Here is a 63,719-nt window from a genome sequence, read left to right as displayed (position 1 = left end):
ATATATATATATATATATATATATATATATATATATATATATATATATATATATATAATCAATCCTAACAGAAATTGCATCTGCAATCAGTAGGGGGGGGGGATTATTTCAATAACGTAACATATACGGGGGATTATGCCTAAAAAGTGATTAATGTGCACAAATGATCATATGACCATTGAAACCAATGAAATGCTCCTGCAAATTGGAATACTCTATTGGTTGCTATGATGATAAGGCCACTTTGTACCAGAATTTGTTTCACTGGTAGGTAAAGTGTCCATGCAAGGAAAATAATGACGATGAGGTTTGTGGAAGTAATTTGTAACTATGAAACATTTGGTACATTTTCTACCACAAACACCCTGTTACTGCCTTCCCTTTAACTTTTTATACATTGGGTTTGGTCTTTTGGACCAAAATTCATGTTGCAATCACTGGCATAACCACAGGGGTTGCAGTGGTCACAGCTGCGACAGGGCCCATGCCTCTAGGAGGCCTGGTGCGACCCCTTGTTCCTGTCTCCTCATACTGTTTCAAAATAGTTTGGAAAGAGAGGTAAGCAAGGGCGGAAGGTTGTTCGTATGTACGATTCTTGGCATGGATGTGTAATTGTGTGTGTGCGTAAGAATGGTCTAATTGTGTGCATGAGCATGGATGTCCAATTGTGTGTGTGTGAGCATGGATGTCTAATTGTGTGTGTGTGAGCATGGATGTGCAAGTGGGGTGAGACAGAGTGTGTGTTAGAATGAATGTGTACGTGTCTGAATGCGCAAGTGTGTGTAATTTATGTAAGTTTGTTTACATATGTGTGCCAGAGTGTACGTTCAAAGGAGGGGAAAGGAGCAATGATGGCACAGACCAGCTGTTGGGGCAGGGCAATTTTGCACCAGGGCACGGTATCTAGTTACGCCCCTAGTTATCACAAGATAATGAAATGTAATTCCTTTTTGCCTGTTAAGCCAGCTTCTGCTCTAATTTAATAAATCCAATTAATGGCTAATAGACTGGTTCTTTATTGGTTTAGTCTCTTTGTCATTCAATTTGAGTCTACAAACTCAGTAATTGTTTTAATGTATTTCTATACATGATATGATAACCTTATATGAAGTACAATGTGAAATTATATGCAGCATGTTAACTGATGATTACATATTTGGATTATTGAACATTTTGTTTTTCGCTATGATGCCTTTATATTTGTCTGTTGGAATTGCATAGTCACATTTTTATCATAGTCAAGAAATAATAACAACTAAAAGTTTTGTATAACGTTTCCAATTGCCAGGGTACTAAAGTAATTGATAAATGTGTGCACTTAATTTCTTTATTTATACTGTAATAATGCATGTTGTAATTCTAATGAATACACTGAAAGTGTGTAATTTTCAAAGTGCATGTTGTACTGGCAAAGCACACTGGCAATGTTTTCTAATCCAAGCCATCAGAACATTAGTTCACAGTCAGTGGGCTAGCATTTACTTTCTCGACCCTTTGTCTGAGTCTGGAGTATTAGCCGTACCCCGCCTCTTGATATTTAATTGGTGCAGGGGGGTTGAACAGGGCCGAGTTCTTTTCACCTAACACTTGCCCAGCCCATGTCACCAGTTACCAGGCTCTCAATAAGTAGAGCTCCTATCTCAAGCTGAGCAGAGCATCCTAAGGCAGGAGAAAGCCCCAGCAAGAACAGATCTTGTGTCGTGCACTGTGCTTATCGCCAACTGATAAAATGGTAGATGCTTTCTGTGCCACCTGGAAACTGGTAGACAGCCAGAACTTTGATGAGTACATGAAAGCCTTGGGTATGTGCTGCATCGGTTAAGCTGCAGATTTGTGATGTCCGCTGTGTCTATTCATGCATTATTTAGGCTGCAGCTTCCTGTAAGCCAGCAAATCTATAAACTAAATCTTTTTCTGCACCTGCTTTGTGTAAGCATCTCTAGAAGTGAAAGGGTTTTTATGGCTAACAGATCAGTTTGACTGCTGTTTTAGATGCATTTCCACTTTTAGGATTCTGGAAAAAATGTACAATGGCACAATGTAAGTAATTATTGCTTTCCGGTGCCAGACTATATTCTTTGGTTTCAATGTTAGTGCAAGTGGCAAGTTGTATTTCAGTTTCACGACTGCTTTTTTGCTGGAATGAAAAGTCACTGTGCTGTGTTTATTGGCTTCTGCAGGAGTTGGCTTCGCCACCAGACAAGTTGGAAATGTCACCAAACCTACCGTCATCATAAGCAAAGAGGGCGACAAGGTGGTGATCCGGACACAGAGTACCTTCAAGAACACAGAGATCAGCTTCAAGCTGGGTGAGGAGTTCGAAGAAGCCACAGCAGATGACAGGAACTGCAAGGTGAGCAAAACAAATTTAAACCCAAATACAAAATATGCTTTCCAGTCTCTTTTTATGCTGTTATCATAATTATGGAAAAGTTAGGGGCCAATATCCTATACATTGTATAATATCAGAGAAGCATGAGCGTGCCTAAAGCCACTTGCCTCTCAGTGAATGTTATTGAAAAGGTTAAACATTCTAAACAAGAATCTTATCTGTATATACCGATCTGTAGATGAATACAGGAATAGTTGGATATTCAGTAAATAAACCTTGGGGTGAGAGGAAGAGCTTTGTTTCCTCTGGAGGCATACAAACGGTTAAATGTTGGCCAGAAGATGCTGATCAGTGTGGGAGTACAGTACGCATGCATGTGTGGGTGCCTCAGATTAATAGCAATGGAAATGTATCAAGTTGTGTTGTTTATTCGCTAAACCTTCAGATGAAATGTGGCAGAAGAAATGTGTAATCCCCCTGCATTTATAGTAGGGACAATGTTGCTCTTGCTATACTGTTTAGTGAATAAAGCCCAATGACTCCGTTTGTACACCAGCTTCATTTGAACCAGACCAAAACAAAAATAGTTTTAAAGTTACTGTCTGTTATCTGTAAATATCTGTAGCAACATGTGCAAATTACTTATTCCTTATTAGAATATTTAATATAATTTCTCGTGTGTTATATGTTATATGAAATGTCAGGGATACAACCACTTTCAACAATTTCTGAATGGTCATGTGCTAATAATGATCTATTTCATATTATATGATGCACAGATCAAATAATATTTTGTTGATTAAATGATGGCATTGCATCCTTATATAATGCCACGATCATCACACCTCTCTGTGATCTGATAAATCTTGATTGTTTCTGTCGTTAACAGTCTGTTGTAGCCCTGGAGGGGGACACACTTGTGCACGTTCAGAAGTGGGATGGGAAGGAGACCAAGTTTGTGAGGGAAATCAAAGATGACAAGATGGTTATGGTAAGTTTTATGTGTCATCAGTGAGTGGCCTTACTCAATGGAGAAATACCGCATTAACTTATGGTGCACCTATACTTAACTAATCATGACATGTGCAGAACCTGGACAAAGCAATTGGGTCTTTCATTTGTTCTGGTGGATACGTCAGAAAGCCTGTAGAGTATGAGTACATTCAGTAACCTCAAATTTAGTATTTTCTACGTACAAGTTTAGTTCCGGGGAGACCTACGAGTGCCAAAAGTGGGGATTAGTGACAAGTTTTACCAATTAGAAGATTCTAATTGGTCCTTTAAACATGTAAGGGAAAACGTTGTTTAAGGGATATCCTTTACCCCAAAACAAACCTTAGACACCTTAGACACCTACACTGGCAAGGGGAAGTTGAAGCCTTGTATTTTCTAACTCTGATGTCCCCTTATGTGCTTGCTCCAGGGTTTTCAACAACTCTAGGTGAGCTATATCTCCGACAACCCCTACTAGTTTTATGTGCCCTAGTCTTCATCCACTTGCTCATTAACACAGAATAAAACACTAGATACAAAATAAAACCCAAGAGTAAACCGCACTCAAGATGTAAGTTAAACTATTTCACCACATTTGTTGACATGATGTTACATGCTGTAGGGTGAGTTTCTTCCATAAAAAGGATTTGGCTTAGTACAAAATATAGTTCAGTTGGAGGGATACATCTTACAGATGTAAAAATGTTTCATCTCATCTACAACTCTCGGTCTTTAATAAACTTCTATCGTATGTGAACATTTTGGAATTTTGTATTTTTAAATATAAAAAAAAAAAATCCATTAGTTTACATTAGCTAACCTGAAGGACATTTTGTTGCATTTTTTTTTTCATTCTAAATGGATCTCATTGTTTGCTTTGGTCCTAAAACTATGTATATGCAACAGTTTCAGTAAGAATCGAAGTTTACAAATGCGATAAGACAGCAACTCATTTTGCTACATGAAAATAATATTAAGACGTCTAAAAACTTTCACATCTTGTGCCGTTTTTGCATTCCAGGGTGTTTTATCATTTCACTAATGGCATGTGTTGATCTCTTTTTAGACTCTAACTTTCGGCGACATTGTTTCTGTCCGTCAGTACGAGAAGGCATAGAGTTTTCCTTATCCTCTTTAATTTGGTTTACAATTGCTTTTCATGGAGGGACAGAAGAACCTACGATTGGCAACTTTGGATCTCATTTGTCCTCGGCCATGACAGTAAATGAGATGCCCCTGATCTTTTTATACTACCAAATTCATACTCTGTATTTCCACTTTTTAATAAAGAGATACAGAAATATCTATTTTTTTGGTCCAGTTATTCATTATTGGTATGCAATCACTACAGTTTTACTCTTATCTAATGAATATTGCCTTAAAGTATTACAGCAAGGGACTTAAACCATACCATACCATTATAATGCAAAATTCTGAATTCAGATAAAACGTATGAAAACATGCTTTTTTATTAATTAAAAACAAGAAAAAACAACCTGTGCGTCCCAGTCTCGAGAAAGCAAAGCAGTACATGAAATGTGTGTCTTTGTTATAGGCAGGAAAGCTTAAATGGTAGAGTAGGTAGGAGGGGAGTCATTATGGTACATTTTGCACAAGAATGTATTCCTGCTCACACGCTGTGAGCAGGATCATCATTAGAAATCATGGGGCCCAGTACAAAGAAAAGAGCCTGCCTCCGAGTCTACTAGCACAAATAATCGCTAGGCAACTACAAGCAATTGCAAGCACAAAACAAATTGAATAGACAGCAGAGACACTTTGCTATTTGCTTCTGGAATTTAATGTTTCTTTCATGCTCTTCTAGATATACACAGAAATTTCGTGAAAGTACAGATAGTGTACTATGAACATAAATGGTAAATATCAATAATAATAGGCAAACTGAGTACGGATGAAACACTTCATGGTGCTTTAGTCTTCTGAGCTTCACTTACAAGAAGAGCCTCACCGACTCTTATTACAAGTATTTAAAAGCTGTATGCTTTTTTGATACAGCCTCAACAATATATGTGTCTGAAAATGAGGGAACATATTTTACTGGTATAGGTGACGAGAGAACAAGAGGATGTCCTTTTGCTATTATACCTAATGTAAAGACTCCAGCCTTAATCGATCCTTAGGCCATGTGGCTACACCATGCATGTTAATTTAATTCACTGCTTATTAACCTCTACCACATCTGCTGGGAAGCTGTCCCACTGTATCACTAGGCTATTGGCTAGGGTTACCTCCACCACATCCCTGGTCAGTCTAAAGTTACCAGCTTTTCCTTATTGTTATATGCAGTGGGGTAATGTTTTGGGGATAAGCTCATCAATTACCCTCATACCAAAATGTTGTGGTTTGCAGTTTACTGGCAAAAATTAGATTTTTCAGCAAAAAAAATTTGAAGGTTAAGTGTTTATTGAGCATATATTTATATATATATATATATATATATATATATATATATATGTGTTATTTAGATCCTTTTTAGACGCTCAACCCACCCTGAACTGAACACTTCATAAGACTTCTTCTAACTAACCTTATAAATCCCATCAATATATAAATGATGGTGGGACTCTTGTGATTTGGAGAGGTAATTTGTAGGGGTAACCTTTGCTGAAGATACGTTTCTCTATTATTGAACATAGTAGATAAGTGAGTGTATATGTAAAACACAACTTTTATTATTACCATCACACACCACAGAGCATGCATACGAACTTAGATCATTAATGTGAACAACTAGTCATGGCTAAATAAGTAAATCCTGCTTTTTCAAAAGGGACATTAAAATAGTTTTATTCCCTACTAATCTGGATAAGCATTGAGTGAAAACTACGCACAAAAGCCTTTAGAACAAAAAACCCCTACATCCACAGTGTAACCAGAAAAGACAATAAATACACTTGTTTTACTCTTCATATTGCAGAAAAAAAAGTTTACATGATCCTTTAGGTTTAAGGTATTAATGTTTTAATTTTGTTTTATTTCTGTTTATATATTGATTTTAATTTGAACTAATAAAAAAAATTCTGTTTTACATATACAAAATATACACAATAAGTATTTGATTAGGGATTTAATTCCCACTTTTTGTGTGCCTGCTTTTGACAGCTGATTTCCCCATTATTAGATTTAAAAAATCCAAACAGAAGAAACCATTTGATTAAAAAGCAGTGTAATGATTAAATATTTTGTGTATGAACAGAGATTACACTGCACAGTTTGACGACAGCTTTTCCTCTGTCAGGGTACCCTGGTAACATTTCCAGGGTCATATATCAGGAAGGATTTCACAGAGATTTATTGCATTATTAATTAAGAATTTAACAAGACATTTGCTTGCATCATCATTCTCTATAATCGGTTTCTGTAGGGCAACATTTTAAAATCTGTATCTGGTTTTCTCCATCCGTGTACATAGTGACACAAATATGTACATAATACATAACATATTATATGTCTATAATATATAAGCATTTTACCCCCTTTTTTGAGGATGGGTGAGTGCTGTCAAACCGCACTGCACCTAAAACATATTTGTAAGGAATCTCTGAACTCTATAAAGTCACCTATAAAGAACTGATTTCCTATTCTAAAAAAACACTTTAGTGCCAGCCTTTTTAAAGTGGAGGATCAGCTGAACAAACTCTTAAAGATTAGACAAGGTTTAAAGGGGAGAAACATTATCGATATACTACATGAAAGTAAACCTACCTACCTACCTACCTTAAACATTTCAGCCACGGTGTGCTTAATTTTCCTAAAACCTTGGATAAACTATATGGAAGATTTTCTTTCAAACGCGGTGTAAGTTGATTTTGGTATTAGGTAGGCGCAGCTGTTGGCTTGGCATAATAAGGTTGCATTTCTTGTTTAGTTTTACAATCATAAATCATAAAAACAAGTCTAAATCTCACATACAAACTGTAGGCATTAACAGAAAATATAGGGTACATGTACAGACCGCAGAAAAAAACGTCTGGATTTAATTGTTACAGAAAGTGTTGTCAGGAAAAAATAAAATGGGAAAAAACGTGATACACTCAACAACGAAAAATTCATTAACATACACAACAGACACCATACAATCAGTAGTATTTGTCCCATCCTGATTTCTTATATTTTTGCCTATTTAAATGTTTCAGATGAGCAAACACATTTTAGTGTAAGGCAATATGAGTAAACACAAAATGTAGCTTCTAAATGATCATTACATTTATTGAAGTTGAAGAATGAATCAAAAGCTATATCATGTGAAAGTAACTGCAATCAAACATTTACAATAACTGCAATGAGTCTTTTATATTGCTGAGGAGGAATTTTGGCCTGCTCTTCTTGGCAGAATTGTTTTAATTCAGCCACTTTGCAGGGTTTTCAAGCATGAATTAACTTTTTAAGGTTATGCCACAGTATCTCAATCAGATTCAAGACGGAACTTTGACTGCGCACTTCCAAAACCTTCATTTTGTTCCTTTTGAGCTAAGTACACTTGCTTGTGTGCTTTGGATCTTTGTCATGCCGCATAACCCAACTGCACTTGAGTTTTCGGCCACAAACTGATGACTGGAGGGTCTCCTTCAGGATTTTCTGGCAGAGAGCAGAATTTATGGTTCAATTCATTATGGCAAGTCACCTGGGTCATGAAGCAGCAAAGCAGCTCCAGACCATCACACTACCACCCCCTTGCTTGAATGTTGGTATGATTTTCTAATTGTGGAATTCTGTGTTAGATTTACGCCAGATGACCCATGTCTTTCAAGATGTTTCACTGCTTAAAAATATTATCCCAAATGTTTGGGGTCATATTAAAGAGCAATTAGCATTTCAATGGTATAATGTGACTATTACCATGTACTTTGTATTATTGCATTATTTTGCGATCCAATACTTTTGTATCAGGGGTTAACCACCAGAAGCACAATGGGTTTTTCAACTTTATAAATTAAAAAAATGCAAGCACATAAATTTGTTGATTATAATATTGCAGCATTCATATTGCATGGGCAATCAAGAAGGCCATGGCAGCAATATTGTCCCAATATTGTCCCTATATGGGTCACTGCATGTTCAGTTTGGATCTTCAGAATGAGTTATAAAGGGCTGAATGCACGGTGTTCTGGGGAAGGATGACAAGAAGGAAATGTCCCCTGGGCTGCTCTTATTGAAATATTTTGGCCAACTAAATTCCACTTGCAATTCCACATGTATCCACTAGGCCTAGCGTAACAATGACTTAAGGCAGCATTTAAATCATGACTGGATTTCTGTACTGCTTATATTTGCTTATGATGTGAGCTGAAGTCCATAGCAGTTGTAGTTGCAACCATGGCCAACCCCTACCTGCAATTATTAAATAAAGCTGTTGAGCCCAGAGGTGAAATAATTACAATTTCCTCAGCTTAGCTGCAGGTTTCCTTGATTACATTGTGAAATGTAACAAAATGTAGACTTCTCTGTATATATTTAAACTGAATATCAACGTTTTAGTTTAATTTCTACTTTTCATTAGTGTTGATGATACCACACTGCGCCATATTTAACCATTTGCAAAATTGACTATATATGAACTGGGAACCTGTAAAGACTAAAGCAGCGGAACAATAATTGGATTATAATTAAAATCCAGCTTCACTGCTTTCAGTTCATCAGCATCCTTCCCCCTTCCCGCTTAGCTCTGCCTCTAATGAGAGGAGAATGAACTGGAGTAACCTCACATCACCGTTAGTTCGACAATAAGGTGAATTGGTCTTTGTAAAGGCATGTTATGAGGTAATGAATCTTCTATTTTATAGTTGGCCAAACCAGCCAGGGGATGAGGGAAGTAAACTTGATTGTGTGCCCTGTTGCTGAGTTCAGGACCTGTTTGGGTGTATGTGTGTGAGAGAATGAATGAAAAATTAAATTCCCACAGCCTAGCGTGAACATGTTACAAATCTTGCTGCCTGACCCCTTGGCATCCTTGGCTTTCCCCATCCATCTTAGAAGGGAGTTATTGTTCTCGTAGAATACTAAAGTGAGTGCTGGTGTTACTGACACACTGTGCAGCACGGCGACGGGCATCCACTGAAGGGAAAAAACCAAACCTTCTCAAAATTGTGTTCGTATTGCAGTCCAGAGAGGATTTATTCTTTTAAAATTTCCTGATAAGTGAGATTTCCGGACTGTAATCTTTCATTCCTTAAGGATTTGAACGTGTTGGCCAGGAACTAAATAAGTTATTGTGTTTAATTAGCTTTGTAAAATGTTGCAAACTTCTGCATTCCTGTGAGTTTGTAAACAACAACCAGTAAAGCTTCATTAGTTATTAGTCTATTTTATAGTAATGATAGTACCCATACAAATTATGATTATTTTTTTTCTCTGTGAGAATCAGGCCTTTCCTTTAAAGCCATATTCATACATATAAAACAATATCTGACTAATATATCACTAATATATAAATATATAAAAAAAATGGAGATTTTAAAAAAAATCATAATTTTACTTCCACGGGACTGATTTTTTCCCCTGTAAGCTTGCAGTAGCAATTAGTCAATGAAAATGGTGAACAACGTGCCTTGACGTGTAGGGCCACAGTGGGCACCACTTTCTGTGGCCTACACTCACCATGGAGGTGATGTGTAGCCCCTTCCTTCCATCCTGGACCGCTGTGTTAGGAAGGCCGGATCTTCTAGGACCTGCCTGTGCCAGCTCTGCCCCTGAAACAGTCTGCCTGTGCCACCTCTGCCCCTGAAGCAGCCTCCTCTGCCCCTGAAGTAGCCTGTCTGTGCCACCTCTGCCCCAAATCAACCTACCTGTGCCACCTCTGCCCTTGAAACAGCCTGTCTGTGCCTCCTCTGCCCCTGGAAAAATCCTCTCTGTGCCAAGTCTGCCCCTGGAAAAATCCTCTCTGTGCCAAATCTGTCCCTGGAAAAAGCCCGTCTGTGTCAAGTCTGCCCCTGAAACAGCCTGTCTGTGCCAAGTCTGCCCCGGAAACAGCCTGTCTGTGCCAACCCTGCCCCTTTAGCAGTCTGCCTGTGCCACCTCTGTCTCCCAAATCAGCCTGCGTGTGCCACCTCTTCCCCCTCTAATCAGCCTACCTGTGCCACCTCTTCCCCCTCTAATCAGCCTACCTTTGCCAACTCTTTCCGCTCTAATCAGCCTACCTGTGCAATTTCTGCCCCTAAACACTAACTCACTACTAACTTACTATTCACCCACTCACTCATTCACTCTCCCGCTCCCCCTTATCTCTCTTGCAGATTTCACTGGTTTGGGGGCCCTCCATGCAGACGTCGATGCGGCCGCCTAACACGTACCCAGTTTCCTCATAAAGGTTATTGCTGTGGCGCCCATGTCAGGCCACCGGGCACCCCCCTGATGAGTGGCACCTAGGTCATACCCCCCCTTGTCCCCCTTTAGATATGTTTCAGAATCAAAATATAGTACATACTTTGAGGATTGCATAGAAATTCAAAATGTAGGGTTGTTTGCTTATGTCTAAACAGTAAAAACAAATGTGGCTGAGGCCTAAGGATGGACTTGAGAACCAGTGCCATAGACCCTAAATAAAAGCATAGTCATAACAAACAAAATCTAATCTGTTTAGCTGGATTATAACTCATGTATCACATGCTTAATCCTTGTGATTTTGTGCATAATAGTTTGTCCTTTAAGATGTATTAACATTTTTAATTATACATCTTGGTAGTAAGGTGACCATACCAAGTAAGGTAAAGCCAAGTGGGCCCCATCAGACCCTAGCCCGTCTGGTAACTAATATACTGTCACACATATTAACAGAATTACACAGAATAACACAAATTTACACACTCATGCTAACACACACTCTTGTTAGTACACACACTTACACATACTCACACTAACAAACACCCTAACACATACTAACACGCACATACACGCTCTTGTTCACACACACACTTACTCATGCTAACACACACTCACACATACTTACTCTCACACTAACACACACTCATAATAAAAGACATACTTACACATACACACTCATGCTAACATATACACACTTCATAATCTACACTCTTTTGTAACAATAGTAATTGCTATATTATTTAACAGTATTATTCTGATTATAAATGGTAAATATGTATACATTTAACAATTTAAGCACCTGAGCAACAACCATCATTTTTATCATATGCAAAAATAAAAAGTGTACTAAAATTGGCATTGACTTTGCATTTTTAAATTCAAACTAGCAGACTGCAGATTAAATAAACACCATATCCTAAATCCTGCTATGTATTAGTTGTCCCCAAAACAAGGTCACTTAGGGTTTTTAATCTTTATCCTTAATTTTGTTTGGTAAATCTAGCAAATAGTTAGTGGCTGTACCAGCTGTTTTACAAGAGAAAAACACATTGATACATACTCAGTAGATTTAAAGTAACACAAACACTGGCTACCTGGTGGCAACAGGACAAAATACCCTATAGGTCACTGGTCTTAACTTTATGAACAAGAGCTCTCTAACAGTGGTGTCCAAGAGCGTAATATTCATTATTCAAACTGTTTTATCCTCATTGCTGAAAACAGTAGTATGTCTCATATTACAGAATTCTTGCACATGCATATTGTGTGCTGGAAATGCTTTTAGCTCTTCTGTAACTTGCAGCATCTCAGTTTACTTCCAAAATGAGAAATAGGCAAATAATTGTTTTCACTAAAGTGGAAGCCTGTAGGTGAGTTAAAGCTCCAACTCATCAACTTCACTATCCCAACTATAGTTTGGCTATAATGAAATCTGCAAGAAAAATTAAGCCTCCTCATTGACTCATGCCTTCTACAGGGCAAGCTCACACTTTCTTTCAGGAGAAATGTTGATAGGGTTGGCTCTTCATCATACATTATTAAATTGCTAAATTGATACTGCAACTCATGCAAACTCTGACTTCTGAATAAACTCCAGAGTGAGAATTTTAAGGTTTAGGAGTTAATAAGAGTAGTAAAATAATACTATGCTTGTTATAATACTATCTCTTGTAAATGGTTGTGTCCACTACTAAGGAGTTTAGGGCAAGAAGTGTTTATTCGCAATTGCTCAAACGAATAATTGAGGGTGCAGTCTGTTTTATGAGGTCCTAGAAACAACTGCAGGACTCCAATATCCTCATGTGATGTATAACTGGTGCCAGCTTTAACCAGGCTGAGCTTGTCATGGCTCTAGAACCTCAGGTACATTGCAACTTGGAACACCTGATCTAATTCTACTTTTTCTGTGTGACTAAGGACAGTCAAGTCATAAGTCTTGGGTGATATTTTTTAATAATTGTTGCTATTCTTTAGATTTGCATAGAGCTATTTCTTCAAAAAGTATATTTTTAAATTCATTCTACCAAGATATGTGGTATATTTACTGAGTTTTACGTTGCTTAAAGGTAGTAGCTGAATCAAATTGCTAAAAATTTTGGAAGATCTGCGTACATGACCTGAAGTTACCCCGTGTGTGAGAATGCACATTTCTGACATTGGCTTTCCTGAGAAACATCCGCACAGAGAAAGGGACTCCTTTACATTTCATGCTTCATTGAAGCATTGTGCATAGTGAATGCTTCCCTGCCTTCACTGTCTTTGTAAGGACAGCTTGGGCTAAGATGTGATTTACTTGTAAGCCGATTGATACTCCATGTGTGGACAGAACATGACCAGTTTGGCTTCAGCCAGTCACGGTGAGCCTTGGCCATTACATCATCATCAGACCATGGCTAAGCCAGACAGCAGCATCAAACAGTCTCCTTTTTATTTGCTTTCAAAAGAAATAAGAAAGCCTGAGAGAAGAATACAGATCAGCAGACATTTCTTCTTGGGAAAAGCTATTTAGCATTTTGTATCATAGTAAAATAGGAGGAGACAATTCTTTTCTCAGTTACTCATGTTCTTTGGTGGAATATATAACCATCTTGGCATACCTCTACTGTGACAATTCCTTGACTACACAAAATCATTTTTGTTTTACAAAAGTATTCATTCTAAAATAAATACATGCGCACCAGCCATTGGGGAATGGGAAGGGGGTGTTTTATTAATTGTTTTTATTTACATAAATTAAGTCTTAAGCATTTATCATGAAAGATTCACATTTAGTTCTCCATAATCAAATATTAGTAATTGTGGCAACTACATTTGTTTCAACATGTTATAACCAACATACTAGTAATTTCACTTTCGACCTAATGTTATCCCTTTCAGTGCATATAGTTGATATGTAAAAAAAAAACTAAAATTGTGCCTTAGGAATAAGCATGCTGCTGACCAAAATGACTGTTAAAATAGCATCTGCATTTGCCCCCAAAAGTTATGCTTAAATGATACAGTTAGAGATATGAGTTAGATATAATAAATATTCTGAAGCAACTCCAGTTTAACGTAAAAGGACACTCCAGCCATTGTATAAAACACATGAATGCTTAGTGCTTCCTTTAAATTTTTATGGGATCACCTTGCAAATGTAAGGAAGGATTCTGTAGAAACCCTCCATAGGCATTTGCCCCTTTCCCCATCCCCAAGCTATTTGCCATACAGTAGTGGTATGCTCACTTCTAGTAAGCTCCAACACTCACTTGGCAAGCCTAAGGAGTCCACACCAATGTGAATATGCAGAAAATGCTTCTGCTGTAATCTAAGTAATGGGGCGAAACATCTGACCATGGAGGAGGTAGCATACTACAGCTCTGGAGCTCCAGCTTCTCCTTAAAGTTGCATGAAACTGTTTATAACATTAAGAAAATTATTAAGAACTCTTACTTGTTTGAAAGGTAAGATTTACACAATTGTTATCTTAATCATTTGAGTAAAAATTATTTGTATTACTAATCCTACCGCAGATCACTTCTTCTGGCCTGCAACCTCTCTCTCTGTCAGTATGACCTCTGGCAGTGCCCATAACATGTTCCAATGTTCCACTGTTAGTTTTTATATAAGTAAAGTTCATAAGAATGGAAAATAAAGCTTACTTTATCACTTTAAGGTGATTTAAGTATTTATGTATTTTCTGAAGGCTTACTGAATACATATTAAAGCACTTACAAACAGGAATGAGCCTAGGATTAAGTAGTGCTTGGGTGCAGTATATTTTTGGTGCACCCTCTGTGACTAACATACACACATCCTAACATGCAGACTCGCTCTAATGCCCCCTCAATGATGTTTTACATTATACTCTTACATATACATACATATTCTCCACCTAATTTCCCAAGTGACACTAATCCAGGGTTCACCCGTGACATGCCAACCCCATACACATAAACACAGATGGTCACGCCAACACCATACGATGACACACACATGCATGCTAACACCATACAATAACATACACTCACACACTCCTAACACCATATGCTCACACACATACCCACACTGTCATACAGTAACACACACATCATATGCTAACACATGCTAAAATCACCCTGTACTACACGTGCACATGCTCAAACACCATACACACTGTCAAACAGCATACATTAACACATCCATACTTTAAATATATAGATATGCACACACTGACTCTAACAATCTATCTATCTATTTATTTATAGGACGTATCTTGGCCTAGGCTTAGGGCAGAACTTTACGGGGGCGGCATAAAAAGACGCCCCTATCTGGCCGAAGAAGAATTGAGCGCAATAATTTTTGTGGTTAGTTGCTGTCAAGTGGAGTTGTGGAAGGAACGAGGCAGAACCAAGAGTCCTCAGCCTGGTAAGCTGTCAAGCTGTTTGGGGACAAAGTTGGCTCTGGGAATCTATTTGTGGATAAGTTGGTGCTGGGAAGCTGTTTGGGGACAAAGTTGGCACTGGAAAGTTGTTTGGGGACAAAGATGGCAGAGACAATCTGGTTCAGGACAAAGATGGTAGGGACAAGTTGTCTGGGGACAAAGATGGCAGAGACAAGCTGTTTGTGGACAAAAGTGACATTAATAAGCTGTGACACTGGGAAGCTTGATACCAGGTTAGCTGTGTGGGGACAAAGTTGGTACTGGGAAGTTGCTTGGGGACATAGTTGGCACTGTTAGGCTGTTTAGGGACAAATATTGTAATGGTAAGCTGTTTGGGGACAAAGATTGCAGAGACAAGCTGTTTGGGAACAAAAATTGCACTGTTAAGCTGTTTGAGGACAAAGATGACTCTGATAAGCTGTGTTGGTGTAAATATAGCACTGATAAGCTGTTTGTTGACAAAGATGGCACTGGCAAGTGACAAGCTGTTTGGGGGCATAGATGGCACTTACTGCAACCTATGCACCAAGCTGGATTGAGTTAAACTATCTATATTTACATACACTGTGTAAATAGGCAAGGACAGTGACGATGCAGCTCAATTTCGAGGGGGGGAACTTAATGTTGAGTAACTCTTTTTGGCTCCTCTCCTGCGGACTGACCATGACCCGCGACTATGGCCAGCATATATTAATGAAAGCTGACAACCTTAATGTTTAACACTCCAGCTACTTGGGACTACAGTTCCCATAATCATCTTCAAACCATTTAGTATAAAAGACTGGATGTGTTGATAAGTACACTGATAACATATTGTATGTATGGTGCAAATGGTGTGTGAATGTAGAGTAACAGTGGTTGAAGCTTTGGGGTAGAGTTATTGCTCACATCATTGAATGACCGTGCTAATTCAACCAATTTGAATTGTCTGTGATCCTATATATATTTAATATGGATGGCTGATCTTGATAAGAGGGGAAGAGGTTGAGCTCAAAGAGGAAAAGGTGGAGCCTAAAGAAAAAAATGGGGACAAAAGATGAAGGGGTGGAGTTTACAGAGTAAAGTGTGGATTGTAAACAGAAAGAGGTGTGGTCTAGACAGGAAGGGGTGGGGAAATTATTTACACAGTGGTGTAAACCAAAATACACAACTGTTGGGAGATTTGATAAAAGTGACCTTTTTCATGGAATATGTAACATTTCATGCCCAAACGGCAAATAAATGGCACACTTCTTGATTATGAAACATGTCTTTGAAGCTATACCAGACCCCATGAGAGCCTCAATTTCTCCAAGAATAGATAGTGTAATGTCACCATTTAAAAAAACAAAATGTGTAACACAGCTTTTTTTAAAAAAAGGACAATAATCTCTATTTCCTATAAACAATGCTGCTGCTGATTTAACATTTACTTAATGTAGTTAGAAACACATAAACTTTATTGTTACTGTGAGACAAGAAACAGTGTTTTTTTAATTTCAGTACAATAAACTAGTCGACTTGCCTGTTCAGTCATCCATTTTAATATTATGCAGAGCTGTAACATTATCAATCACACAGCGCAATTGAGCAGAGTGCTCTGTCTTTGAAATAAGTCATGTATATGAGTTCCAGACAGGAACATGCAGTTTAGTGCCATTGCTGATTATTGTGCATAGATTAGATCTAACATCTGACAGAATACACATATTAAGTCTTGACTGCCAGATTCATTCCATCTGATGTGAGGATTGTGGGACACTAGAGATGATTATGGCACTTGAAGTAGTCTCATGTCCCACTGGTGGAAAACCACAAACAGGTTTTTACTGCCATCTAGTGTCTTTATGGAGTAGTCCATTTTGTTTAAAGTGTTAAAAAAAAGTTACTTACACCTAGCTTTAGCTATCCCACTCTATATCCTCTAAGTATTAAAATAAATTGTTCATGTACCTTACTCTTTGGCAGTATCCAATATAAATATTAATGTTTAGACTGAAATCATAATTTCTGGTATGTATGTTGTTTGCATATGTTTTCTATAACCCTGAAGCCCTGTCTGTTTAACATTTCTTTTTTTAATTTACTGTTAAAATCAGCTTTACTACCTTTCACATTGACTCAGTTTTGTTACAATATAACTGCTTTATAAGCAGGGAAAAATTCACATTATTAAACTGGCATAGCTTCATGTACTAGCAGAAATATCATACATTTGCACTGGGGATCTCATTAGCAGGTTCTGTATTATTCTGATATTTAAACAAAAGAGTACAATGGATGATATTGCAACTAACTGTTCTGTAAATTATAAAAATTTAATGAGCAGAATTTACTGTTCACCTAGACTAAATTCTCAGTGTTCTTAATCATGTGAGCTTGCAAGATCAAGGATAAATATACTATTAACAGAATCACACAAATTATGTACTATACAGGATATTTCAGGACAATATTTAATAATCAGTATTCTGAGAGTCCAGTAGGGGTAGCCATAATACATAATACATAATTTAAAAATATCTAAGCAACTCACAATGTTTACAGTAAACGGTTTTACATAAACATATAGAATTTCACAATAAATAAGAACAGGTTAGCCCATGTAGCATGTCCATTTTTTTCTGCTTTTAAGACTCAAACCTTAACCAGATCGGTATATTTTCTTGGATCCATATGCCTAACCCAAGCATGTTTAAATTTGGTATGCTTGGGGTCTAGCTTTAATAGAGCTCACACATTCCAAACCTTTCCCACAACATTATTTGTTTCTGAAAAGCACTGGCAAGCTGTTTACTGACAAAAATGGCACAGACAAGCAGTTTGAGGGCACTGACAAGCTGTTTATGGACAAAGATGACACAGACAGGCTGTTTGAGGGGCAAAGATGGTGTGTGCAGGTTTTTTGGTGGCACAGACACGTTTTTGGGGGTCAAAGATGGCACAGGAAAGCTGCCTAGGGATAAAGGTGGCACTGACAAGCTGTTTGTGTTAAGATGGAACCAGGGTCATTTTAAATTGTTTTCAGAATGCACTTTCTTTACTTGGCTTGCATCTTTTTTAACCACGTTGCTGCTGCCTTTTGGATCATGTTTGGTCCCAGTGCACAGCCGTCATAGAGGCCTCATGGGAGACTAACGATGCCGCTGTTGGTTGTGCAGTAATATGGCATCACAAGCTTGGTGGAGCTGCCGCTGGGCTTATGAATTATATCTAACTACATTTAAAGCAGATTAGTAAAAGAAAAAAAAATACCAATATGCCCTCCATCCTAATAGCCATACTAAAACCACTAGACCCAAGCAACCAAAGACATTCTATTCGGTTCCAGATGTACCCTGAAGTGAGGCAATATCATGCAACTTAATCGCCATGTGCTGGTAGCTTTAGCTGCCCATATAGATGTTGCTACATCAAACTAGAAACTCCTCAAAGGTTTCTGTCATCGGTTGTACTGCCACCTCCTACCCTGTCTTCATTGAGGGGAGTTTTCCTGATTTAGACTTTACTAGTCAGGGATGGGGAATATTGTTTTTAAAATATGACAAAAGATATTCTTTAAACCAACAAACACATTTCTCAAACTGTTTATTCACTTAATAACAGGACATATGTATTTTTGAAGTTAAGAACATTCACATAACTCTATGCTTTTATTTGACACATTGACTTCATTCCCCAGATGATAATGATGACAGTGCATAAGTAAAAAGTAAAGAAATCCCTAATGGGTTTCTGCAGATGCTCTGAAACAGACGTGCCCATTAGACATCCTGCAGATAAAAGGTCCATCTGGTTTTATGTAGTCGTCCATTGACATTTTTGGCATGACGACTAATAACAACAGTGCTATTCTTCATGACTCCAAATACAAATTATTAATAAAATCGAGTGGCCTGTTCTTAAAAGGGCAATTAATACTGATTGTAGCAGTAAATTTATGTATTCTTGTTTTATTTCTTTATTATGTGTTCAGTTATCAAGAGTAACTCTTTAGGAGATATGTGTTTGAAATGTTAAGGATCATTTTACCTCAAGGAGCATGTGGCAAACGTAGCAAAACTACTACATCAATGTTTTTTCTACATTTCTCCTCCAAGCATCCTCACAAAGGCTACCAGAGTCAATCAGCTTCCATCAAAAGAAAACACTATTTTAAAAAAGGGAAAGAATAGTTTAATAGAAAGCAGGATTTCTTGCATTGCATATACATAAGGTGAAATGAACGTAATGACAGTAGACTAGAAGGTAACAAGGTATATTTACTTCTACTTTACTCGATGTGTATCCTATTTCAAATGTAGCTTTGTTCTTTTGTGTTTCTTTAACACGGGGCATGATGTGCTTTTGAGGGACCTATATTGGCTGTTTGGCAAACTGTACACTAGATTAATGAGGTGCTGTGATAAAACACTAACTTATACCGTGGCCTGACCTGCATATTGTGGGTATTACTATTTCCAGCCCAAGGTGGGTGCTAAGACTACTAGCGAAGGAGCTCCCACTATACATGAGATGCATTGGCACCAGAGGTCTGACAGGTAAGATCAATTGTGTGTGCGTGCAACTATAAAAGGTCTCCCAAAGAAACCTGCCTAGGGGATCCAGATGGTCTTAATCTGAGGTTGCCCTACCTTCATACTTATACACTGTTGCACACTTGGAATTGCTTGTTTATTTTTCTTGACGTGGAAGTTTAACACGGACTTTAGGCAGCATTCACACCCAACTAGATTTTTTTGTGTTCCTTTTAGGGGTTAGGAATATGGACGGACTGGGGATCAAAGGCACCACTGGCACTAGCAGCCGCCTTATGACATCAATATGGCTGATTGTTGGATATCATGGGCCACATGTTCCATTTTTATGCTCACATAGCCTGTGGTCGGTTAAATACAGCCAGTGGCTGCACACCGCAGCTACCGATCTGCTGCTGGAGCAGCATATTGGGTGCGTATGGATTGATTTCAGGTAGTGGCCCATGTGCCAGATGTGGTCAGCTCCACACCCTGTGATCCTGAGATTTTTCTCCTTCACCCTGAAACAATGAAATTGGAGCAAAAACCGAGACCTAGAGTCAAACCAGTTATGGAGATTACTCTCAAGCTGAAAGTTGCCCTCCCGTTGACATGGAGGTCGTATTGTTTGAAGAGAGGCAACTATGGGATATGGCTTTGAATGTTAAATCCATGCATTTTTCTTGAATTTCCAGGAAAAATTACATGAAGTAGAAGCAAAAACGACAATATATATATATATATATATATATATATATTTATATATATATATATATATATATATATATATATACACACATATATATATATATATATAGAGAGAGAGAGAGAGAGGGACTCTTGCCATGTATTATTTCTGAGTCATTACATTGTTATCACTTTTGCTGTATTTCAGCCTTGGTACAAATAATTCACACCATTAGTAATGTGTGCATAACTTATGCTAAAGCTTTCTCCTGGAACTAGTTTAAAGAAATATGGAGCATGAAGGTGCTAATACATAAGCGATCCCATTGGTAGCATTGTGCTAATGTTGAAATAATTGATGTAGAAATCTGAATTTATCACGGAAGATGAAAAAGTGAAGGTTTACTGAGAAGTCAAGGAAACGAAACCCATTAAAATAGCCTGGGCGTTAAATTGTGCGATGGATGCCTCATTTCTGATAAACTTTTTGCATCTATTTACAGCAGATGATAAGAGCAATACTACTGAGAGCAACGCATCGGTATAAAAATCTATTGAATACATTTGAGTATTTACAGAGGTGCTTAACAAAAAGAAAATGAAATGCTGACCAGCTCTCTGAACTTGCTTTAATGCAATAGTACTATCTTGGCACTAATTACTGATGTATTATTTTTAAGAAAGAGCTATTTTTCTTAAAAATAAAAATGTAGATACAGAAGAATTCAGTTTAGTAATATTTTTTCTACTTTACTTGCTTTTTGGGATTTTATAGCAGGGGCAACCTGGTATCCATACTTGGGTTACGCCCAGTATAGGCAACCTGAATGTCAGGTTGTACACTTCCCGAAAGAGGTGGGTTTTCAGAGAGCTTTTGAAACGGGGAAGGGAATTCCGGAGACTGAGTGCAGCACAAGCGAAATTCTGGATGTGTGAGTGGGAAGAGGTAATGATGGTAGAAGAGCAGTAAAGGACATGAGAGGAACGAAGAGGGCAGTTAGAGGTGTATTTGGATAGAAGGGTACGGCATGGTCAAAGGCTCTGTAGGTGAGGGTCAGAGAGGCTGTTATGATGTTGAGGTGTGTTAGAGTGAGTGTGTATGTATACGTGTGCATGTTAGAGTGAGTATGTATATAAATATATATATATATATATGTATATATATATGTACACATATACAAGGGAGCAGTAAAATCAATGATAGTCTGTGCTGTTGCAGCGTAGACACCCATTGTAGCTTTCACAAGACCATCTTGTGATGCTGAGCACCACAAGGTGACTCTTCATGTATGGTGAGTTAGTGTGTCTCCGACACTGCCCACTTTTATACCCAACCCTGTCCCTTCCAGGCTGTGACCACACACCGTAACACGGGTGTAAGGAGATCGGAGATCTGCCTTGTAACCAGCCCATTGAGCAGAGGTGCACTTATATGCCTGATCTCCTAATAGAGTGATATGGTCTAGGCCAGAATACACCTGTTAAAATTGCACTTATAAAAATAAAAATTGACATATACAATAAGACAAAAGTATATATTTATATTTTGAACAAAATTAATTATAATATAACTGCATATAGTAAAAGTCGAATTTATGGATAAAATAAATCAGTATTCTGCTGTGAAATACTAATTCTTGCTCACTCTGCTGCATATTCCCTTGACTGCGCCACAAGCCTGCAAAATAAATTTTATAGATGCGTTTAAACATTACTTGCACTATCCTGCCAGTGTGGCCTCTGGGAATATTATTTCACAAGGCTTGTAATTTTCAAGAACACGCAAGAACTGATTCATAGAAATGTGTCTGGCCTCTGACTGATTGGATAAAGGCACAATCAGCAGCTTCACATGTGCCTCGGGTAAATCCCCAAGAACAAAAGATTTCTTACAAAAGCACTGATTAAAAACAATTCTGAAAGCAATGTTCTATTTTAGGGAGCCAGACATGATCCTAAATCACAAATCAATTTAATTCACATAGGTATAATTTACTTTGCAAAATGCATTGAATAAAATTACATTTCTTTACTCTGTATATTGCATTTTGGAAAGACTTGCCAGTAAACATATCCATGCTCCTATTACTGTAATTCATTTTATGCAAAGTCTGACATATTTTATATTTATAAAGACATCCTATATGCAACAAAAACATTTATGTTGACACTACTCTCATAGCATATACACCCACCAACAGTGGTGAGCGCATAAATAACATGAACAAGCATGCAAACTTGCTCTAACCCTATCCCCTTCTCCCATGGTCCACTAATCCTAGGCCCACCACTGATGCCATACCTGAATTTGCTACCTGGTAGAGATAGTATGGCCAATTTCAGCATGAGAGGGGTTAATTTGATTGTATAGGAATGTAGTGCCAAAAGGTTGTACAACGTGAATTCCTCTTTTGAAGCTGGGACTTAAGTCTAGTTTCAATATAACCTGGTTGACTAATCCACCATATGCCTGTATCCCCTCGTAGATAGTGGATTCTTTTGATATGCTAAGTGAGGCCATTTCTTCCAAGGTCATAACCAATACTTACATTAATAAGATTAATAATCCTACTTCCTTTTGTGCATATTTAGAACAGGAAAGCACACCCTACAGTAAGAGTACAAATATAGCTAGGAAGGAATTGTAAAGTCCATGGTATTGAGTCATAAGTAGCAAGTGTGACATATCTATGGACTTCATAAATTGCAAACCATTAATAGATAAGATAATTATCTCTGTGGAGAGCACAGGAGAGAAAATAAAATTTCTCTGTTTGGACTGGTATTTTTCCGCTACACAAGGGGGATGTCACGTATGGCCTTCCTCCTATACCACCTCTGGGTCGGTTTGGAAACTTTAGATGAAATGAAAATGTATAAATCTAAGGGAAAATGTCTAGTGTGTTTACTAGGGGCCAAGATCTAATTTTGATTAAGTGGCCATCTTCCCTTGCCGGAGCTCTACAGACAGAAAAAACAGTTATTTTACCTTTTAAACAAGTAGTTAGGTTTTCTGTAATTTCTCCTTTTTATTTTTATCTTGTTGGTGCAAATATTCTGTTTATCATCTGTTTTTGTATGCACTGTGACTATTGTTTTGTTCATAATAAATGTACTCCTTTATTAAGTTCTGTGCATGCATATTAAAAATAACCAACACATTGAATTGAATTCCCATGAGGCTCAGCCAGACATACTACTTCCATGATGCTGGCTGAGCGTCATGGGAAGTGCAGCAACAGTAAAGCTGCAGATGCTAGCTGTGATTCTCCCATGATTCTCAGCCAGCCAGGTGTCCACCATAATGCTGGCTGAGTATCATTGGAAGAGTAGTCCACAGCAGCAGAGATTCTTTTAAATGGAAAAAAGGCTAATGTTAGCCTCCCTCCCAGGACCCTTACTCACACCTGCTCATAAACACACATATACACATACACTGCCCTTACACAAACACACATACATGTACACTGCCCTTACACACACACATACATACATGGACACTGCCCCTACACACACACATACATGTACACAGCGCTTACACACACACACACACACATATACATGTACACTGCCCTTACACACCAGCTAACAAATAACTATACTGCTCTTACACACACCGGCCCATACACACACAAGCTTACAAACACATATATACACTGCCCTTATCACCCTTTCTCCCCATCTCTTACCTCTTCCACCATCCTTCATCCTTCTTCCTTATACCATTATAATTAAGTTTGGATGGTATTAAAGGGTTTTTTATCACTATTTCTGATCTAGGGCCGGCCTATGGTAAATTTGAACCCTTTCCCAATCAGAACCAAGTCACATGTATGCTTAGAGTAGGGTGCACCAATGACACTAGCACATGCTAACATCATGTGCACACACACATGCTAACACCATATGCTCACACACTAACAACAAATGCTCACAAACGCTGACATTATACACTTAAACACACATTAACAATGTACATACACATACAATACACTCTCCTAATCCTTTTCCTCTTCTGCCTCTCTCTCTTTCTCCCCTCCTTTTCAACTACCTCTCTCACCCTCTACTTCTCTCACATCTCCTTCTCTTCTACCCCCCTATCTACAGTGCAACTCACACAACTGTCCCTTCCACTTTCTTACGTTGTGTGAAGTCTTTATCTTTAGTGCAGCTCACACTTTCTGTGTGAAGTGCTGATATTACTGCGGTGTCATGTAATCTGCATTACAACGATATGCGATATGCCGCACATGTCTTAGCATTCCCCTGCCCACCAAACATCTTATACATCCATATCAATCATGTAAACAGAGATGACATTACCATATAAACAGAGTAAGCATCAACTGGTCTAAAGCCCAAATGGAGGGGTTGAGACAGAGTCACACTTTATGCCTACTGTCACCTACTTCCCTCCGACTCTCCACCCACAAAAGGCTGGGGATATTTATCTTTTTTTTTAGTTTGTATCTGAACTGCGGTTGTGCAAGGTGTTGTCAACCCATCTGATATCTATGACTGTTTGCAAAACAGTAATCACGTGGCTTAGAAACAACACTTCCCTACACAAAAAACTAGAGGATATCTGTGAGCACTGCAACATTCAATATGGCTTGTCCATTATGTTCCATGCCATCATGGTAGATTTTAAACGCTTCAGTGCCAGCTATGTAGGACATATGTATCAGTGAAAGTGTGCTCATGTGGCCAACCCGGTGTTTCCTACATAGTGACATCCTCTTCCCTCTAGTGAGTGATTGCTTTTAGGGCACATCACTTTTATGTAGTGTAGTGGCTGATGGGCAGCCATGTCCTACCTCTCCTGTTGTAAGACATGCATGGTTAAGACTATATGTGAGACATTAGTTAAACACTGATGGTTCGTGTATACACTTAAACGCAAAGCTGGCAACTTGCCTGTGAGTGTCAAAAAGAAAACAAGAGTTCATCATGAACTATGACATCACAGGTGTCCCCTATCCCTAATTAGACAACACACAGAACAGAAAATAAAAGACAAGGAGAAATGTATATATGTGTGGGTTTAACACAACCAAAAACTCAACACTAACACACATATCCGGATGCTCATGCAAACAAACCCAAATGCTAACACACATAGACACTTACATGGACATGCACACGTTAACATACCCAGACACACAGTCACACATACTAACGCATACCCACCCAGACACTCACACAAATACAACCAGACACGTTATCACACATGCACAATGATACTAGCACGCACACACTGGCACTCACACTATCATACCAAGACACACACTAACATACCCTGACATACACTAACATACCCAAACAAACCTACTCATACACAACTGGGCACATCACAGAGGCTCAAGCTGGTTTTCTTGGTCAGACAAGGCAGGTTGCACATGGTACATGGGACGCATAGCATTCTCCATGCTGGATAGAGAAGTGTGATTTGTAGAAGTGGTCAGGGTCCTCTATCTCAATATAGATTCTTCAACTATAATGTAATATATCATATAATGTAAATCCGCTTGAGGAGCATTCAAAGGTCCTTTTTAAATTAAATTTCCCTACAACGTGTACCTGGAAGCAGTGTGCATGCTTTGTGGGAAAGCAGAGAACATTTCAATTGCTAATCCTTCCATCCATGAACCTTCATGGCCATGTAAACAATACAGCTTTATATCCTCATAGTGATGGAAAGTGTCTGAATGTTACTTTACAGAGGAAGTATCTCTTCTCCAGGATGCAGAAATAGTTTCTATGGAAACTAGTTTTGTTCCATTAAATGGGATACATTTTCACTTGTCACAATAAAGGGATTTCGATTCTAAGAGGCGAGGCAGGTTTTTGAGATATTAAACCCTTGTTTTCAAAATAACATTAACATAACATTGTATTAAAATGGAGGCATTTCTTTAATATGCAGTAAAGGTATACAGTATATATATTTATATATATATAAATATACGCTGTGACAGGATGCAAGGAATTGTGATGGACATTGTACTATATGTACCATATGTAATTTTGGGACCTGGGGTGGAGTACTTGGAGAATCTTACATGGACATAGGGCAAAAGCATAGCCTGGACAAGGGTCCTTGCAGTTGGCATATGACACTGACATGTTAAAGTCAGTTTCATTAGCATATTTGAAAGTGAAGTTAATATTTTGTCTTGCCTCTCAGCAGTCCTGCGGCGAGACTCCCTGTTTGGTCTCGGTGCCGGCTTGTAATGCTGAGCGCCGGAAATCTTCCAGCACTCAGCATTACAAGCCAGCACCGAGACCGAACAGGGAGACTCGCCGCACAGGGAGACAGGGAGACTTCGCTTAAAAAAAAAAAAAGAAAAAAGGGGCTTGGGGCAGCGAAGTGCCGCCCCTTCAAAAGTGCCGCCTGGAGCGGTTGCCCCACTCGGCTCCATTGTCGGGCCGGCCCTGTTACGACTTCGACTGAGATTCTAAATAACAAATATTGCATTCAAATTTTTTTTTTACAAATATTCGTTATTGCCAAAATAAATGTATCTTTCAATAAAAAAAACACCCTCCCAAAATGCATATGCACAAACATTTCTGGTTTAGAAGTGAACCTGGGAGAATATGTTGACATTAAATCTAGTCATAAGGAAAGAGAAACCTTGCGACTGCTGCTTTTCTTAGGTAATAGTTAAATAGGCACAATAAAAAAAAGACACCCAATAATGGATTGGGGTCAATGTTGAATTTCCAATTCTGAGTCATAATGAACACTTAAGCTAAACCACTCTATGCCATTTAATAAAATACTTGACTTTATTACTGCCTCTAGCATAAGGCTAATGTAACACTTTACCCGAGAGTTCACGTAAGGCATTTGTCACAAATCATCAAAGGACCCGTGATTTACTATCCATAGTTTTTCAAGGATACAGACCATTATCCTTCCTCCACCAAAGTTTGCAGTAGGCACTATACATTGCATAGGATAGCGCTCTCCCGGCATCCGCCAAACCCAGATGCGTTTTATGACATTGCAATGATTAACTATATCAGGTAACCTCTTGCATTCTGGGGAGCTTTTTAAAATTGCCAAAATGCCAGTCACAGCTTGTTTAAGGCTGTTTGAGTCCATCAAAAGTAACATTTTCTAATCTGAGGGAAAGCTTACAGTTTTGTGGTTAATCATGGGGTCGTGTAACTTCATGTTACACGACCCCATGCGAGTGTGCTAGTGTGGCAACCCCCTGATGAGTACAACCCCGGACATACCACCCCCGCAGTACATCACTGTGTGATGCCACAATTTTACTTTATACCATAATACCTTTTATAAACATTATGTATACTAAAACGCAGGTATGGTATATGTATAGAAAAAGCACAGGAGACATGATATACTGAGGCGATATAGCTGCTATACGGTTTATATTGATCTTTAAGGAAAATTGTTGGGTGTTATTCTAGTGTAATTTCAGTTCATTTTGAGAGCTTTCATTTTGTTGTCCTACACAAAGCGATAAAGAGTAGATGGTTGTTGTGATCAATAAATTCCTTCTCTCACCCCCTCCTATCACGATCAGCCAGTGACCTTATGACTCAATAGTCCCTTTCTATCACCTCCCAAGAAGCGCTTTCATAATCAAAACTTTCAATGTCTTCTAGGAAGGCTGATCATTTTATGTAGTTAAATTAAATATTTTTTTATTTCCCCCAATAATAACTTGTTATTGTCATTTCCTTTGTGGAATGTTATAGCATAACAATAGAGACCAAATGTAACAAAAGATCACTTGATTTAAATAGACAAAACAAAATAGCAAGCCATCCATTTTTTTAATAGCTTCACCGAAAAATAAGTAGCAGTACATTTTTGTGGTTGATCTTCTTCCTTAAGGCTATACATTTATTCTCTAAATATACAAACTGCTGACTAAATGATTCAAACCTTCAAGAAAAACTATAATAGATGATCAGAACACTAGAGAAAGGTCTGGAATTAAATGAATGGCTTCAGAAGGCATGTATGCCATTCCAAGGAAATACTATGTTTAATATATAAACTGCATTTAAATGGTACACAGTGAACTCAACTTGCTAAGTGCCTATAGAGATATTCTTTGATTTTATACTGAAGGATTACACAGAATTGAAAATGCAGCCAGAAGTTTAAGATTCGGTAATCTGCGATTATCTATAATATAAGCATGTTTTATTATGTATTTCTGACATATTCTCTTTCTCTGCTGTATTGTAAATGCCGTTATCTCTGTCAGGAGGCATCATTTCTGTGCTGCAATCAGTGGGGGCATAAAACAAAGCCTTTACTAACTGGCAGTGCATGTTAATCTAGTGTGTGATAGGAAGGATACTGAAGATCACAAAGTCTTAATACGGCAACTAATGTGGGTTGTGTATAAATTGTCATTTTGCTGCAAACTGGAACTGGCAGAACAAGCCGTTGGATATTATGGCTGCAGCACCGGAGGTTCTGGTTCCTATTTAAAGGGGAACTATTATCATTTTTTACATTAACAGATATATTTTACTGTTTTGTTTTTAAAAACAGTTGCAGTTTTTGCACAACATAATGTTTCAAGTCACCGGCATGTTAGCCATTTATATATGTTGTAGCTCTTTTGGTTTGGCTCGATGTAAGGCATACTTACTAAACCTAAAGTGCGCTAAGATTTCTGTCTCTGTATTCTCAGAGTCCCCCCCCACCACCGCTGCAGGACGGAGGTAGAAGGTCCCATTATTGTTGGTGTGTGGCCCCGCTTATGTCAGTTGATTTCTCTACTATTTTTAATGGGGAAGTGGGCACGGAGTGCGGCATGCCGCAAGGTCGCTCCCGTGACCTGGAATTTCCCCTTATTGCTCAGAGGCTCTGGCCAAAACCCGGAGAATTCCCAGGTATGCTCCTAAGTTTAGAAATGTGGAATTTTGCATAACTCCACTCATAGAAATAGAATTAGATGACAGATAAGAAACATTCGACCCATCTAGTCCGAACAATCATGTTCCTTTCGCTTGCATGTTTTAATTCTTACTCTGTATCAACCTCACTTTTGCTGGGAGGCTGTTCCACGTATTTGCTCTTTTGTCATTAAAGTAAAACTCCCTTACATTACATTTAAGACTCTAGCTTAGGTCTATAAAACCATAAAGGTCTTCTAGCTTTATAAACCTCTTGTCCTCACACTTTTCCCCTTTTGACTTTACATTATTTTAGCCTCAGCTTTCCTGGCCATGACAAATTAACTCTACAGGATCCATTGTCTTCTGCTAAGCTCTCTAGTAAGCATACGGTGATGTTTTGAATTGAGTAAGAGTCCACCTAAGAGTTCATCTTTATGTGCCACTTATGATAAAAAGAGATTTTATTGGCCAGGTAACTAAATTGAAGTAAACACGTTTGTAATAACATTTTAAAAGCTGTATCTTTAAAAACTTTGCCATTCATAATGTTCTAGAGCCTGACGAATTAGTTAAAGTCAAATAATGCAAATTCTTACTGACAAAGTCCTCTAAAACAGCATGTTAATGTTTCATTGTGGATATTTTTATTAAACGAAGAAAATAACAACAAATATTTATACTCTTTATGTAATAAAACACTAAAATCGCAATATTTGTATAAGTCTGTGTTCCATCGTACGACCATCATTTTGGTGGTGTGTGCTAGATAATTCACTTCTAAAATGACAAATTTATGTTATAATCTTCTTTGCTTCACTCCAATGCATAGTTAAATTAAACTCTAGAAAAACTATTTCTAAAAAAAAAGCCTTCCGTCCTCAATTACAAAACTAGTGGAAGCCGTATGTGGTGAATACTGGTCAAGATGCTCAGAAGCAGCTGACTGTACAAGCTGTGCTTCTGAGAGACAAATCATGCCAAACCAAACAATTGCAGTAAAAGCCACAGTAGTTGGCTTTCACTTTCTTTCACTGGATAGATTTATCACCACTGTGGAGATAGTACAATACTTCTAACATTTTACTTCTATCTATAAACTTTTTAGATTGCTGCAGTTATCTGTTTCTTGTAGATATCCCTCTCCTGGTACTAATAGTACTTAGCTTCCTTAATTTAGTGTTCATCCATGTCCGATTAGTACTTTTTCATTTCATGATCTGAAAGCACAGCTTACACAGGAAAGCACCCTTATCACATTATGATTTTTATGTATTCCTTATAATATAGCAGGGCCTGCATGATACCTAGAGAAATCCAACAGATGAACAAAGTCTTCGCTCCAAGGCCCAGTGGTATGCCTCAACCAAGCTGACTACTGTTTTGCTAATCTTGTGGATGTGAGTGCAGAAGGATAAGACTAATCCATTTCACGAAAAAAAGAGAAAAGTTACAGGACAAAGCAGTCCTCAATTTTTGTGCTTTGTTCTACAAAGGGAACTATTTTAGCAATGTAGCAAAAAAAAACAAATGGAAAAAAAACACAAAAAATACACAATACTTAATTGCCATTCAGATGATGTAGTTTGTGTATACCATGCTGTTTAACCATTGTAGTGTTGATAATGCAAGTAATTGACAATTACATACGTAAAAAGATGAGCAAATGAAGCTTAAAGCCCGCAGTACATTTTAAAAGCTTAGTTCATCACAAATGCCAGTAGCCGTCACAATAAACAACTCCGAGCTATACTGAAGGGAAATTAAGTGGAAAGGAACCTGACGGGGTCAGGCAAGCACATGTACAACAAGGACCATAGGTCCCCTTTACAGGTGAATTTAAAATTACTCTCCTTCAACTCAAACAACCATTCAATATATTACATGGAGGGGTACTTTTAATTCCGCACAGTATTTACACTCAATAATTTAGTTTAACGCATCCATTTAAATAAAGCATCCAATGTTTTATATTTTACTTACTTAGCAATTCTCCCATAGACCGCAATGAAAAATGTAGACATCAAGCGTTATATTGGCCAAGGATCATTAGCTGAGATGGTGGAGCGGATAACTGTTTTTATCGCATGTCGTTTTCTATTGTAGTCTGCGGGAGAAGTGCTTCTCTCTGACATTAAATCCCCCCAACGTTTCATTATTCTTTCATTATTCATTATTAGTCACGTTATCCAAAAACGATGTACACAGTTGTTTCTGTATCCCAGGTACTTTGGTACTTGTGCAATGTATTAACTGTTTTTTTTCCCCTCCTGCCCATTTTATGTTATTTTTCTAATTTTATGTCTTTTTTTTTCCTACTTCAGTGGCTTATTCGGGAAATTAGAGAATTCAGTCGTGCATAAAGTAACAAAAGGAAAGATGTCAAACAGCAGCCATGCATGGTTTTCTTTATATGCGGGTAGCATTTTGGTGGGCCTGGACTAGTTCTGGGAAGGGGGAATTTATTGTACAAAATAAAGGGAAGGACAGCAGGTGCAGAATTAAGTAGGGATCGGTAACAAAGGATGTGACTGGCATGTGATGGTGGGGGGGGGTCAGAATAGGGTAGATGCAGCGTAAAGCTGAGAGGGGACGAGGGCAGCTGGAGTGCCTGTTATCAGCATCAAGTATAAGCAGAGGTACTAGCTGCATAGTACAGACTCAGCCCATGCTGACGTCACCCACCCTCAAGCAGCAGCAGGACCAGGAGTGATTGAATGCACACAACAGACGGGCAGCCTCTCATCTCATTGCCATCCGCAGTAACTGTAAGGCAAGAACACAAGCGACACAGATAGCTCATCCACTTTAGATCCGGCTCTGCTGCCTGCTCTGTACGTTCTGCTAAAACACAATAATCACGAAGACCTGTGCGTGTGAGGATTAAGCGATGCATATGTGGAATTACTGATCTCTCACTGCTACCTTACTGATTGGGAGGACTGTGACGGCAAGGAAGGGTGTTGTCATCACCTTTTAAAATCAGCTGCAAGAACCACATGTACCGGAAAACCTAAGCCTCCTTTTCTTTTTCATTCCTAAGAGTGATGTTAGCTGTTTCTTTCGTCAGATTTTTCTTTAACTAGCGGATCTGCTGCAGATTGCCACATTGATTTGCTTTTTTATTTTTTTTTCTTCTTCTTCAAGATGGCAATTTCTTATTGGATATGTGTTTCAACCTTCTTGTGACCACCCAGGACTAGAGACATACAGCCCACGATGGGATATTGGTAAGGATCGATAACACAAGGCTGTAGCTGATATTCATCAGTGACAGCGAAAGTCTGGGCGTCTGACACATGATCACTACAAGAACAGACTAAAGCATCTGCTTATTCGTTAACACCGGAATCGGAACAGTATAATAAGACGCCGTGGCCGATATGATTCATTAGAAGGATGACAAGATTGTCATAGGCAAAATTCGGAGGAGACTCTGTGGTGACGGAGAGTACAATTACCTATTTCTACCACCTGGAGGCGCTTTATCACTCTCTCCTATCCTTACCTTTGAGGTCAGGAGGATACAGAAACAAGTTGGGCATTTGATCTACTCCCATTGCAACTCCCTTCGAACCTTAATTGGCGGACACTTTTTCTTTTTCAAGCGAGGGGTTTGGGGATTTAGCAAAACCTACTGTGTGTGGTTGTTTTGTAATTCTTGGCACATCTGCTTACCTGTATTATTAAACTCATTCGCTGGGAACACTTGTGTGAAACAAAAAGGAAAAACAAGACACAACATTACTCTCAGGAATATAAGGGAATCCATAGACATAGAATAGAGCATAACCCAAGATACAAAAATGACCCACTTGCAGGCTGGATTATCACCTGAAACATTGGAGAAAGCTCGCTTGGAGCTAAATGAGAACCCAGACACCTTGCATCAAGACATCCAGGAGGTAAGGGATATGGTGATAACCCGGCCAGATATTGGTTTCCTCAGGACAGATGATGCCTTCATTTTAAGGTTTCTGCGGGCGAGGAAATTTAACCACTTTGAGGCTTTCCGACTATTGGCCCAGTACTTTGAGTACCGCCAACAGAATCTGGATATGTTCAAGAACTTTAAGGCTACAGATCCAGGAATCAAACAAGGACTGAAAGACGGCTTCCCTGGGGTTCTGTCAAACCTTGACCATTTTGGAAGAAAGATACTTGTATTATTTGCTGCCAACTGGGACCAAAGCAGGTAAATAAAGTCCATAAAATCATTTATATTTACACAAATAGCGTTTTTTACATAATGATGACAATATAAAACATGGTTTTATAGGAACACAACAGGGGACACAAGATTTGAGTACATTTGCCAGCTATAAGCTCCCGTGATATAAGTGATGTATCAACAATGGGATATTTTAATTTGCTCAACAATAAAAAATTCCACTAGGATTAGGAATTCTCAATTACACTGAATGAAAAATAGTCTCAGCTGGATTTTACCATTTATAAAGTTACCCAGGTATAATATATATGTGTGTGTGTGTGTATATGTATATATATAATATATATGTATATATATAATCAACAAATAAAAAAATATTATTGCAGGTGGCCCCCCAAGATTCAAAATCCCATGTGTCCTTGTCTTATGTCTATATTTCCAATCTGAACATTGACTATGTATATAGTTTGTTATATCACATTGGGAGTTAATCAGTAATGGGTTTACTTGCTGCAGAGTGCTTTTACTGCAATATGTACAGGGGGCTGTGAATCTTTACATACTCTTCACCATAATTTCCCAATCCCATGTGACAAGATACACGTGACAGCTGGAATGAACTGTAACTGCAAAATTTGCCTTCACCTTCTCTTCATGTTTAATAAAAAAACTCCAGGCTCCGAGGTGCTGCCTCTGTCTACTGCAGGGTACCCTGGTAACAACATCTCTGGGTCTCAGAAAATAAGGTTTTTGTTCCAAATTCAGATTTTAGGTGACATCACTTTATTTGTTCACTTTAATTAGTTAGTATCTTTAGTAATGCAATGTAAATTTCGAATTTTAAAATAACTGTACCAGTGCCCAATCTTCTTAGTTTAGACATTCTGCTTCGTGATGGAGTCAAGCAGAGGTTCTGCAAGGAAGCATACGCCATACGGCCAGTTCGGTTATTTTCAGTACCACTACCTCTTTTTTAAACCACAATGAAGCACTTCCATTTTTTTTGCAATAATATTGTTTCCTGTATTATAAGGTAAAATTACACATGACAAAATTAGTGCGCAGAAATCCAATGTATTCTTTCTATTGGTCAATTCTAAACACGCAGTATAGCATTTACTCTATTTATCATACATATATGCAAGTAGGGTGAGAAGATTTTTGCCTTTACTTGTGTTGCTTATCGGAAACGTATGTAACAAGGCTACATTGGAAAGTTTATGAACACATATACCAGAGACTAAACACAGACCATTTATGATTATTTCAAATTCACTCAGTATATATTTTTCCAGCTCCTTTAATATAAAAGTGTTACCTGAATGAAGAAGATGGACATAGGTGACTTTGTTGGTTTTAAGTCACATACGTGATCCTTAGATGTAAATTTTCCCTGTAGCATATAAACATAGACTTCACTAAGCTACGAGCCATTGTTTATAAGCTTTGGTACACTTTCTGGAAGTTTCTGGATCACGTTGTAGCTACCAAGTGATTTACTGAATAAAACTGAAATGTCTGTGGTGCACAGTAGCTGCCATTGTACAAAAAAAGTTCATTGTAATGTAAGCTTCATGGACAAACTTCAAAATACAATATTTTGTTTAGTCTGGTGCTGAACAGGAAAATCGAGTTTTAATTTATTATAACCCATAGCCTGCAATGTGGCAAGCTGGAAACAGAATATTGTGACACATCCAGGTCTCTGGGTCAGTGTCTACTTTCTCCGGGTAGTGATGCAGTTGACTATGAGGTTGACCATGAGTATGAGGTTCCGCTGGCCAGCACACCAACGGACATCTGCCTGATCTGCCTGATATGCCAGATAGCCAGTCCATGTCTGCATGCTGACACAAACGTGTCATGCATTATCATTGTTTTTTCTGGATACCTTTTTAGACCCATTTCTAATTTAAACAATTATTGCCAAGAGCAAGCAGAATAATATATTGTGTACAGCTCTTAACAGCACATGCGTAGTGTTCAACGATCACATGCTGGTTTATACAAATGGAGGAATCTATGTCTATTCTTTTCTGCATTTCTGTAATCATACCTAGAAACTTCTTAAGCCAGGCTGCCCATAGCTCTTCCTCTTCTGGGGAGTGACTTAATGAAGGGGCCTTTCTAAACTATCTTGAACTGGCACGTGACCCCATGGTGAAACCCAGGCTGCCCGCATATTGTGTGCAAGCAGACAAAGTTAAAGCTGCTGGAGCGGTGAGAGGTTAGTGGGGGGAGAGCGATGTGTAATTGTGTTTGTGTCAGCATGGAGGTGTAATTGTGTGTGTGTGTCAGCATGGAGGTGTAATTGTGTGAGCATGGATGTGTAATTTTATGTGTGAGCATGGATGTGTAATTATGTGTGAGCATGGATGTGTAATTTTGAGTGTGAGCATGGATGTGTAGAAGTGTGAGTATGGATGTGTAAGTGGGTGAGATGGAGTGTGTGTTAGAATGAATGTGTATGTATGTGTTAGTGAATATGAGTAGGTGTGTGTAATTTGTGTAAGTGTGTTTACATATGTGTGCCATATGGAAGGGGGACAAAGAAGGCACAGACAAGTGGTGGGGGGCCCTGGGGCAATTTTCGTGCCAGGGCCCTGTGGTTTCTAGTTACGTCCCTGGGGTAAGTCTTGTCTAGCCCAAGATAGCCTTAAGTTTCAGAGCTGGGAAGTGAGTGGGCATTGCCAAACTGATCACCTGCCAGGAGAAACCAAAAATTACCCATGGTACCTGGGGAGGCAGAGCTTCGTCTGGAGACTCGTAAAACCAACAGGATTCCTTCATATGATAATGGTGCAAGCACAACAGCAACCAAAGAAATGTTCACAATGTTTGCTCCATTTTTATTACTTTCAGACAACATGTTTCTTTATTGATAAGCCTCAACAACTTCACAACTGAATATCACTCACTGAATCATTCCTTTGCTAAGGTATACAGAAAAAAAGCAGGTAATACGAAGAACAAATCTATTAAAACACTATTATTTTTTCTAAACCTGGAAGGTCTATTAATTACATTACGAGTGCTTGCAAATTCAAGGCTCACATGGAGGTAACTTACGAGTTCATTAACCTGTGAATCCATGCAAATAATAAAAAAATAAAAAGAGATAATAAAGAAAAAATGTAGTTCCACCTTTTTAACCCTGGGGGCACTATTTGCTCCTCTTCTTTCCCCACCACATGTGTGGTGGGTGAATTTAAAAGAAAACTGGGTGTATATTGTCTTATACATTCTCCTAATTCTGCCCAATTAGTGAATCCCTGCATCATTAGTCAACCTTAACCAAGTTGAGTTAACCCTTATCTCAACTGACCACCTGACTTCTTAGTGAATAGACCCAAGGTTAGTATCTGGGAATTATTGCCCTCATAGCTATGGGTTAAGTAACAGTACCTATAACAAGATGAATAGACTGTGGCTGAACTGTGTTGTAAGCATTGCAACCATTGATCTAGCCCAAAGCATTTCTGGAATGTGTTCAGTGTGTGCATTGTTTGGTTTGGTAGGACAATGCTTATAGCAATACAGAAGCTTTTTAAGAGAAATTGCATATTTCTGTGTTATTACACTACAGGTGTACTAGTCAATGTGTTGTATATGTTGGTAAAAGGTAAATAAACATGAGGGGTGCATAGCAGTGTAGGTTTTAGGCATACGCCTGCCATCAGCTTAATACAAAACTCAGGCAAATATATTCACTAAAATGTGAGTGCGTGAGATTTGGCAAAAAATCCTTACTGCCAATTCACATTCACTAAAATGAATATTTAAAAACAAAATCATAAAAATCATAAGTATTGGGAATTCTTTCACACTATATGGCCGTATATTGCTTATCCCAGCCACTACATCAAAGTACCCTATGTTTGGTGAGTCCTAATTTTTCATGGTTATATTGCTTACCAAGGAGGTGAATCAGTGCATTTAAACCAATGCATGCAATTCAAAGCCTTTCTTAGGACACCATTAATGAGGTACCTGCGTGGCAGGAGGGGCTACTCAACAATAATGGATCTCTAGTCATATTGTGCTGGAAGCAGTGCTAAATAATTAAATACATACATAAAATAATAAACAAATAAAAAAAGTGCTTCTGCCACTAAAAATATAAAAATTAAAAACCTTTACTGCCCCCACAGCGACATCCACTAGGTGCTATGTTTGTGAGTGATGTGGCCCCCTTAAAACATATAAGGCACTACTGATAAGGGTTGGTCATCATACATTTGGTTATTATTCAGTAGTGGCACATTGTTGTACAAATCCCTCGAAAGACATACTCATTATATAAACATAATAATCTTTTTGCATACTGTATATAACTAATTATATAGTTTCTATCTCCTGCTGCGCGTACTGCTAGAGTCATAGCTCATTAGGTAAACAAGAAGAGCTCAGGAAAATTATACATATTAAATGATAATAAATTATTTTGGAGTAATGAAATACAAACAGGAATACATCCCCAAGGAGAGGTAGTTGTATGCTTTGACATTACTTGAGATGACTTACGATTTTGGCCACTTTCTCTATTATTTCCTTAATGAAGTGAATGTGAGCTGTCACTTGTCAGGCCAAACATATCAGGAATCCATTGGCTGCATGACTCATATACAATGATATTACTAAGAGAGAGAGACAGAGCTTGGAAGATAATTCTTGTTTTCTATTTTTTTTATTTGTCTATAATTTGTCTGAAAGTTTTCTGTGTAAGTATAGATTGGAGTCCTTTATATCTATCTATCTATCTATCTATCTATCTATCTATCTATCTATCTATCTATCTATCTATCTATCTATCTATCTATATATATATTGTGACAGTGTGAACCCCAGGGAGATGATTAGCATGGCATCTGAGTACAGCTGCTATGCAGATTATACATATGGGTCCCTGGGGTGGAGCAATTGGAGAGCAGGGTGGGCCAATGCTCCATTCCCCCATTCTGTGGAAACTCCATCCCGAGTTTTCCAGGAGGCAAGAAATCTGCAGGATCCGGTCCGGGATTTCTATGAGGCCGGCATCAGGCACAGGTGCTGGACATTAAAAACCCCTGGAGCCTGATACTCAGGGAGACTGTTGGGAGAAGAGGAGGTTCCCTGTGCTCCCAGGGCAAGGAGTGGCCCTGAAGAAGACAATCCCTGAGCCAAGTGAGGCAATACCTGCCTGGACATTTTGTGTGTTGTCTGGGGGAGGTTTTCCAGAGCCTGGCGTAGCTGGGTCTGGCTGGCAGGTTGAGTTAGTGGATGATTAGGCTGGTCAGTCTGGACCAGCATAGTTAAGTTAGAGAGGGCTCCAATTGGGAGCTAGGTTTTATTTTTATGATTTGGTTTTTGGGGTTTAAGCGGTTAAAATAAAGTGCTGTTTTGTTCAAAGCTGCTGTTCCTGACTCTGATTGCCCTAGAGGACTGTGCTTAGGACCCCTAATAGTGACATGTATGGCCCTCATGCTATAGGGTTTGTCACAATATATAGAGTCATTTGTGCTGATATGCTGTGTTTGGTTTCCAACGAAGGTGGCGCTGTGCATTATGGCCAAACATGTCCACTTTGATCTTGTCTGTCCAAAGAACATTGTTCCAGAAGTCTAAACTGTTATATTCTTTTTAGAGAGACGAGTCCTTCTCCTGGCAACCCTTCCAAATAAACCATACTTGTTCAGTCTTTTCATGTATTGTCATGGACTTTAACATGCTAACTGAGGTGCGTTGAGTTTGAGATGTAGAGTTTTGTGCAATTTCTCTGAGCATTCTACAGTCTGACCATGGGGTTTATTTGCTGGGACATCCACTCCTGTCTTCAATGTTTTCCACTTTTGAGTAATCTTACTCACTGTGAATTGATGGACTTTACATCGTTTGGAAATGGCCTTAAAATCCTTTCCAGATTGATGGGCAGCAACAATTGTTCCTCTAAAATCAATGCCGATGCCTTTCCTAGAGTGTTAACACACACACACTCCAGACCAGCAAACAGCTATAATGTCGGCTTTTATAGAGGTGGTGACTTGCTGATGATCGATTAATCAAGGGCATTTTAGCAGCACCTGTCTGCTACTTAATTCTTAATTCCTATGGAAGCAGTAACGGTGTACTTTTTCACACATGGCTTCTCCATTTGGCTTTATTTTTGTTGAATAAATCATGACAGGGTATAATATGTTATGTGTTGTTTTTCATCTGAGGTTGCATTATATACATATATAATGTATATTCCCTATAGAATAGTTGAAAAGATAAAAAAGTTCAATGGGTTATTGGCTTGGAAGGAGTTGGTTCTACTGGAGATTTAGCAAACTAATTTTCTCTTGCATGCATGACATTATCCATCATCTGTGTTCTCCAGGCTGCCACCAACTTGGCTATAGTCAGTGTGTATATATATTAATGTAAATAGTGAGATGTGCTAGAAAATGGCCAATATCTCTTGTCCCCTTGCTATCACTGATTGAGAGGTTTGAGGTCATATCCTAGAATACTTTTGCAGCATAGCCGTTCAAAGGATCAGAAGAAATGAGTTCTGACCTTGGGAAAAAATAATTTCTCTCCAGATGCATCCACCACCTCGAGTCATGACTAATCTGAAAGTGGTGGTACATAAAGTACAGAGGCTAGTCTCTCCAAATGTGCTGCTCTACAGTACAGAATTACTGTGGTTGTGTATAGACCTATAGCTATAATTGTTCACACTCTTATTGTGGATTTCATATTTGTTGTAGATCTGCTATAAAACCTGAGAACAGTTTGAAAAGGTAATTCTGGGAAGAACAATGATAAGCCTGCATGAAATGTAACATTGACAGCACAACCAAGAAAATAGATTTTATTGATGGGACACGGTGCTGGGCCTTAAGTTGAAAACACTATGCCGAACAGCAGTTTGTGCACATTGGCAGAATACATATTACAGATATCGATGTTTTAAAGAAACTGCCTTATTTGTTTGTTTGATGGCTGCATTAGTCGTGATGAACTTGAATAGTAGAGAACACATACAGGAATGATTGCTGCCATTTAAGTGTACTACTTTAGTGATCTTCAGTTATTAGTTTTTTTCCATTATTACCAATGGAACTATATTTACAAGCTATTTACTGGTTTTAAAATGGGGCACTTACATACCCCCTACATTTCTGTTGGCCAGATCAGAACACTGGTGTTGGGGATTGTGGCAAGAGGCAGATTGAGATTTTCATGGTAATACAAATACATATACTGATGGCAAAATCTATAATTAGAATTCATTTATGCAAGAAAACAAGAAGTATAATCAATTATTTAATTACGCAAAACAACAGAAGCAGTACGTTTATCTCCAGCAATTAGTATATACTGGGGCTGCACCAACCTAAGGGAAATCACTAGGAGTCAATGCATGTGAAGAATTCTTTAAGAGGCTAATATATATGTATATATATGTATATATATATAGTTTTAGAGATGTAAGTGTTTCAGTGCTTGTAACATAACTGAACACAGCAGCATATATAACAACAATATTGATTTTAATGATGTAGTGCATATTTCATGTTAAACTAGATTTTTCGATTATTTATTTGGGTACATCTAACAATCAAATACCGTATTTGCTCGATTATAAGACGAGGTTTTTTTCAGAGCAAATGCTCTGAAAAATACCCCTCGTCTTATAATCGGGGTCGTCTTCTAATCAGACCTCAAATAGAGGTCTGATTAGGAGACTAAGATCCAGATCCCCCGCACCGCTGCAGGGGACCTGGATCCTCCTGTCGTCGCCCCCCCCCCACACACACACACTTACCGGTGCTTCCGGAGGTGAAGTTGGCAGCGGGGGTTTGTATGCGTCCGTCGCAAATACCTTCCCCGACTGTCAGAGATCACAGTTCCAGAGTTCCTGATCTCTGACAGCCGGGGAAGGTATTTGCGACGGACGCATACAAACCCCCGCTGCCAACTCCACCTCCTTCCGGCTGCCGCGGAATGAGACGTCAACCCGCTGCCCCGGCAATACAGCAGGAAATTGGAAGCACCGGTCGGTAAGTAAGTGTGTGTGTGTGTGTGTGTGTGTGTGTGTGTGTGTGTGTGTGTGTAGGGCATTTCTGGAATGCCTTACACCCCTATATGCCACTCTGGCACTTAGGGGGTTAAAAGGCATATTATGGGGCAGAGTGGCATATAAGGAGGTATAAGGCATTTCAGGAGGCAGAGTGGCGTTAAGGGGGCATTTAATAGTGCACTCTGCCTCCTGAAATGCCTTATACCTCCCTATATGCCACTCTGCCCCATAATATGCCTTTTAACCCCCTAAATGCCAGAGTGGCATATAGGGGTATAAGGCATTTCTGGAGGCAGAGTGCTCTATATAATGCCTTTTAACTCCCTTAATGCCACTCTGCCTCCTGGAATGCCTTATACCTCCCTATATGCCACTCTGCCCCATAATATGCATTTTAACCCCCTAAATGCCAGAATGGGATATAGGGGTATAAGGCATTTCTGGAGGCAGAGTGGCACATAGGGGGTCAAAAGGCATACCATGGGGCACAGTGGCATATAGAGGGTTAAAAGGCATATCATGGGCCACAGTGCCATATTGGTGTGGCAAGCCTGGGGGCAGATGTGCGTAACTGGGGGACAGGTTGGAAAATACAAGAAATAAAAACAAAAAAAAAATATTTTTCTCAATCATAGCTTTTATTAAAAAAAATAGTTTACATGAATTAACATTTACTGGTAAAACTTTTTTCCTTTAGGGTCGTCTTATATTCAGGCTTTTTCTTTTTTTCCTAAGTTAATATTCAGATTATGGGGGGTCGTCTTATAATCAGGGTCGTCTTATAATCGAGCAAATACGGTACTATTAAATTAAATTGCCTCTGGCACAAACTGCTGATTATATAAGCCGATAACTTGAAGGTTTCTTGTTCTTGGCAACAGCAAGAATATAATAACCAGTGTTTCTATTATAAATTTCTGCAAACTGATCAAATGTTATATTTATATCCCGGGACAGAGGTCATTATCCTGATGCCAATATTCTCTAGATAAGTGTAATTATAGTGGATATGAAAATGTTCAGCAATCATTTTTTAAACTAATTTGGGTGTAGCTATTACACCAACCCAAAAAATGAAAACTAGGGCCATCATTATTGTTAATGGTGCCCTGTGCAAGGTTCTCTTAGCAGAGAGTACCCCACCAAATCTACTTTGGAACACCTCTTTGTGTATTTCTCTTTACCCTATCACCTGCAGGCAATACATGGAACATTGGATACAAGTGAAAAGTGCATATAGAGATAATTGCAATTATTGCTAACATTTTTAAAATGATCTTCCACTATATCTGTAACTGATATAAACGAGGTAAAAGTGGATAAATCCCATAACCAATAACTTCTAAGTCACTAGACTGAGTTTGCTGTATGCATTGGAAAGCTTGAGCAGCGCACAGCCCTAGACTCCTGTGTGATTTCTATAGCCCTGGCCTCCTGACCTCCCGACATTACATATTGGCAAATCTGGACCCCCACACACTGCAAGCACGCTTCTGTTTCTGTTGCATACTTAGCATGCTCCTTTTCTTTCACGTTGACCAACTGCCCATCTAGAAGTTATCCTGTAGCACAGTAAATGATATACACAAGACTGTGGCTTGGGACTTGGGACTCATTTCTGCTTATAGGACAAGATCACCGCTTTGCAGGGCAGGACCCAAAGTCAGTACTGCCACGTGCAAAATTGTGAGCATGGTGCAGATATGCATTTACAAGGAGTTACCTGAACTGGCAGCGCTTGCAGTGGTGTCCTCTATCCCAATTGTTGGATCGGTAGAATACATCACTGCAAGAGCTGCCTTAAATATCTGACATGCGTTCTTCTATGTATATTTTCTTGCTTGCTTTCTGCTTACACACCGTTGCAAAATGTTTTTTTAATTTTCATTTAAGTTTGAATGCTGGACATTGCAATCTTCCCATGTGAGTGTGTATTTCCATTAAGGTTGCTACCCAGTAAACAACCCTTACATACCAACAATGCAAAGCCCATATTTTTTATGCCACACCCCAAGAAAGATGTCCTGATTTGGACACCTGAAGTGTCGTAAACAGCAAATTGAGAGATTAAGGGTATACAAGGAAGTAGGGTTATTTTATTTTTGTGCAGTGTTGTTGGCAGGGCCGGCCCAAGACATAATGCCGCCTGGGGCGAAGTTTGAAATGCCGCCCCCCCGCTCATTATCTACCCTTTCTCTTCCTACCTTATCATTATTTACCCCCCTCCCTCCCTATTATCTACCCTACCCCCCCCCTTTGTACTTCACTTACCCTTCAGCAGTCCTGCGGCGAGTCTCCCTGCTCTGCCACGGTGCGCGCTGCTTTACTGCTGAGCGCCGGGAATGACGTCATATTCCGGCGCTCAGCATTACAAGCCGGCACCGCGACCGAGCTAGAGGGCTCGCAGAGGAGAGAGAGGGGCGCCGAGCGGGTACTGACAACTTGGTAAGCGAAAACCACTCGGCGCCCCTCTCTCTCCTCCGCTTAAAAAAAAAAAAAAAAAAGGCGCCTCTTCAAAAGTGCTGCCTGGGGCAATTGCCCCACTCTGCTCCATGGTAGGGCCGGCCCTGGTTGTTGGCATTAAAATGTGCTACTGCCTGTAGATAATACTGAATTTTATTAGCTAAGCGTAGCGGAGACTAAAGAAAAAAGGAAATGGCTTCAAATTGCAAGTTTGGGAATAATTTCTTCCTGTACCACATATGAACCATATTGAACGCTTGTCATGCTTTGTGCTTGTGGTTTCTGCAAATAGTAAGTTACTAGAATGGCTTTGTTAATTGCAAAACGACAGGTCACGATGTGAAATAACATAAAACAGCATGTGGCATTCAACAATATGTCTGCCACACTGTGGTTCTGTTTGAATGCACAATGGAGCAGCATTGATGTAATTTTAATAAGTCTACACAGTTTGGGGAACTGTCATATTTCAAATACATTAAGTGCTTCTAAAGAGCTTTTCCGTAATTTCAAATTCAATCAAATGCAGGATTAAGCGAACCGCTGAACTATTGTATATGAAATCCTGATAAGGTTATTAATATGTAAATTATCATATACATCAATAAGGTTCAACGAAAACAGGCAGGATGTCTTCTTGTAAATGGTTCACTAGTTACTATTCATTTTTAGTATTTTTTTGTAAAAGGAGTGTTAAACATAGGACTCTCTAACATTAGAGGTGAGTGAATATGTCTAGAATCTGTGGCTGCCCTCCAGAACACTTCCTTCATGTTCTAGACTAGTGTTTTGTATCATATGTTCCATTGGAAACATGGCTCCAACGATACATTTTTGATAAACTGCCAAAAATGAACATCGCTTGCACACAAGGATCCCTCCACCATACCATACTAGTCAACATTGGAAGAAAAAAATGCAACGTAATATATACTCAACATTTCCTTCCTGGATTTACAGGACAAAGTGGGCAGGGCCTGAAGGAGCTCTTGCATTGAGCTCTGGGCTAACCAGTACGCATAGAGATACCAGTACAGATACTGGGTCGTTTGGTGCTCATTTACAAGTGTTTAGGCTGTGGGTGTCTTCGATCTACACAGTTAAAACGCAATGCTGCCTGTGCATAGTGTAATGGGGACAGAAACCAAAAAAAACAGGACTGTCCCAGGAAATTCCTGTTGGCAGGTATGCATTCTAAACAATTGACAACCCAGAACACACTAGACATTTCTAAAGCTATGATGGAAAGGGATGGTTCTCAATTAATGTAGGGACTTAAATAGTTCTTATTTAAACTGGGTCCTGTTCCATCAAAGATAACCTGTATTTTTTATTACAATGTCCAGTAGACACTTTCCCATTATAAGGCTGGACCAGCTCTACGCAGACTTAACCTATACTCAAGAAAGTGTGCGTGTTTTGAGATTTTGAAATATTTTAATAATAGGCAGATATAGCCCGGGTGAATACAATGTCCTCATAGAATTTATTGCAAGATAACACTACTTTGGAAAAGCTCAGTTGAGAAGGACTTCATCTATACTAAGGTCTATCTGTCTATGCAGAACCTTTTCAACTGCATATAACTGGGTGTGCAACATTAAAGATCCTAAAACCCTGGACTTACCCTAACACTCAGGGCTGTTTATTGTATACAACATGGCAAAGCCTTGCTTCAACTTAGCTATAAACGTGACTTTTTAATATTGTACATTATCACCGGTGAACGATGACAGATAGTTGTGTACTTTAGTTCCTTGCTAAAGAAGACTATTTGACCAACAGGCTCCCATATTTTTAATTACTCTGGCTCCAATACACACATTAGTTGTAACAGCAGGCAACATTTTCTGGAAGACGTTTTTTTTTTATAAACATGATTTATTGCTTATGTTGACTTTTCACAAGAAACAAGGACATTACGTCTTCGAGTTATTTTGACAAAGTGCAAAAGCTGTCATAGCACATCGTTTGAGCGATGATTTATTCTTTTTACAGGAACAAGTTGCTGTCTCCGTCCTATGTAGGGACAGCCAAAGTCTGTATGAAAAGTTGCAGTGTCAGAGCTGGATAAAATCATACATAGAAGCTATGGAGAATATAGAAATGGAATAGATGGTATAGAAAATGTATGTAGTAATGCATCTGCAGGATAATATTATTATTGCAGGGACCACTCAGTTGAGTCTGGTTGACTGACCACTCAGCTTCTTAGTGGATAGACCCAAATGTTCTACAACCTGAGACGTCACATTAGTGTATGCAAATAGCACACAACAGCTTAAAAATTAAAATGATATCATTCTATATGATAAATACACAAATCAAAGTATACTGCACATTTAATAATTGTATTGCGCAAATAAATGTATATTTATGAAAAGAATATTACAAGTGATGTAATTAGTTAGTGTAAGCAATTAGCCCATACTTCACCAAGTAGGGCATTTAGATATTGTCACAAAATATGAAATGCTAAAATTCTAAGTGTATCTTTTGAAGATGGGATTTTAACTGGGTGAAAGGACTTTATTTCTGTTAATCCAATTTAGATTCAGAGTGGAGCATCAGAGAATTCTAAGCTTTTTAGCATCCGTTAAAGCTGAGAAGACATATTAGGACCTAAATATCAAGCAGAGAAATGGATTTTGTTATGTGTGACATGTTTATCCCTATTTTATGTCTCTCACATGGTCTATATTACTCTTTTGATAACAAGAGGTAAGGCTAGATGTTTTTTTTCAGCAAAAAAAAAAATAAAAATGGTAGAATGTCAAATTCTATCATGCGATGACTTAGAGATAAAACCAATAACATGATTATGACATGTAATTTGAATTACATCCTAAAGGATGTCAGGATTTTGGTCCTTTCAGACACTGGTAAATGTTTAAATATGGTGTCATAATAAATTAATAAATACATTCTTAGTGACTTTAATTTGTTGCAGTTACCTCTTTGCTGAATTAAACTTTTCCGTATTCTTTCCAGGTACACTCTTGTGGACATACTGCGAGCTATACTGCTGTCTCTAGAAGCTATGATAGAAGATCCGGAACTCCAAGTGAACGGATTTGTTTTAATAATAGACTGGAGCAATTTTACTTTCAAACAGGCTTCAAAACTCACCCCAAGCATGCTGAGACTGGCAATAGAGGGCCTTCAGGTAACAGCATTTTTATTCTGTCACACCTTGCTGAGCTTATCTTCTTTGAATAAACTATACATTCACATTTACTTTTTTATCTAGTTTGCTTAATTGTAAAACATTGCAAAAATGCAAATAAACACAGATGGCGAAATCAAGGGTATATAGTTTGGATACTATTATGATGTAGTAGATATAAAGTTAAGTAAACTTTCAGGACCATTGATTCTATTGATTGAGGTCCCAAAAGCAGATGTGACCTTGTATCTTTCTCTACGTTGGCCCAAAAAATATACCGCATCTTAGTCACCATCATGTGCACTATATGACCAAAAGCATGTGGACACCTAATCATCACACCTATATGAGCTTGCTGGACATCCCATTCTAAAACCTTGGGTATTAATATAGAGATAGCCCCGCTTTGTGGCCATAACAGCCTCCATTCTTCTGAGAAGGCTATCCACAAGATTTCGGATGGTTCTACTTCACAATAATAGCATTTAAAGTGTGCCAAGACAGATTGAGCAGGGCAGACATTTCACAAACTGACTTGTGGCAAAGGTGAAATGATCCTGGTTCCAAAATCAATCAAGTCATCTGTGTGGTCCATGAAAATGTAACATTTAAAACTACTCATGTATTCAATACAACTTGTTCTACTGACAATTTTTGTATCTGGAGATAGAATGCCTATATGCTTGATTGCTTGATTTTATTCACCTGTTAGCAGTGGATGGGACTAAAACGCCTAAACTTCATAATTAAGAGGGGTTTTCACATATTTCTAATAATCATATCAAGGTATTTTTATATTCTTGATGAAAAACGCCAGGAAAAACGCCAAGAAAACTGCCACTGCATTTACCTGCGTTTTGGCGTTATTTCTGGAGTTTTTTCTGGCGTTTTAGCCTTTCTGTGGAAATTGCTTTTTTTGACCTTAGGCAGTTTTTCCAGCCTTTACAAGTTAGAAGTTTCACCCAGCTAAAAGGGATTAGGATAAATGGCAAGTATCTGCCCTCTCCTGATGTCATTTACTTGGTAGACCCTTTTGTCTCTTTTCTGTGGTTTGTAAGGCATGCTTTATTTCGAATGTCTGCTCCTCTGGGAAGATTGGCCCCAAATGATGGTGCAAATTGTTTGCTGTTGCTTTTGGCACGCAGGATCCAGTTGATGCGTCGGGTATGTTTGTTTGTAATGGCATGTTTGTTCCAAATGGTGTAAAATTCAATATGAACCAGTCCAGGACTTTGTTTTGTGTGAAACTGTTTGTTTTCAGCCTATTTCTCATAGGACACACAGATACTGGGTCAATCCTCTGCATTGTAACTGTGGAAAAAACGCCATAAAAAACGCCAAGGCAATAAACCCACATGGCTTTTTCATGGTGTTTTTTCTCTCCCATAGACTTCTATTGGAGAAAAACGCCAAGATTTCTTGCAAAAAAAAAAAGTGTCAACATGCTGCGATTTTGAAAAACTGCCACAGAGCCCAAAAAGCAGAAAAACGCCAAAGAGGACTGAAAAAACGCCAAACAGAAAAACGCCAAGTGGAAATGGCATTTTGCGATTTCCTATTGAAGAACAGCTAACATCTGGCTGCAGCCGTTTTTCACTAAAAAAACGCCAGGTGGCGCTATTGGCGTTTTTATGGGCGTTTTTAGCAAAAAAAAAACAAATGGAAACCTAGCCAAAAAGTTTTCACTGTAGAGAAAAAGAAAGTAAGATGAGGAAATGAGAGAATATAAAAGAAGAGAAAAATCTGATTGATGGGACAAGAAAAAGACAAAGAAATTGCGAGAATAAGGGAAGACGAGAGATATGCAAACTCAGGCTCATTCACAGACACTAACCAATACATTCACTCTAACATACACTCACAGTAATACACACTCACTAACACACACATACATAGACACTAACACGCACATTCAGACTCACTAACACACAAAGACACTCACACAACTCATCCTCAGTCTGTCTTCAATGCAGCTTGCAATGTTACATGACCCTGCTGAATCCAGACGCTGTCTCTTTTTGCAAACTGCCTCTTTATTCTGGGACTATCCTAGGCAAACCCGGACAGGTGGTTATCCTGTAGCTACTTGAGTGCTAATGAAGTTAGAGCATGGCTGGTTCAGCTTTTGAGCTAAGTCTACATTAGCATTAGTGGTTTTATCACTTGTCATGTTTTCACTTTAGTAATGGCCTTACTGACATATAGTGTAGAAGTAGAGGTGTGTGCTCCTGTGCACATTGCTACTCGGCGGTTCCCAGTGTGATCCCCACGCCGGAAGTCTTGCCGCACCCTCTGCCAAGATGACGATAAGGGTGGTGGGAGTTGTATCCCATAAAAGCTGGTGCACAAAAATAGCAAAGAGGCTTGCATACTTGTGAAAATGTAGTTTTTGTTATCTAAAGAGTGACATTCCACACTGGAATTTTTGGTGCCAAATCCGAATTTCATGCCCAATCCTTTCAGTTCCTATTTAACCCCTTTAGTAACCAGTGACCTTGCCCGCTGATGGTCGTCTATGTTCCATAGTGCTTGTCCTCATTGTACATTTTTGTTCATTGGCGCTAATTCTCTGGTTTCCTGACCTTGGCTTGTTATCCGCTGATCCTGATTCTTGGTACCCTGATCTCGGCTTGTTCTGACCATCATTTGGAAACACTTGCGGTTCTACCTGACTTCAGTGTTTCCCACTTCGCTGTGTGTGACAATTTTGTGGTGTTTTGGTCAACTGAACTGGTTTGGGAATAATTTTCATAGTAAAATATTAGAAAAATCATTTCATTATTTTAATGTATTATTCATATTAAATGTTGAACTATACATCTAAAAATGGTAGCAAAATAAAGCTTTATCTTTCCTTGAAAAAAAAAGGATATAATTTGTGTGGGTGTGAAAAAGGAGAATCATGGTTACGGAAACAGTGTAAAAATGCTAAAAAAAAAAGTCTCAGGTTTTTGGCACAAAACACACTCAGTAAAGAAGGAGTTAATAATAATAATAATTTGCATTATTATATGTAATGAACTCTTGCAGATGTGAACACATTATTTCATTGTTCCCATCAGTACCTTCTTTTACTTTAATTATTATTCTTTCATTGGCTCAGTTAAGTCTAATTACTGCATAGTTAAAAATAACAGGAACAAGTTCAGTAATAAAAAGGCAGGTTAAAGCTTAACAATTTAATTCATTAGTGTAAAGGTTTCTATTTGTGGGCTTAATGCTGGTTCTCCTGTGGACATTCCCATTTCCCTTCTGTACTGGTTCTCCTGTGGACATTCCCATTTCCCTTCTGTGAAGAAGTGTTTCCAAGACACTTCATGGGCAAGACTGGATCTACTAGAGGTGACAAGCTCAGCCTCCAGCTGGATCCATGGATTTTCCTGACAACTAACAAGGACCTGTGGGTCCAGGGCCATCTTTAATATGGGTCAAAAAGGAACACTGGCTTGGGACCAGGCTTAACTTCAACACTCATCATAGTCTGGAGATGGAGGTCTATCCACCAGACAGCACAGACCTCCCACTAATGGTTATATAGCATTGTGGCCTACACAGCATGTGCTGGTGCAGAGCACTGATATAAGAAGCCCAACAGCAGGCAGCAGACTAACCTGAAGAAGGAAGGGCTGGTGAAGAGGTCTGTGCGGGGGAATAGGAATGGATTGTCCCACAAAAAATGTGTAGGCAATATCAGGTTAAACAATGTTACATTAGGTTATAATAAATGTTGGACAGGAAGAAACAGCTTCTCCAAAAACACCAGCCAGCTTGCAAAACAGTTATTTTCACTGTTGGTCTACAGGGGTGGAAAGGTATTTTTTGATATTTAATAAGCAACAGGGCTCGGGTTTAAGTGTTGTTTCCAAATTATGCATCACCAATATACTGTATATTAGGAGATTAGACTGGTTTACAGAGGGTATCCTAGGCCGGTTTGGGAGATCAGAGCATCTCAGTGGACTGGTCCACCAATCAGAGCTCCCACATAGCCTCCATGAGGGTTATTGAAGCTGTGCACTAGGATAAATAGCATTGTGCTGACATAAGGTAGTTTTAGCTGCAGCCCTGTCTGAAAACTAACAGTAGCGTTAAAACATTATACAAAATGGAAAATAATATGAAGACATAGTGCAGATGGAGAAAAGGCCCTGCTCTTGGAAGCTTGTACTAATATACTTGGTGACTAATTATTTTGACTGTTGCACTGTTCCACTATTTACACCATAATTCACCGAAAACCTTTGAAATTTTAGAATAACGGTTTCCAATTAACATTAGTGGTGGAAGTGGATTTGCATTCTGCAGCTAGACTTCTAATCCTCATTAACTGTACTTAATTATATTAATGAATATACAGAATATTACATAATGAAATTAGATATAGAAGTCAAGTAACATCAGTTAATGAATAGACTCCATTCACTGGATATTAAAAATAGTGTAATACTATACAGTATATATCTATTTGGGAAATTAATTAGACAAAATATTTTTAAAACTGTTCTGCTGTTAATGTATTATTTATTCCTTTTGTTTTTGGTGACTGATGCTCTTTAATAAAATTAATGGGCACAATTAATTAATTCCATCATGCATTACTCTTTGAGAAATCTTTGAAATGATTGCCTGTTTTAAAAAAAATTAATATGTGCAGTTTAAGACCTGGATTAGTATCTGAAACTGAAGCAAAAATATTTTGCTTCCATTAGCACTGATAAAGACAAGAGCCCAAGCTGTTACCATAGAAACTAATACTGATTACAGTTGTGGATAAAACAATACTAAAATGTTGATATTTAAAAACCAGAATCACTGTGGTTTCCTGTTTGCCTTCCATGAAAAGTATTGTGTTATATATATGATTCTTATGTTGTTAATTTAATCGATTGTTAGCCTGCAATGGCAGGGACCTCTTGTGTACTGGTATGTCTTAACGTGTGTTAATGTTATTGGCTTTTTGGTATTTTGTCATTGTTAATGCTGTTTCCACTTTTTGTTTGTTTAAAAAATATTCTTAGACCAAACTGCCATGTGGTACAAGAAAAAGAGGCATGCACTAAGTAGCACTACCTAGCAACAGGGCCAATCTGGGCATGACTATGCGGCCCTGTGACTTTAAGGCCAGCTGCTGCCATATGACAAATGTGTGGCTTGGCTGGGTATGTGCGGACACATGTTATGATTCTAAGCTTCTGTAGCCTGCAGCCCCACGTATTCAGCACCTGGAGTGGCAATCAGTTAGTATTTGGCCTTGTTGGCCACCGGCCCACTGAGCATTTGCCAAATAGCACATGCAGGCCTGTCTAGCAAAATGAATGGGTCAGTTTTATATGTTTCAACACTATAAGCTCAGAAAGGAGAATTGGTAGGTGAGAAAGTAAATCGTTTCAGATAATATACTATATAGCTTAATAAATGATGCTCATTGCAATGGCATTGGGATGTAACTTGCTTTTACACATCACTGATATAATATTGTTTATGGCCAAGCTCCCCAGAGAGTCTTACCCTTCCTCCTTTGCTAAACAGCGAGTATATGCAGGTTGGCAGAGAGTGCATGTTTGCATGAGCAAACTTACATGGGTTGGAATAAAGTCCAAATCACAAATTCGCCATTGCCAAGTGGATTGGGAGTGAATAGGAAATGAATACTCAGCTTGTACAAGGAAAGTGAATTGATGGGGTTGAAAAAGTAAGCAACTCGTGGATTCAATAACCCACAAGTTGCAAATGCCAGTTTTAACTTAGTTCCTTTAAAGGGATAACAGATGACATGTGGTTCACCAACCCCCACGAACACTGCAAAATATTTTCGAAAATCATTGTTAAATGAATTTATAAAAAAAATAAAATATGAAAAGAATGGAGTGGAGTGATGGGTTATTAAATGATTAACCCTTGAAGGAGTATAAAGCTCATATATACCTCTCTCGTCCCTCATACTTCGTAGTGGGGTATGTAATGTTTTAAAATCAACATATGGAACGCTCAGAGCCCACCATTTGCCTTTCTTCCATTCTCAGCATTCCATGTAGCACATAGATAAACAATAATAAACTACCCTTGGGTACGCATAGAGCCTACTTATGCACCCCCTGCTTCCCATCCACTGCCCATTGGGATAGGAGGGTATAAAGTATATTTAACTTTTTGAAAAAGAGCAGAAACAGTCCCATGTCTTTCATCCTTGGCCTGCCCCCTGTTCTGTCACGAAGGGGATTGAGTAAAAAAAGTACCTACAACCTCCATCCAATACATCCCAGTAAAAACCTCCAATCCTCAGTTCAAAGCCTTGGGGACCCCTGATTTATGAATTCATTAATTTATTTTTTAACCACAGGGATTGTATTTTTACATAAAATGTTGCAAGTTGCAGTTGAGAATCCAAATATGAAAGATGATCAATATACATAAATCCATTATTAATACATCACATAATAACATATCCTAAGCTGATTTTTAAATTGATCTTGATAAGACATTGTATTTACTTGGTTTTATTATTTTTGTGGTTAATATGAACTTTTCCATTGCATTTAGTAGGAATATTTCAGGTTTACTAGTGCATACTCATTTGCAAATCTCCATCGGTTGTGAAATATAAAAAAGCCAATTAAAATGTCACACATATAACATCAGGGACGTAAGCTAGTAACAGTTCACCCTACTGCATGAGGGTATGATTCTGTGTTATTTCTGTTCATATAAAATAATAGAAGATGTCATATCATTTTCCATAAAACAAGACACAAGACTCAGCATATCTATTTCATAGGTTAAATTTCTGAGATAAAAAAAGGTCACATTCAATTAGGAAGCTATGATTTTTCTGTATCACAGAGAATGGGACGTGTCTCTTTCCTGGGAGGAAACTGTTTAAGATGTTTAGTGCAAATTGTCCTCTGACTGGGCCACTGTGAGAAATATTGGGACTCAGTACAGGCTTAAAGTCTGGGCCCCCATACCCCTCCAAACACCCACACACATACCAATAACAAATACTAACGTGCACACACTCATGCTAACACAATCACTTGCTGAAAAAATACAATAATTGTCATTACATCAGTGGTGATGATGTCGCATCCATTACAGGATTAGGTATTGAGGTTGGTAATTAAGGTTTTTGTATTTTGTAATTGTGCAATACTACATTTGCACAGTATGTGTACTGTCTGAATCATGGGCATTCTGCAACTTTATACATCAACCTTGTTGCCAATCACATTCTTTTGGTACTGGAATCAATCCTGAGATTTGTGTTTTTCTTAAAGGTTGATGCCCTGTAATCCTAACACCTTTTAGTGAAATATATTGCTCTGTTACTTAGCTTCAAGCAGCAGCACTAATATGTTACCCAACATTCCAAGAGTCCAAAGTGGGAGACCTTTGTCTGGGGTGGGATTGGAGATGGGACCAGAGTCAGGACCATCAACCTACCCTAACCACCCAGCCATCTGGCAATCTATTGAAGGAGAACACCATGATATGGCATCATATTACGTTCCCTGCTTCAATATATTTAAAGGTGGCCATTACAGTTCAGACATGCTTACTTTAACCTTTAATGATTTATCTGAAACATTATTTTGGCACAAAGCCGCAATATATACATTATTTAGTTAAATAGCAAATATTTAATCAGGAAGATTACATTTTATAATTATATAGCGATAAAATGTTTATAAAATACCTTTGTGAAAATGGGTATTTACTGCTGGTATTTCTCAATACTATATTATGAAATATGTGAATAGGAATGAACAAACAACAACAGAAATATGAAGTGAGCAAAAAATACTATATTAGCAAAATATTGAAATATTCTTAGGGCAACTTAAATGTTCTATTCTTTATATACATACCCAGGATACAAATACAGATCAGTCATCTAGTGCTTTGGTTTTTTTTTTTCTGTTCTGTTCTGGCTTAAGCCTGTTCTCCCTAATTAATGATTTCACCAGGTGTATTTTTGAGCTAATAAGTTGATTGCTGGCATTGTATGTTTCACTTGAAGCTGTTGTGGCTAAAGCCATGCCAAAAGTCAACATGAAACAATATTCCATTTATAACTCACATTTTTTAGGATGTTACCATTTTCATAAAGTTAAAATGATATAGTAGTTGCATATATATATATATATATATATATATATATATATATATATATATATATATATAATTAAATGTAATATAAATTAAAACTGGATGGCATGAACTAAGACAGCTAGAACCACATATTCATCTATATATGATGAATACATGAGCAGTTAGTTCTTTAAATGCATACTTTTTATACTTAAAATAATTATAATTGGAATTATAAATGTTATATTTATAAACACTATAGGGAAATATTTTTTTTACCTTTATGTGTCAAAATAGTCTTACCTTACCTATTCCTATTTTGAGTGAGTTCTACCTGTTGATTACAAGCTAAAAGGCTAAATTAAAAAAAATAAAGTTTGGTGTACCTCTTACTGAAAGGTATAATATTATGTGAAAATGCTACCTTTCTTCCATTACATTTCACACTGCACACAAATCTACATATTAATTTCCCTCAAGGTTCCCATGGGAGGAAAATGACAAGATCACGCCATTAACTAGGATACACATAGGAAGGTGTTTTACTAAAAAATTTTAGGAGAAAATCTAGGCACTGTAAATGTGATGAACAACAACATACATTTTCAATTTTAAAATGTATGGGTTAATTGAATGTAGTAGAAAAAAGGAGCTTGGGATAAACAATAGTCATAGTGCAAAGCTTAAAAATGTGTCTTATCGCCATAGCAACCAGCTCCTGGGTGTATTTTACAATCACACAGAGATCTGATCCACAGAGGGATGTGTAAAATATCTCTGTGTTTAAATTGTGACCCTATTCATCTAACGGAGAGTGGTCACAATTGCAGCTTATGAGCATCTCAGAGACCACTCCTGTTTGGAGTGTGAGTATTTTAACCCCAATCTCTGAGCCTCTGGGTGAATGGTCAGATTTCCAAGGTATTTGCATGTATAAAATAAGAGTATTGATGCAAGAACAGAAAATTATATTTTGCCACTAAACAAACCACTGGATAGACCAAGAGTCTTAAAGGAGGGGGGTCTGCCACTCATCAGGGAGGTTCCACACTGTCATTGAGGAAATTCCCTCTCCCTCAATGTCTCTCTAATTTCTCTGCCGACCGCTTTGGAGTCCCTGTCTCCTTTTCTGCAGCTTTGCTTCTTCTTTCTTTTGTCCGCTTGTCCCCAGGAGCAACTTAAGGGCAGAGCCATGGCGTGCACCACGTGGATAGCCTCTCCCCCGTTCCTCCAATTGGGGAGAAGGTGTGCACGGAAGCTCATAGCTTTTTGTGGAAAAGTTCTGTGAGGTCTGGTCAGTGGAATTAACGTCATGGAAAAGCAGACAAAGAAAGAGATAGAAGAAGAAGAAGACAAGGCAAGAAAAGAAGTGGAGCTGGTAGAGGGGCATTGAAAGAGAAAGTGTGAGAGAGCATCAGAGTGTGTGAGAAAGTAAGAGTGAGAAAGAGTGAGAGTGAATGTGAGAAAGCGTGAGTAAGAGTAAGTGAGCGTTTGTGTGTTTTTACAATTTAAAAGGGTGGGGGAAATACAGGATGCGGGCCGGGTACCAAATACTCTAGGAATGCCCCTGCCTAGAGCATGAAGTACAGATTTCTTACTGATCCATAAGAAAAGCATTTTGGAATTGGAAAGATTAGAAAAAGGAGCTAAAATTAATGAAGGGATGGAGGGACTGAATTATGATTAACACTTGTCCAAACTGTCGCCTTAGCTGTGATCTCATAACTTTGTTCAAATATATTGAAGGTCAATACAAAGCCCTGGAGAGGGAATTATTAATTCCATGGACTAGACAAATAGTAAGAGGCCGCCATCCAAGATATATTCTTTACTGTGAAGGCTAAAGCTAAGTAGGAAAGTGGTGAGGGCCAAAAGGGCATATCCTTCTAAGAATACTTAGTTTGGCTTATTTTTGACACGTGAGGGGCTTTATTAGCATTTTAATTATCAGCAGTTGATCCAGGAAGAAACACTAGTGCCTTTTCATCATTTTTTTTATTTGTCAGGCAAAATTGACATTAATTTGAAATTGACAAAGTTTTTTTGTCTTTGTCAGGACTAACATCAATAAGGATATCTTGGAGAGATTAAACTTGATGGATTTATTCCCATTTAGGTAGCTATTTAACTATATCTGAGCCTCCTACTTTTCTCACTGGTATATCTATACTGAAATCAGTGCCAGAATACATGTGACATATTTTGGAATCTCTTTCCATAAACAGAGTAACATATTTTGCAACCATTTAGTTGTCTCCATTAGCAAACCACTACAATAGAATCTTTCTGATTAATTATTGACAGGCTTTGTAGACGTCACTTCAATAAATGCCCCATTGGGTACTTCTGACATCCACAAGGACTGATTTAAATGCACTTTGCCTTACTAAAGGGTAAATATTAGATGAGTCTTAAGGTCAGGTCATTAGTATATTGTAGTTCCTAGGTATCCTCATCACTTCAGGTATTTAGAGATACCTGGACACCTTTATATCTCCCCACACAGGACAGCATCTGACAGATGTAGTCCAGCAGTATGTAGGATTTTTAAGTAACTTGTACCTGTTGTCTATCTGAATGATATACACAAGGCCAGATTGAGGAGCTTTGTGCCCGGGAGCAATTATACAGAAAGAACCCCTGCTCTGAACTTCCTTCTTTCAGCGAGCACTTTTTTTCTCTGCTTTCTGCCTCTTGATGTTTTTTTTTCTTTCTTCTGTTCTATTCTTTCCTCTCTCTCTCTCTCTCTCTTTGGCAATTTATTTTGCTCTATCTGTTTTTGCATCTCGTTTGCTGACATATTTTCCTCACACAAGTACGCACACACTAGACTTGTGCATTTATTTCACATAATTCTTCATGAAAATTGCCTATTGTTTCTGTTCACACTAATAAACGAAAATTCATCATGATTTATCCATTTGGTGCCACGTGTAGTCGTCATTACAAGCCATTTTGGCGCCATTTCAAGCCGTTTTGGTGCTCACTGATGAGCTAAAGTGGGAGGGACTTGTATAGGAGCGTACATATCAGTAATTGATAGGTAGAAGTAGCCAAAAAAAAAGGGGGTAGTCTCATTGATGGTAATTGCTGTGATTGATGGGTCCAACAACCTGTGGGAGTTTTCCTTACTTTTTCCACTCTGGCCAGTCAGCATTTACAAGGGGAAGGGACAAGCAATAGATATATAAGTGTGCTGTCGCCATTTTAACTTGTCAGTAGCAGCAGTTAGAGACTGATTGGAGTTGGAGTGTGAGACAGGGAGCTAATTTAGCTTAGCAGAGCCTGAGATTAATGCTCACTACTCGTAAAGACATGGTTGGATAAGTCTGGTGTGGAAAAACTTGACTGGCTGCACAAAAACCTGACCGCAACCCCATTAAATACTTTTGGGATGCATTTCGAGTTCCAAGCTGGGCCTTCTGGTCCAACATCAGTGCCTGACCTCACAAATGCTCTACTGGATGAATGGGCAACAATTCCCACAGAAACACAACAAAATCTTGAGGAAAGCCTTCCCAGAAGAGTGGAAGCTGTTATAGCTGCAAAAGGGGGGCGGGGGGAGACTTCATATTAATATCTATGTATTTAGAATGCAATGTCCTAAAAGTCCCTGTTGGTTGGTCCATATACCAATTTTTTTGTCCATATAGTAGCAAACAGGAAGCTCACCCTACCTTTATAATGTTAGTAACGCCCCTAAAAAATATAAAGAGCTAGATGTTGTATGTATTTTAAATCATTAAAGTTACCGTACTTCCTGAAATGGTTGCCAATTTTACCAATAGCACAATTTTATATCAAAGTTATCTCTGTGATTCATTTTTATTCTCTTTATAAAGATGGTGTAGCTGGTTCTTGTTTTATGTGTTATCATTTTAGCGCATCTAAAAGATAATGTTTAGTGAGTGTCACAACAACGGAGGCTGTGAGTTATTATAATGTATTAAATCTTCAGTATGTTCTTTATTATATGCATGAGAATAAATAACTACATTGTACTGATACGTGTAGTTTATTGATATTCTACGAGGGGGTGATTCTGTGGGTGTATAATTCATCATCTACCAAGAAAAAGCTACAACTGCTAGTGCTATGACCACATTCACTTACGCAAGAAGCATAATGGATTTTTAACCCTTAAAGGAAGTTTTTATACAACCTAATGGGAGGTTGTATAATTTCAGTGTAGTGTATAGTGCACGTTGTATAAAGCATACAATGGATGTTATGGATGTACAGTAGAAAAAGTAGAAACCAGTGGTATATTTTAGCTAACTGAACTATTCCATTAGCTGCGATGGTAATAAGATCACTTTTCAAAGACTGTACTAGTATTGCCTATACACAACCCTCATTACCTATATGCATAACCCCCCCCATTACCCATATACATAAAACTTGAACTTGATATCTTTTACTGGGCCAACAGAACAATATGTAGTTACATAAGCTTTGGGAAAATCAGAGGCCTCTTCCTTCTGAAGAGGAGCCCTCTGGGGTCTCAAAAGCTTATGTTAAACCTTTTCTATGCTGGCCCAATAAAGGACATAAACGTCGACTAAACACTCCAATATAAATTGCATGGTGGACTGTAGTCCAGATTGTAGAACTGTATTTCAGATTGACTTAATTCCACCAGTTTTTACTGGCGGCGATTCAATTGATTGCTCTTGGCTAATTAACGTTTATCTATATAAAATATACTGTATGGTTTTTCTGCACAGACGTGCAAGCTTGAGTCTAGCCTGTCATCCTAATGATAGATTAATTCCCATAGAGGCGCCAAAATTACACTGTGACCTTTTCCTTGTCCTTTTCTAAAAGCCTCATCTACCATCAATTAAACCATGTGACAGTCTGGAGGAAGAAATGTCCTACTGAATAAAGCCTCAGTCCGTCTGACATGTTTAAGCAATTCCTTCTGGCTCTGTCAACAGAATTTGCAGTGTATGAAATTACATATAAATTAAACCATGACGGCAAAGTTAACCTATTCTGTAAAATTATATGTTCTTGCAAACATTGAAATTTGTTCTTAACACCCTGTATGTATAGATGAGTTGGAAAGTTAGGGCGAAACAGATCAGAGACAACAGAAAAACATATATTGACTTGAACATACTGTAAATGTAAAATACTCCTCAAATTTCCCATATAGGGTGGGGGGCAGTCCCTCTTGGGGGATAAAGTGTTTATGAATTGTGTAAACAAAATACATTATTATGTATTATGACAGGGGTGTCCAACCTCCGTCCCTCCAGCTGCTGCAGGACCACATCTCCCATAATGCTCTTTCAGCTAAGGGGCTGGCTGAGGAGTATGGGAGATGTAGTCCTGCAGCAGCTGAAGGGCCGCAGGTTGGACACCCCTGTATTATGACAAGCTAACAATAAGCTTAAATGGGAAATTATCCAAAGGTGAATTCATTTACCATTGAAGAAGCAATTACTAAATATTTATTTGCAACATTATATATATATAATGTCATTTATAATAAATTAATCTCAACCAATGAGCCCCCTGACATGCTTAGTTGATAGGGTCATTGTAAAAAAAAGGGATTTCCAGCTTTTATGTTTGTTTGTTAAGGCTTAGTCAATTATTATATGAAATATGGTTTTGAGATATATGACGTCACCCCCAGAAAAAGCCAAAAAGCATTTTTTTGTGTAATGTAGTCATTTACAGATGCAGTTGTTCCCGGTACATAGTTCAATCACAACTAACAGGCTTATGTTAAAGAAGCCCCCAGTACTTTCTAACGATCATGCGAGTGATTGCGAGTGTGACATGACCAAAATACTTTTTTTTTTTTTAGCATTTTACAGCATCACTTGGCTTCTTTGATGGATCTTTCACCATTTGGCTTTTGACAATGTCGGTTCCTTCGTTTTTATTGTTTAAAGCAAAACACATTATTGCTCATCTGGTTATAGTTGTGCTTGTTTTGCTGCCTTAATTCACTATTTGCTTAATTACTGTTTAAAGCTACATTGTAGAACGGGTACTTTAAATTGCTACTTTCACTTTGTTTTACATTTACTGCTGGATATCTAGCAACAAAGGGCAGATGGAGTGAGTAAGAAGAGACAAAAATAGCATTTCTTTTTTACAAGCAGCGAACATTGAGGAAACCTCCGGAGGCTGGTATAAATTATACATAAAACCGTATTTATTATTTGCAAGTCTGTTTTAAAGCTTTTCTGGGTTAACCAGAGGCCTGCTTATTACTCCTTACTGTAAGTCACATGTGTTGGCTGTGATTTCTTAAATTTGTCCCTGTTACGTGAATATAAATAATGTATTTCTCTTTTACAGGATAGTTTTCCTGCACGCTTTGGTGGAATCCATTTTGTCAATCAACCCTGGTATATTCATGCCTTGTATACTGTCATAAGACCTTTTTTAAAAGAAAAGACGAGGAAAAGGGTAAATTATTTATTCATCGCAAATATTTTAACTTCAAATTCCTCTTCTGTTAAATACTGCATCATGTATTATGAATGAATTATGTAATGTGATATGTGAATACTTTAGTATTTAAATTGGAGAATACAAAATTGCATCTTTTAAAATGAAAAACACTTGTAGTAATCGACTGAATTGTTTGATTGTAATAAGCTGCTATAGGAAGTCGTTTATCTTATTGGGCAGATTTATGGGAAAACCCACCCCTGGAATTTTCTTCCAAAATATGTTGCCATGCATTATATATATATATAAATTCTCCACGACCTGTAATTCTGCTTTTCTGTGCTAAACATGTGCATTTAGTATATAGTTTTAATTCTTGTTTGTTTTTTGTGTAGATATTTTTGCATGGGAATAATCTCAATAGCTTGCATCAGCTGATTCACCCAGAGATTCTACCATCTGAGTTTGGTGGAATGCTGCCACCATATGATATGGGGACATGGGCGAGAACGCTACTGGACCATGAGTATGATGATGAGAGTGAATATAACGTAGACTCATACAGTATGACAACAAAAGATATGGAAAAAGATTTGTCTCCCAAATCCATGAAAAGGTACTTTTACTCACAGAAGGCCAAGCTGGGTCCAGAACAACTGCAAGGTTGATGTCTAAATCTGTGCTAAAGCAAACTCTGTTCAAATGTGGTTAGATGGCCATCTGTAGAGCAATAATTTGAGAACTAGCACCTTCTTTTTTTATAGCAGTTTAGCAGTCTACAGGGTTATATCCCGGTGAAACGGAAATGTATGTATGCATGTCTTCAGACATTAAAAGGGTCTGGATGGACACCTTTATATATGGTTCTCCTGCATTTTATTGTTGAGTAAGACACAGCTCTTGAGCAGAGTAGGGGTTGTGGACCAGAAAACCTATCTTGCAGGTAACTGTTGCTATCATTTGGGTTCATTTAATGGTACATGATAGATAATGTACACTTCAACTTTTTTTTGGGTAATAACAGCCAGTAATATGTAGGTATGGACTTCTAAAACTTAGATGTGCTGTAAACCATGCAGTACCATGGACAGAGCTTGAAAATGGCACAAAGGGATGATTGTTATCAGCAATAGATTTGCTCCTCTGTGGTTATAGGCAGCTGCAACAAACTTCTATTCTCAGCCACGTACTAATACAAGGATCCACGTACTAATATAAGGAGATCCGTAACAAAGCTGATTACAAAGCTGATTATGTGAAATATAACCTGTATGTAGAAAATTCTATTTAAGCACTATTTACGCTATAAAAAATGCCCTATAGTGTCCTCTTAGTAACTGTTTTAGCCTAGCAACACGATTTTCAAGGCTGCAGCTCTGAGTGCTAAGCATAAGCAATACTGCAACGCTCTATACAGAGAATATGAAAAAGCATCAAGCATAACGCTTTACATTAAACATTGCTCATGCCACTTAAAAAGGGATCTGGGTCCTGATAACCTGTATTCTTTCTTTTAATTGCAGATCGCAGTCAGTTGTGGATCCTGGGGTGCTGAAACACAATGACAAAAATGAGGATGAAAACATGCAGCCGTTACTGTCACTTGATTAGCAGCTTTTCAAGTGATGAAGAGAAGAATTACTATTCCAGGAATACCTAAACTCTTAACAGGAATGTACCAACTGGAAATTTATTATACAGGTTGACATAATATAATGTTAAAAAAAAAGACAATAGTGTCTCTCTACTTTGCAGTTTTCAGAGGCCTCCTATGGAATAACACATTTGTTCTGTAAGTGCCAATTTGTTTGTAAATAACATGCCCCATGATCTAAGTGATCAATAGAACAATATCGTGAAAAAAGCCGCATTTAAAAACTGTACATTGTAAAAGAAAAAAAAAATAGTACAAAATATTTACACATATTATCATAGTAGGTTTCATCCCATGACCGGCGAATGTGTCAGGTGCCGAGGATCTGGAGCTGGCAGGGTGCACTTCTATGAGGTTCTCTCCTATATTAGTAGGCAAGTGCACGCAGGAGGTGGCATCAGGAGGGGGTGCCAGAAACATAGTTTGTCTAGGGCAGGAGAAACCCAAGGGCCTGCCCCGTTCCATCCTGTTATTGAAAGCCATATAGCAGCTACCACACTGCTTTTTACTAGAAAAAAAACTGAAGAAAGAAATCTCCATGAGTAATTGCTTTATTAATTGAAAAGGTGT

The 63,719-nt window shown here is 38.3% G+C and overlaps 2 protein-coding genes and 1 long non-coding RNA gene across 3 annotated transcripts; all 3 read left to right on the top strand.

Annotated features, from left to right (window-relative positions):
* The first annotated feature begins 1,664 nt into the window (after positions 1–1,664).
* On the top strand, positions 1,665–4,632 carry FABP7 (fatty acid binding protein 7). Its single transcript, XM_053459022.1, has 4 exons — positions 1,665–1,802; positions 2,181–2,353; positions 3,222–3,323; positions 4,392–4,632. Exons 1-4 carry the CDS (start codon positions 1,730–1,732, stop codon positions 4,440–4,442), a joined length of 399 nt encoding a protein of 132 aa, XP_053314997.1. The 5' UTR covers positions 1,665–1,729; the 3' UTR covers positions 4,443–4,632.
* A 27,225-nt stretch (positions 4,633–31,857) lies between these two features.
* On the top strand, positions 31,858–63,380 carry CLVS2 (clavesin 2). The gene is made up of 5 exons (XM_053459021.1): positions 31,858–33,338; positions 46,816–46,990; positions 61,400–61,510; positions 61,891–62,111; positions 63,019–63,380. The coding sequence occupies exons 1-5, from the start codon at positions 32,950–32,952 to the stop codon at positions 63,104–63,106; spliced, it is 984 nt and encodes a 327-aa protein (XP_053314996.1). The 5' UTR covers positions 31,858–32,949; the 3' UTR covers positions 63,107–63,380.
* LOC128483004 (uncharacterized) lies at positions 35,899–36,288 on the top strand. The gene is made up of 2 exons (XR_008351034.1): positions 35,899–36,046; positions 36,138–36,288. It is a non-coding gene; the product is annotated as an uncharacterized LOC128483004 (long non-coding RNA).
* Positions 63,381–63,719: the final 339 nt, after the last annotated feature.

The sequence above is a fragment of the Spea bombifrons genome, chromosome 3, assembly GCF_027358695.1.
Source record: "Spea bombifrons isolate aSpeBom1 chromosome 3, aSpeBom1.2.pri, whole genome shotgun sequence".
Taxonomy (NCBI): domain Eukaryota; kingdom Metazoa; phylum Chordata; class Amphibia; order Anura; family Pelobatidae; genus Spea; species Spea bombifrons.
This window is presented reverse-complemented; position numbering and strand designations above follow the sequence as displayed.

Coding starts and splice junctions, on each gene's coding strand:
- FABP7 (XM_053459022.1), top strand. CDS start 1,730: ATGGTAGATGCTTTCTGTGCCACCTGGAAACTGGTAGACAGCCAGAAC. Junction 1,803..2,180: donor TGAGTACATGAAAGCCTTGG/GTATGTGCTGCA, acceptor TGGCTTCTGCAG/GAGTTGGCTTCGCCACCAGA. Junction 2,354..3,221: donor CAGATGACAGGAACTGCAAG/GTGAGCAAAACA, acceptor TGTCGTTAACAG/TCTGTTGTAGCCCTGGAGGG.
- CLVS2 (XM_053459021.1), top strand. CDS start 32,950: ATGACCCACTTGCAGGCTGGATTATCACCTGAAACATTGGAGAAAGCT. Junction 33,339..46,815: donor GCCAACTGGGACCAAAGCAG/GTAAATAAAGTC, acceptor TATTCTTTCCAG/GTACACTCTTGTGGACATAC. Junction 62,112..63,018: donor TCTCCCAAATCCATGAAAAG/GTACTTTTACTC, acceptor TTTTAATTGCAG/ATCGCAGTCAGTTGTGGATC.